The 72089-nt window shown below is 34.6% G+C and overlaps 2 protein-coding genes across 2 annotated transcripts; both read left to right on the plus strand.

Annotated features, from left to right (window-relative positions):
• The first annotated feature begins 2092 nt into the window (after nt 1-2092).
• LOC121977995 (pachytene checkpoint protein 2 homolog) lies at nt 2093-19457 on the plus strand. Its single transcript, XM_042530392.1, has 14 exons — nt 2093-2319; nt 2399-2462; nt 3255-3361; nt 3451-3518; nt 6560-6663; nt 6741-6845; nt 10554-10643; nt 10737-10812; nt 10980-11049; nt 12347-12417; nt 12541-12631; nt 14500-14630; nt 18945-19073; nt 19153-19457. Exons 1-14 carry the CDS (start codon nt 2175-2177, stop codon nt 19291-19293), a joined length of 1392 nt encoding a protein of 463 aa, XP_042386326.1. The 5' UTR covers nt 2093-2174; the 3' UTR covers nt 19294-19457.
• An 8331-nt stretch (nt 19458-27788) lies between these two features.
• LOC121976837 (quinolinate synthase, chloroplastic-like) lies at nt 27789-50277 on the plus strand. Its single transcript, XM_042529208.1, has 8 exons — nt 27789-28742; nt 35373-35657; nt 41106-41324; nt 41420-41599; nt 47952-48458; nt 48645-48806; nt 49311-49384; nt 49848-50277. Exons 1-7 carry the CDS (start codon nt 27999-28001, stop codon nt 49362-49364), a joined length of 2151 nt encoding a protein of 716 aa, XP_042385142.1. The 5' UTR covers nt 27789-27998; the 3' UTR covers nt 49365-49384; nt 49848-50277.
• The last annotated feature ends 21812 nt before the right edge of the window (nt 50278-72089 follow it).

Below are 72089 nucleotides of genomic sequence, written 5' to 3' on the forward strand. Positions count from 1 at the left end.
TACTTATTGCATTAATTGTAATTCAAATTGTAATCTTTACGATATATAGTTGTTGCCCATCGAAAGCGGTCAAGGACCGCAGGTCTTCGAGTAGGAGTCGCCATAGGCTCCGAACGAAGTAAAACACCTGCGTCTCTGTGTGTTTGATTTTACTTTCCGCTACGTTTCTATTCTGTGTTTTAAAAGCTTAAAATAGCCCCGAGCACTATTCACCCTCCCCTCTAGCGCTTTCGATCCATCCGACTGGTGAGTTTCCATCAAATAATTTTGACTTAAAACTGGATCAAATTGGGATTGCTACTTTCTCTCACACAGACCAAAAAAAAACACACGCACGCACGTAAGAAAACCATCACCCTGATGGTCTTCCTCATTATTCAATAACATTGGAAGAAACTAAATTAAAAATCAAAGTAAGTCAACATGTGTAAGGATATTTCTATCTATTTTATCGAGATTCAATCACATCTAAGCACGTACTCAAGGTTTATTATAGGATGGAGATATAACAATGAAGAGAGTATACACCTAGCTATAATATTCAATAATGTGTTGCCGGTAGAAATATGATAGTCATATTCAATCGTTTTGTATGGGATACGTGATGGCAAAAAGATAAATACATTCGCTCTTAGTATCCTTGTCAATTCATCTCAGAGTCAACACGGAAGAGGTAAATCACGGGTGATTACTAACTTTAGGAATAATGACTTGCACATAAGGGAGACATTTATCTCGACTTTATCGAGATTCAAACCATATACTTCATGATGATAATATCTCACGCGCTAGCCACTAGACCCATCCGAAGGGACATTTTGTATAGGATACATGAACAACTAACCTAATACATTTGAGAGATTATTAGTTATGATAGATAGTAGAATTATAAAGGAAAATTACTATAAAATATAGTTACAAAATTTTTAATTGAAATGATTTTACTTAAGATCTTGTTAAGTCTGTATAATGTGAGAATGTAATAAAAGTCCTAATAGTATCATCACTTTATATATATATATATATATATATAAAAGACAATTGTAAAAATGATGGATACCTTATATATTTCAACAGAGCAATGATACACATAAGAAAAAAATCTTAAAAAAATATTCAAAGATAGACATATAAATTTATAGTCTACTATTTCATTTTTTATAGGTTCATCATTTTATGTGTTTATTATTGAATATTTCTTAGAGATTCTTTTTCTAAGTATATCATTTTTCATTTCTACAATATGATAGCAATAAGTAAGGGTGGAACTAGAATTTTTTTTTTATAGGGGGGCTAAATCCACGTTGCGAAGGCCATGCGTCACTGTCGTTGTCGATCGCATGCGCAGGCGCGCTCCAACGTGACCTTTTGGATAGAAAGAAGGATGGGGAGAGGACAAGAGGTGGAAGGCCTGGAGCTCAAGTTGGCTCCATTTCTCCATCAACACCACCCGCTTCATCACCTACTGCATAAAAGTCTGTCTGAGAAAAAGATTGAGGGTTGGGGGGGGGGGGGGGGGGTGCTAAAGCCCCCCTTAGCCCCCTGTCGGTCCGCCCCTGACAATAAACAATCTCACACTTATAAACATATTAATATTTAAACAAGCGCCTAGGTAAGATATTAAAGAATAAGCCATTAGATGTCAACTAGTATCTATCTTACATTATTTATTACAATTCTATAACACGCAAAACTTTGAAAGCTATCTATTCAACATAGATATATTTATTTTTCGATTTCAAAATGTTATTTAATTAAAAATAAAAAATTGCAAATTTTATTTTCTTTTAAGAATTAGACTTTAGTTATATCTTTATTTCTTTAAATATTCTTTAGTTTACTTATTTCAAAAAATATAAAGGCATTACCCTATTTTTTATATAATTTTTCTATTCAATTTTTTGAATATGGAGAATATTGATCTGCTCTAACAACTAAAAAGATTATATTAATATATCTTTTCATTTTTTTTCTATTAAGAAAAGGAAGTAAAATAAAAATGAGAGATTTTTTTTTTTTTTCAAAATCGACAGCTGAAATGGGATTCGCGAAATATCTGGAGGATTTAGAACGTTGTTTATATTTTGAAGGATTCGAATTAGGGTTCTGTGCATTCGCCCGCCTTGCTCACTCTGGCTTTTATTTTTCTCGACAACTTCTACCTGGAAGTGAAGATGAAGCCAATGAGCTCGCCGATGGAGGTTTCGCACCACCACCCCCATGAAGATGGCGATCGTGGCATGTCGGAGGCCATATCTGGGCAACCCCAGCTCGCCTCTCTGTCGATCCCCGTCGCAGATGAGAAGGTCCTTGTGTCGGGTAATCACGTTAACCTCCTCCTCCTCCTTTTACAGGCTTGGATATTTCCCTCCTTGATCCGATTTTTTTGGGTACGCAGTCGAGGTCTGCTTGAAACCATCGAGCACGGCACAGCCCGATGATATACGCACTGCAGTAGAAAGGTCCTCTTTCACTCTATTCTGCATTAAATCGGCATTTCCAAAGGCATAAGCCTTATTTGTTTTTTTTTTCCCTTGAAAGTTCAAATTGGATCTTTTGAGCTACTTATACAAGCGAGGCAAACTAGGGCCCTTTAATACGCTAATATGCCTTGTGGATAACCTCTCATTTTACCAGGGGGGAAAAAATATAATGTGAATGGAATTGTCAGCTGATTTGAGATTTGCAGTTATGAGAGTCATACATTTTGTCCAAATTAAAGTTTTTGATGAACTAAACAAATTGATCAATATTTCACGGTAAATTCCTGCCTGACCTTCTTTAAAGATAAATGATATTGTTTAATCTATATGAATATTGCTAAGTTGGTTCATGAAATTTTGACATGGAGTCTTGGTCTTACATTCATGGTAAGAGTTATGCTTTGATCCAGTGAAGCTTTTTGGTTAAAAAATGCATCAGCAGTTTTTTTCTTCACTTCTATCACGTAATGGATCTGGATAAATAAGTATGAAATCCATAAAAGTTTACGAAAGAGTTCATATGCCCTCAAAATTCTGAAAGTAATCAGTGTTATAGATAGTGCATTTACTGATTCCTACTTCTTATTTCTATGTAGTATATGGATGATAGCTGATAATTTACCCAGACCTTTGTTTGTCTATGGTCTGCACCTAATGTTTAATTCTCTCGTCTGCGTGACCTGATCTTAGAGTTGTTTGGTTTTCATTTCTTTCTTAAATGCTTAGTTTTTGATATGTATGACATAATTTGTTGCATTTTCTGTGAATCAGGATGCTGGAGAAGAGGAGCATGACGTATGTGGATGGACCCATTCCAGTGCCTACTGATGATCTTTTTCTTCTTGAAAATGTTAAAAGAATCTTGATTTGTGATACAGGTTGAACAAGTAATCAGAAGACTCTTAGAATTTTCTTTAACTTTTTCTTGATTTCTTGAGTTCTAATGTATATCTATTCTCTAATGTAGATGAATGGGTGGAGAATCATAAGGTCCTACTGTTTTGGCAAGTCAAACCAGTTGTGCATGTTTATCAGGTATTACTTTCCTGTTGGCCTTTTGATTTGTTTTTCTCTAATGAATTGACATTATATGAGAAAAAATGCATAGCTATCAGAACTGGACCAGATATCAAACCAGAAAAGCTCCAGATTATTCATTGGTTGAATCAATGGGTGGTCAAATTGCCTACCAAACTAGAAACTGACTTGGTCAAGCTAACTGGACTGAGAATCAGGAACTAAGTAATTAATTGATATAAATATATCTAATTTCTAGAACATAAAAAATAAATATTGAATACATAAACTAAAGTGTGCAATTTTGAAATCATACTTACTACAGGCAACTTGAAAATTAGTTAAGAAATCAAATGAAGTTGTAAACCATATGACTCAAGTATTAGGAATTTACAACTTTCATTAAAGATTATTATTACAAAATAAGACAAGTTATAAAGGTATATTAAGCCATGCATAACCATCCTAACATCTTATACATCTTAAGTTTATGTCCATCAAAATATAACCATTAAAAACCATCAAAACCCTACCTAACCATCAAAGTATTGTTGGTACCCCAAAGTAGTTTTGATGTGATCAAACAAGTTAAGTTAGGTCCTGTTGTGTTTAACTTGTGTCTAAGTGTACAGGAACTTAGGAGCATAGGGCATCGAGCAAAAGACGCAATTAGCGAGAAGGACGACATGGGAGAGAGCCGACGGGCTCGGTGCGTCTGAGGGATGAGTTGCTGTGGAAGAGTACACCGACGGACGAGAAGGGAGCTTGTGGTGTTTCCGAGGGACGAGAAGCCGGAGTAGAAGATTGCTCGAGGAGCACAAGACGCAGCTGTCCGAGGGACGAAAAGCTGTGAAAGAGTATGTTGGCGGACGAGAAGGAAGCAAGCAGCAATTCCAAGGGACTAGAAGCCGGAGCGGAAGTTTGCTCGAGAAGGCCGCAAGTTGGGTTCGGGTGAGTCCTATTCCAGATGATCGAAATCACCCAAGCGAGTGGAGCGGAAGACCCGAACTGAGGCGAGCGGAGCCGAAGAAGGAGGCTCGGATCAAAAGTCAGCAAAAGGCTGACTTCTGATGCCTGGGGCGCCTGGACCAGTCCGGGGCACTCGGAATCATTTCGGGCGACCGAAACCCGATTTTTATCTAGAGCGACGTAGCTTTTGACGGTTGCGTCGGGGATAGATTTCTATCCTATTCTATGCGTCTGGAATGCTTCCAAGCGCCCTGAGCAGGGCTATATAAGTAGCCCCGCTCTAAGAAGCTAACAAGAAGAAGAAATACTCAAACAACACTTGTGATTCATTCTAGTTTTGTTTTTGTAATTGAGTATTTCAACTGCTGTAAGAGGCTTCTTCACCTCAAGGATATTGTTTACTGATCTCCAACTTCCTTGGATTAACAACCTCCCTGGTTGTAACCAAGTAATCCTTTCGTGTCTCTTTTCTTTCGGTCACTTATTTTATTTATGCAAGTGTTAGATTAATTAAGCCGTAAATTCGAGAAAGATTCCTTTTATTTGTCAGGGCTATTCACCCTCTTCTAGCTGGCCACCAACAGTCCTACAAGTATCTCAAGTATCAAAATGTAACTATATAAACCATCAAAACCATTTTAAGTATCAAGACATTACCATCAGACCTTACATAACCAAGAATTTTTGGACCATCAGTAACCTTCAAAACATAATTAACATAATTCACATACAAGCCAAGTTACAGAGTTTTCATAGTTTACAAGATTGTTTGTTGGAACATTGGAACACTAGTTTGACTGTTCCATCTTTTGGAGACAAGCCCACGTTTGGAAACTTAGAGACAAAATCGACAAGTGCTTGAGACTTCTTTGGAGCTCGTTGTCTATTTTTACTCTGAAACTTGCTAAGTTTGATTGACTAGTTCAGGAATCTCTCAATTGGTCTTGCTTAATCAAGATATACTGTAATGGTTGATCAGTCATGATCTTTGTGGCATGAGCCTGAAAGTAATACTGGTGCCTCCGAGTTGCCATCAACAGAGAATATATTAATTTTTAAAGAAGAAAGTACCTTGTTTTGATGACTTTTAGTACATGACTAACAAGTAGATGGAGTTTTGTACTTGCTTTCTTTCTTTACTAGACTGAATTTATCCCCAAGTTTATAATTGTTAAGTATAACAAGGGAAATCTCTGTTAGAAGGACATTAACACTAAGGATTGGGTCAGATAGTGCTGCTACTCAACGGAAGTTTTATCACAAGCTTTGTCTCAGACAAAAACCATCTAATTCTTTGCTTTGATGCTCTCAAAGGATGGCAGCCACATTTTAGCTGATTATAAAACGAACTGGTTCAGCACAACCACTTGCAGTTAGACTCTACTTCTTGAATGTTGGTGGGGGTCTATGTATCTTAAATTGCTTGTATCTTGAAGGGATTGGCTTCAGTCCCCTGATAAATTTGTGAAAACTTGTATTGAAGGCATACTTCTCCAGGTTCAACCACAGAATATCTCTTCATCTCAAATGTTCCTTAAAGATCTTCTACATGGTCTTTGCCAGCTTTTGCAAATCATGTCATTTGACTTCCCATATTCCTCTGATCTAGTCATGGAATAACAACTTTATCGTCCTTTGATATGTATAACTGACTTTTTCAGACTGAAACATCACCTTGTATTAATAAGTTTCAGGGCTAACTGTAGTTGAAGTTTGCTCATCCCCCTTTAGGATTTCATATACAAGCCCTGCTAGATTGTTGGAATCGATAATACTATCTAGCATGTTCGTGTCAAGACAGGTGTTCTATATCATCAGTAATTGAACCTGAAATGGAATCATCAAAATTAATACACATCATAATGCTTTAGATTTAATGCACATCATGACGCTTCACAAATTTTAATTCTTATCATTACTTTTGATTTCACAACACATTATTATTTTTTTTTTTGCTCTTGTTACATTTTGGATGAGGATTACGTCCCTTAGATGTTCAGCTTTTCAATTAAGGTTGAAATATTCAGATTTCAGATTTATTTTCAACATGGTTTTCCCATGCATTTATTCTAATAGAGTAACATATTTAGCTTAGTGAAGAGGGGCCAGGAGAGGAACCAAGCGGAGATGATATGCTTGCTAGCTTCAATGAGTGGATTCTACCAGCAAAGGAATTTGATGGATTGTGGCCAAGGTTCATGACTTCAACCATTTTATTGGTGTCTTAGCCTGCTATGTTTAAATTGAATTAGATAGTCATTGTTTCCACAGCTTAATTTATGAAACTGGTCTCAAGCAGCGATTGTTGCGATATGCTGCAACTGCACTTTTGTTTACTGAAAGAGGTGTAGATCCTTGCCTTGTGTCATGGAATAGGTGAGCAAATTTCATTTTAAGATACAGAATATAGCATTGTGTTTCGTTTCTTGTTAAATTTTAACTTGATCCGGCTTCAAAGCACGGAGTGGTAATTTATATGAAGGTTCATCTTTCATTAGAATGCCTTTTTCCCAAATATCTTAATAGGGCTTAATTGACCCCTTTGTTCATTCATTATTACAAATAAGACCATCATGCTAGTGCTGGTCATGGTTTATTATTGCAGAATCATTCTGCATAATGACTAATGAGATTGGAACTGCTACTTTTATTTCTGTTATATACAATGGTTTCTGTTTTAATGATCCTTATATAAAATTATGCAAGGAATTTATTCTATTCCATTTCCCACCTATGAAAGTTATTTCAAATAAATCAAACGTATTGAAAAAGAAACCACCTAGTTTGTATTTAAATAAAGAAGTTAATGTTGAACTGCTAATATTTATTATGATTCTTCCATATTTAGAAAACTAAATTTCAAGCATAAATAGCAAAGTCTAACATTGTATATGAAAAGACCTGGTGTGACATGCCTCTTAATGTCAATCTATGGTTGTCAAAGTCAATATTGTTTTGGGTATTCCAAAAATTAGATATTGACCTTCTCAGAAAAAATAAAAATAAAAATAAATATGATAAAATGAAATAATTAGTGTCCTGTCCTCTTGCACATCACATAATAATCGATTAATCATTATTAATAATATCAAATGATTATCCAATATTGATTATTTAAAATTAATTCAGATGGGTATAATATAATACTAAATTAGTAATATTAAGAGTAATCATATATCAGTTGTAAATAATTAATATATCATTACTGATAAATTGTTTTTATACATAATTTAATTATTATTTATCTAATTCATAGTTAAATACTAATAATAGTTATACAATTAGTAATATTCTGATTTTTTATTTTTTTAAATTGGTAAATTTTATTTTTTAAATGTTTTAATTTTTTTATTGTTTCTGAAGTTTTGTTAAATTTTCTGAACTTTTTTACATTTTTAATTTTTTATATTATAATAAAATTTAATATAATTATTTTGTCAATCAATATTTCAGTTTTTTTAATTATAATTCAATGTTAATTAAAATATTGATGATACTAATACTGCAGATTGATTTGTTATTAGTACTATTAATCAAATAACTTCTAACTAGTTATGTATTTTCAAATATCTTAATATCTATGTATTATAGCTATCTTAACAATTAATACACATTATTTATTGCTTGATAAAGTTAATAATAATTAATCAAACTGTAATCATTACTAGCCCCTAATTTTATTATTATCTATATTTAATATTTTATGTTAATTAAAAATAAATAATATAGCCTTAATACTATTTAAATCTTACGTTTTTTGAATTGCTACCAATTAGTAGTATTTTTATAGATATACCATTAAATTACTATAATTATACAACTAAATTTTTATTATGGCATTATTAATTATTTTTTATTATGTATCCATAAGTTTATTTATGTTTTATCAAACAAAATATAAAAAACAAATTGATATTTAATGCTAAATGTCTTTATTAGATGATCATAAATAAATTTCAAATATAATTACATCTGTACTCATAAAAATATGTGTCCATTTCAAACAAAATTACATCATCAACAGCTTCTCAGGTTTGAACTTGCTCTAGCGTTGTAGAATTTAAAAACAAACTATGTTCTTATTTATAGAGTATCAGAGAGGGACTTATTTTCTTGTTAGTCATTCCAACGTTCTACTTGTGAAAGTTGAATTGATTATAAATGTAAATTATTATAAAAATGAAAGAGATATATAGTTTACAAGTGACTAAAGCTAAAAATTTAAATTTAAATGATTATAAGCATTTTTTATTCTGAAAATTTAGGTGTTCAAATTAGATATAGAATAAACATGTGTGAGCAATCTAATTGATTATTAAGTAAATAATTATTACAATAAAAATTTAACTAAAAACTACAATTATATTAAGTAAAATTAACCTTGTTACGATACAACAACAACTAAGCCTTATCCCATTAGGTGGGGTCGGCTATATGGATCCTTTTACGCTATTGAGCTCTATCTCCTACTATATCATCATCTATACTTAAATAAATTTTATCTTATTTTATTGTTGCTAACCAAGTCTTTTTTGGTCTTCCTCTTCCTCATTTGATATTCGTGTTTGTAATAGTTTTACATCGCCTAACTGAAGCACTTATTCGTCGTCTAAGTACATGTCGTACTATCTTAAACGTATTTCTCAAAGTTTTCCCTCAATAGATGCAACTATGACTTTCTCTTTAATGCTCTCATTTCTTATTCTGTCCATTCTCGTATATCCATACATCCATCTTAATATCCTCATCTCTGCAATTCTCATTTTCTGCTCACGTGCTCGAGTCATAGTCCAACATTCAGCTCTATATAATATAGCAAGTCTAATTACGATTTTGTAGAATTTTCATTTAAGTTTTAGAGGTACTTTACGGTCACATAAAACACCCAACGCTCTTCTCTATTTCAACCAGCCTACTTGTATTCTATGTAAGACATCTCTCTCAATCCCCTATTTTGCAAAAATAATCCTAAATATCTAAAGCTCTCGGTTCTGGATAACTCGTTATCTCCTATCTTAACAATTGTCTTATTATGTCTAATATTGCTAAACTTAAATTCCATATATTCTGTCTTTATTCTACTAAGCCTAAAACCTTTCTCTTCTAGTGTTTCCCGCCAATATTTTAGTTTAGCATTTACTCCTTCAGTGTTTTATCTACCAAAATAATATCATCTGCAAACAACATGCACGGTACTGTATCTTGAATATGTGCAGACATAATTGTTACGATCATAATTTAATTAAATAAATATAGAAATTGTATTGGCATGACATGACATTTATCAAAATTGCATTATTCCTATTAAACACCAAAATTCCGACGTCATTCAAGATTTTAAACCTTAAACCAAACTTGCTTCTAGACGTGTTTTTTTTTTTAATTTCCTTTTTTCAGTTTGTTGGTTCTTATTGCAGTTGTTGCAGTTTTTCTCTAGAAACCTTCAATGTAGTTGTAAATGTCATGTGGACCTTGAAGAATGGTCCTCTTCCTACTATTGTTTTTGTGCATGTACAGTGGTGCACATTTGGAATTGTGAAACAAGGTTCTTCAAGTGGATAATGACATTTTAGGTTGCAGCTTGATGCTTCACTTAAGTAGTTAAATCCGATTAACCTCATTTGGAGAATAGGTGTTAGTTCCAAGTTGTTGTTTTCAGGAACTCCCCTTTGTGGGGCTATGATAATAGTGCGGACAGAGGTCTCTTGGTCCTCTATGTGATAGCCCGACTCTTCTTTTAGGGGGAACATGGTTGTAGTTTCTAGAACATGAGGGAGATGCTTACTTCATCAATCCTTCCTAGACAATGGGGATAAATCTGGGATTAGTTAATAATGAAAATGGATGTCAAAGATAATTTAGTCAGTTAGCAACATTAGACATGTAGCTATAAGGCGGAAGAAAATTAATTCCTACACTTTAGAACTAATCATGTTGTTATATACTCTATGGATAAGCTACCAGTTAATCTCCATGATTGGTTGTTTTGCATGTTGTGTAACTGTGAAGTCATCAGCATAATTGTTTCAAAAGCATCACTTACAAAAGAGTTGAAGTTTACTCGTACTAAAATGTGTGTTACAGGATTATCCTTTTACATGGGCCTCCAGGAACGGGCAAGACATCTTTGTGTAAAGCATTGGCTCAAAAGCTTTCTATACGTTTCAAGTCAAGGTTTGATGGTGTAACAACTCATTTTATGCCTATTGCTCAGAGTCTTTGGCTATGCTGATATTTGAGTTGATGCTACCAATTCCTTGTAATAAGGTATCCCTTGTGCCAGCTGGTAGAAGTCAACGCGCACTCATTATTTAGTAAATGGTTTTCAGAAAGTGGGAAATTGGTATGTTCTGTCAATTTCATTAAAATGCATGTCTGTCCATAATTTTTCATAGAAATTATTATATATACAGACTGCATTTGGAGTATAAATATCAATTCAAAAATTGTCTTTGCCCTCATTGCTTTAATGAGGTGATTTTCAATTAGCTTTTCTTGGTACTCTTCCAGGTTGCTAAGCTTTTTCAGAAAATTCAGGAAATGGTGGAAGAAGAAAATAGCCTTGTGTTCGTCTTGATTGGTTAGATTCATTTTTGTCTATTTACATCTTCTTTTTGATACTTAGCAAGTTTTGAATGATCATTCATCAAATTATTGTTATCCAAGCTTCTAAAAGGTATCATTGATGGCATGTCATCTGAGCACATGTGTTGCTATTAGAACCATATTTACAATTGGTGTTGTGCATAGAAAAGTATTGTTTAAATAATTTTAATGACTTAATCAAGATAAACAATGTGATGAAGTGGGTTTGCATCTACTACCTACTGAATAATAAACAACAATTTGGATTGAAATTTCTAACATCTACCAATATGACATTAAGCAAATATATGCATATGAAAAAGTTTATAAGATTAGTGCACCAAATCGTTAATTGAGCATATCGCTCATATGTTTTAACTCTCTCTCTCTCTCTCTCTCTCTGATTTTATTATTGCTTTATTAACTTGATTATGCATCAAGATCAATTATCTTCATGTAGTCTGTTCCTTCATACCCAAGGTGGTCTTGACTTGTTTGCATGGACGAGGTGGTATAATTGAAAATAGCCATATGAGGTTGCATGTGGTTATGCAGCATGCATAATTTATTAATCATGCTACTTCATTGTAGAGCATATAACGTGCTATGTCATACATAACATGTTGGCTACATGAATTTACTTTACAAAATAATATTTTGGTTTGCATTTATTTTTATGATATGCATGATGAACATACTTTGGAATCCTAAACTGGAACTCCAGTCTTTCAATTCAAATAAAATCAATTTAACAACTTTATCAAATAAACTACAGTAATCTAACTAGGCATATTTCATTTTCTGTCTCACATGCATATTTTGTTTCTTCATTATGATAGTAGATATCATCATATTTTTTATACTAGGGAGTCACAATAATGTATCAGAAGCAAAAACAAGCACATCAAAAAAATCCATGTGTTGTTGACCCTTCATTTTAAGTACTGGGTTTTGTTAGGTAAAAATGGATAGATGTTATACAATGTTTTAACCATCAGACCTTTGTTTTATTTTTAATGCTTCATCCTGCCCATTACAATCTTCAGTGTGTGCACATAACATATTTGCATCCTTAATTTCCTTAAAAGTTACCCATCCCAAGTCTTGTTACTTTAATATTAATGTTCAATCTCCAACTAATGGCAGTTTACTATACACATCCATTATTTTACAAATTGTAACGCTCTGTATGGGTCATAATCAGTAACTTTCTTACCACTTGTTGAATACTCAATACTCTTATTCCCATAATTAAATCTTACTCCAATACTGTTTTTTTATTTAATGTGTAGATGAAGTTGAAAGTCTTGCAGCTGCTAGACAAGCAGCCTTGTCTGGTTCAGAACCATCAGACTCCATACGGGTGATACTTAAGAACTTGATTTCTAACACTTCTGGTTTCCAATATTGGGTCATCATAGCTCTGATGTTTTCTTTTCTTCCTTCTATTATGTGCTACTTACTTGTATTACCTGTTGTATACCAGGTTGTGAATGCATTGCTTACTCAAATGGATAGATTGAAATCTTGGCCTAATGTGATAATTCTGACAACATCAAACATAACAACAGCCATTGGTAACTGGTTCATGTTTTTTTTCTACATTGGTTGGATCAGCAATTATATGATATGAAGTGACACTTGTGAATTTGATTATATACTACCTTGAACAATTTGTGTTTTTTCACAATTTGCTGTAAACCACTTGATGTTTCCTTTGCACAAATTAAACATCATCTGTCAACTGCCCGCCTGTAGAAGCTTTATTAAACAATTCATGGCTTGCTGCAATATAACTGCATCATAGACCCCTCTAGAAACTAGGGGAGAGAATTGCTCCAATGAAGGCCCATGTTCCTTAAAAGAGAACCAAGTAGATAGACAAATGCAAGTTCTCATGCATTTTTCTCTCAGCTAAAAATACTTAGATACAATTAAAATAAATGTGAAAGAATAGGCAGTTTTGTATCTTGTGATGTTGCAAAACAGTTCACATTTACTGTGTGAAAATTAACTTCATGCAGGACTGAGAATGATTAGTGTATTAATGGGTACAAGTGTAAGCTCAAATTTGTTTTGCCTGAAGCTTCATGAATTTCAGAAAATTGGTGACTGATTTAAGTGATTTCGCTCTTGGCAAATTCAAGATATGAAGAATTTATACTATGTGCTTCTGGATTTTGATATCCATGCAGAACACATGTCATGAATAATGATACATAGGGTCTGCAGATCATATAAACATATAGAAATATCCCTAAACCTCTTTGGTTCTTTCTGTTCTGCTGCATAAGGACTAGTTGCTTCCATGCGTCAATCCATGTAAAATTTCACTCTCTTTAACAATAGAAGTCTATCATACTATTCCTGTAAAAAAAATTCATATTTGTGAGCTTACCTGCAAAAACACACCCTTGGAGTTGAAAATGTCACCTTCTATTTTTTGTATAGAAATAAATTTAAAATGTATTGCATATTGATTATTTGTTACAAAGCATATCTCAAGGTTCTTTTCTAGAAATACTAAAGATGTGGAATACTGAGCTCATTCTACTTTGTTTTATAGATCATAGTAAAAGTTATTATGGAATCTTTTATGATCCTTATGGTCCTTTCCAAACTAAGCAAATATGTACTTCTGTTTATACCTTTAGGGGTTGAATAGCATTTACAAAGTCATTCAAAGAAAATAAAAGAAATGAGGGCATGATAGATGGTTCAATAACTAGTACCATTTCTTGTCTGTCTAAGAATGTTATGGTCACACATCTGATGTTTTATGAAACTCTTCTTAATTTGGGTGTTAAAGCCAGAATTTGGGGATCTGGAGATGAAACACAATAACACATATAACGAGTGATCGCATCAGGGTTCATATTGGTGATCCCCTATCCAATTTGGATGCAGGTCCTATATATATGGTGCATATGCAATGGCATGGAGGATTATGCCTCCATTTTTTTTTTTTTGGGTACATTTGAGAACCAGATGAGTTACTTTCTTTGCTAATAAGCCTTGTATGTTGACAAAAAAAAAATGGTGAGGATGATCTATTTATCCTTTGTAGCTGGTCTAGTTGTGTAAATATTGATGGAAGCAATAGATTGGAAGCATAGAACAAACTCCCAAATTATAGTCTATTATTTTGTGGACTTTTTCTTGTAACATAAGAACTAGTTGAACCTAAGGTTTGTTTTTGCTGAAGTTCTTGTTAACAAAATGCAGTCATGGCTCAAATCAACTCGTCTAGGTTTATCCTTGACTGTAGAGGAATGAACTAAATAATCAGTCAAATTGGATGGTCAATGCAAGTAATTCTGTAACTACTTGTCAACAACTACTCGTTGTTGCTATGTTTGATAGCTTAGACATATTAACTATATGGTTTAAGTTGTTTAGTGGTTTCCACTGTCAAATATATAAGCTCACCTTTGTTAGGTTGCAGATATTGCTTTTGTTGACCGAGCGGATATCAAGGCTTATGTAGGCCCTCCTACACTGGAAGCACGATATGAAATATTAAGGTCATGCCTAGAAGAATTATTGCGAGCTGGGATTGTTTCATATCCTCCTCAGGTACAATTTTTAATTTAAGATCTCATAATGCATAAAATTTTACATGGCATATGCAAGCCGCATGAGCTAGCATCACCATAAAATCAATATTCATTGTGGAAGGGCAGTGTCCATATGCTACCATGGTTGAGAAATTAATTAAGTGTTTAACATTAATTTTATTCATTCAGAGAATGTTTAACATATCTCAGGCTTCTCTAACAAAAATCGCTTTTATAGGAAAAGTTCTTAGTTAGCATGGTGTTTGAAAAAAAAAATCTAAGGTGTTTCAATAAAGCTGAAAACATTGCTTAAACTTACAAAAAAATACTTGCTCTATTAATCAGGAGCCATAATTCTTCCACAATTTTTTTTCAAATTAAAATATTAATTATTTGGCTACTTGTTTATCTTCCAATTTTGTTCTGTTAATTATTCTCTTTGTCCTAGTGAAGTCATAATTTTGATGTCAAAGAGCAACACACTAGAAACAACTCAGCATCATTTAATAGTAGTATTCCTGGCCTTGCGGGTTGACACAGTTGCTAACTACATGAGTGATTGTTCCAATAGGGGGTCAATTCCCAGTGGGTACAAAATGCCCTGTTGGGTGCCTAACCTCTCCATGTAAAGGACCGCTGTGCTAGGGCAAAATCCCCCTTGTGATTTACCTGCTCATATGTAGCCGGCCAGCGATACTGGACTGCCTAAGTGAGCGTTATCACCTTTTGCTCCAATAGTAGTATTCCTGGTTGTGGAACCTTGGTGAGGGACTAGGAGCAATTACTGACTAAATGATGAGATGTTTGAAGTTCTTGTGAAGTAATTAGTTCCAAATGAATAACTTGTTCTTTTTTTATTTTGGCTTTTTAATATGTATATATCTTTGTTATTAGAGTCTTGAAGAGAATGCATCATACTTATAAACCTTGATTGACCCAACTGTTGGTCTAAAAAAATGAGAACCCAGATTCTTATTGGGCTAGTTTCTCTCAAAGACTAGATATAAAAAAGGGGAAAAAACGGATTTGACTATCCGGTTTTTTGAAAGCCAAAAAACCTAAGTGAGTCATCAAAAGCATCCCCTTGGTTTTATCATATAGAGAAAAAAAAGTTGACAAAAATACTTTAATCTCAACTACATAAAACAGAAGGACATATTTGACTTTTGAATCAATGAATTAATTAGTAAATCTTTTATATAATGAAAATATAAAACATCAAAATCTCATCCAATATTACCTATTACCTTTGACTCCTATAATCATTAAACTCACTTGTCGGTCATCTCTCCTAATCTTAATTTGGCGGTCCTTGCCATTGATCTTTGATGTCCGACAAAATAATAATTATTCTAGAGGCTCATTTTCATAGAGGGATTTCAAAGAAGAAACAAGAAATCGCCAAAACATAGAGACGTCGTCTCTAGGTTTAACCGAATAAAATTGATTCAAAACAAAAAATAATGACCTAACATCAACTAAACAGTTGTTTAAATAGATATAAAACCCTACAACAACAACAATCAAGCCTTATCCTACTAGGTGGGATTGGCTATATGAATCCTTTTACGTTATTGAGTTCTATCTCCTACTATATCATCATTATACTTAAATAAATTTAATTTTGTTTTATTGTTGCTAATCAAATCTTTTTTTATCTTTCTCTTCCTCATTTGATAGGTGTAGTTTATCATAGTTTCACATCGCATAACTAGAGCATTTATTGGTCTAAGTACATGTCCATACCATCCTAAATGTGTCCTTCGGAGTTTTCCCTCAATAGATGCAACTCCAACTTTCTCTCTAATGCTCTCATTTCTTATTCTGTCCATCCTCGTATGTCTACACATCTACCTTAACATCCTCATCTCTGCAACTCTCATTTTCTGCTCACGTGTTTGAGTCATAGCCCAACATTCAACTCCATATAACATAGTAGGTCTAATTGTGATTTTGTAGAACTTTCTTTTAAGTTTTAGAAGTACTTTACGGTCATATAAAACACCCGACAATCTCCTCCATTTCAACCATTCTGCTTGTATTCTATGTAAGACATTTCTCTCAATCCCTCTATCGTTTTGCAAAAATGATCCTAAATATTTAAGGCTTTCGGTTCCGGTCAACTCGTCATCTACTATCTTAACAATTGTCTCATTACATTTAATATTGCTAAACTTAAATTTTATATATTTTGTCTTTATTCTACTAAGCCTAAAATCTTTCTCTTCTAGTGTTTCCCACTAATATTCTATTTTGGCATTGACTCCACCAAAAAGGCAAAATCTTTGAAGCCACTGAAAAGGATTTCACCCAGTAACCAATTATAGATCTCTAAACGAGCTTCGATTTGATATATTAAGGTCACGTGGTTCAACCAAGTCAAAAGTTATGACCTCTTAAAACTTGGATCCTCCTGCATTAATCTTCCATCATTATTCTATATCCTAGGCCTTTGGTGCAGATTGTTGGTCCTCCATTCTTTTAATCCTTGATGCAATCAAGTGTAGGTTCTCTATGCTACAATCCCCACTCATGTATTTCACAGTCCACAACCACATTAAGAGCACTAACAAACTACAAATTATAGAGTTTGTGATGTGAAATATGTTTATATGACACAACATGTTAGTCTTCTTCATTACTTAAATATATGATTTATGAATAGAACAAATAAATTTGCAGTTTAACAGTTGAGCGAGCATAGTCATTCCAACCAATGGATTAGCTGGGTCAATGTTTGGGTAGACATGTGGTTCAACTAATGAATCAACCGGTTTGGCCTCTAGATCAGTGATCGAAAACTTGTCTTGTTTAATTTCCAGTTTGATTTTTATAACTAAGGGAACATGGAACACAAATTTTCTGTTTTGCTATATGGTAACCCGTTATTGCATCAAACTTAGAGAACTGTGCTTAATGCAAGGTGTCAAGATCTATGGCATTCACTACTACAACAGTAGAACCACATTAATCCATTAGTGAGGTGGGTAAATTTGCATATAAGCCTGAAGTGGATGGCCTTGAACATTTTCCATTAGCAAGCAACAATCTAAGTTCATAACTTTATTTGCTTGGGTTGTTAAGTGGAAGCCAATTTTTGCCACTTGAACTTGACATTGGTGAGAGTAGTGATGTGCAACTTGGACTCGTAAGTGCAAATCCTCATGTCCCTTGTATATTGCATGAGATATTAGTCCTTGATGAGCGTTGCGAGATAGGATTGCCTTTTTGAAAGATGAGCAACTGAGGTAGAGCATGTGGTCATGGTTGTGGTTTTATGGCTGCCACAGATAAAATTCCTTGCAAACCAAAGTCGTAGTCCTTAAATAAATGGGAGTGGTTCTTTTGAAACCATTTATGTATGTGCTCCTTGACATAGATATAATCATTTTGTAAGAAGATCTCAAGTCAATTGTGTGATGAGAATATTCCTATTGCACATGCTATAAATCTTTCTCACTTTAAGTTATGAACCATTCAGAGTTTTTGACATTGTCTATGATAATCTGTTTAACAACCTTTAATAATAACAAATTAATAATCATCTTTACCTAATAATATGACTATTGATTAAATGATATCATCAAACATTAACTTAATAAGCAATTTTTAAATCACAATATAAATTTTAACCAAAACTAACATTGCCCTAACTAAATTATTGGCCACACAACCTTACCTAGTTATCAAATTAAATTAATGAAGGCATATCACCTATTAACTTAACTAAATTAATATTTTTTCCGTATTCATTTCCTTCCACTTTATGTTGCTCCATCTTGAAACTCTTCTTCCACATGCCCATGCAACTCCTCCATCCTGAGACTACACACAATGAGAAATCAAAGAACAACAATGGAAGGATGGGATGATCGTAATCAGGACAACAATGCCCATTAAGCTCTCTACTTTCATCACTAAATTGAGTGGAACCTGGGCTGGGACTCTCCATGTTGTTGGCTTCATCTCTTATTCACTTGATGTATTTGAAAAGCTGTTAACGTCATTCTGGTTTCAATAATAGTAGGGTTTTCCTCTTGGGTACATTAAATATGCTTCAGGCGTCTGTCTGACTTCTCTTTTGGCAAGATTCTAGTCTCACTTGACTCTGTGCAAGGTTCTTTCTCTCTCTTTTGATATTATTTAAAATTTTAGCAAAGGAATTTGTGGGTTTGGCCTTTCTACTCACGTCAATGTTCCACCTTGTTCCGTGACTAAAGATGTTTAAATCATTTTAGGTGTATCATGGAATAATATCATGCCTTAATATAATGTTTAAAAGTGCCCACCAACTTCTCGGGATAGCTTTTATTGTATGGTTTTGGTTCTCCAGGTTTGTGTTGGTGCCTTGCTGTTAAGCTATTCAGCACTGAAAGAGACACTCCATACATCTCAGATGGATGAATCTGATGGGCCCTTTGACCACTCCAGTCTACTTCTTGATGCTGCAAAAGCATGTGAGGTAATTGAATGTTTCTTTATTGGTAAGGATTTATATAAAAATTCCAATTAATTGCAATATCTATTACTGAATTGTCCAGGGATTAAGTGGAAGAGGTTTGAGAAAGCTGCCTTTCTTAGCTCATGCAGCTCTCAAGGACCCATATAATTGTGATTCAAATAAGTTTTTGCTCATGTTAATAGAAACCGCAGTGCGAGAACTTTCCGAATCAAAAACATAATCTCTCATCTTCAATTTTGTGGATAGTTGGCAATGACAGAATGTCATTTCATGTGATAATTTTTGCTCAGTGCTGTGCCATCTTTACATTACCAGAATAGGACACTCAAGACAGCTGAACCATAAATGTACTGGAAAAAGTTTTAGATTGATCTCAATTGAGTATGTTGATTATCTTGTATCAAGTTTGTTATGATTTCATCAATAATATTGCTGGAAATATGTAAATAAGTAGCATGGCTACAATCTTCTCAATCTATGCCAGATGCAACACTGGAAATGTTCTTCATTTGGCCAAATGAGTTGTTCATTTGCAGGTAACTAGTTTATTCGACTGGAACCAACACAAAGGGAACTGCTGAGGTTGGAATGGGTAATACCTTGTGATGAGGTTCGTTTTCATCATTTAGCATTGGAAATTCTCATGCATTACACCTCCTGCCTCGATTAGAAAATTGTGTGCTTCATGGTCTCTCTGTTTGCCATCTCTTTTTCCACAGATGTCAAACGGGGTTGCTTGATGGTTTATTATTGTACCCTCTCTTACAAGGGTCCTTTGTCATTGTTGAACTTGCTAGCTCAGAATTTATTGCCATGGTCAGTAGGAATTTTGATGATACAACTCTTATCTGTTGCTTGAAAATTGCAACCACAAGTAGAATTTGTTACTTGTTCTCATCTATCCAAAAGAGTTGTTTGTTGGGGAAGTTTCTTTAGTTGGTACCTCTTGCTGCCTCTCTTCTTGGTACATTGACTTCGATAGGATGGAGGTCAAAGGTGGTGAAACTGCATAAGCATATTACCAACTCCCTGCAGACTCCATGAGCACACAAGTAATATAAACAAAAGTTCTTACCTCTTCATGTACATGGGACCATAACAAGTCCCTGAAGGAAAGATGTAGTCTTTTATGAACATGAGACCATAACAAATATAAAGTGGCATGCCAAAGAAGACTAGATGGTCTGTAGTACGAGTTGTCAATCTCACACAGGTTGTTACCTCTTCAGGACCAACTATAGGAGATTCCTTGCTTGATAATTCAGAGTTTGCTATAGGCAAGTTGTTACCTCTTCGCACAAGTTCACACAACTTGGAATTCCATTCGCCAGAGGAGTTATACCTTGTCTGGGATGTGTGACATAAAAAATGATTAATCAGGTTGGGTAATGTTGAGTATGGGGTGACCGATCCGGTCTTATGAAAATTTTTCATCGGTTATCAGGATAAATTGGGAAGTACTTGCAGCGGACAGCCTAGGAGTCTAGCATCCTTTAGTTGTATGTCACATTTAGAGAATTTTTTTTTTATAAATTTATCATAATTGAAACTTGAATTGTGAATATTTAGATAATAATTTAGATGTCTTATCGTTGTACCATAGCTCCGAGAGGCATGAGACGTGTGGAACAAGCATTGATATAATGTGTTTGCATGCAGTGGATCCATTGTTCACTAATCCCTTATTTGTTGCTCTGATAGCTGTCAAGATGCTATTTTTTCTTTTCCTTTTTTTTTTTAAATCTAGATGTCCAAATCAATACTGACCCAATTAATCCTGAAGATGGTTGGCCCTCCTCCATAGTTGGCCTGATAAATCCGAAAGTTCTTATGACAGTACATTGGCAGCTGACTTCCACAGGCCATTCATTGTTGTAGGGTTGCATGTGTCCCGAATCGAGTATTCCAATCGTGTATACCTCAACAAAGTTTTTTCTATCAAATTAAGTGTCCATGCCTGTCGCAATCAAGGACTGATTCATGTTGCTCTAAGAATTCACATTGAGACCTTACTGCTACATCGTGCTCATGGAGGTAGCTACTCCTCTATTGGTTGTATTTGTTGTATTCACACAGCTACATGCAACCGTAGACAAACAATTGGATTATTAAAAAAATCAAAGCTTGATGTGGGTTTTTTGTGGTTTTCATACACCAAATTTTAACAAATTACATGCATGGTATGATTTCAAGTTGACAGATCATAAGTAACTATAAATCAATCAATTCTCATCCTAATATTGGGATTTAATCCTTAATTTTAAGTTGATTTCTTACCTTTTAATGGTCTCATGAGAATTAATAATTACATATATTCGAGATTCATGTTTTTTTTATGAGCTTCGCTAGTATTGGAGCTAATATCTTCATTTAGTCAAAATAGACAATCCTTAATAATTGTAGATTTTAATTTCTCATTCATTTAAAAAATTAATTTATGATGATTTAACTAATTAGTTTTACGAATCAATTTTCAATAGCTTATATATTATATATATAAAGTAAAAGGTTTATCATTTTTATTTCCATTTCTATATTAAGAAAGCAAAGCTTTACTATCGATTTTCCATGTCTTTTTAAACTCACTTGGTGGAATTTGCTTGACTTCTTTTCTTGTTTTATTGGTTGACTTGGAGCATCGGCCTATTATTATGTTTAATTATTATTTCTATCTCCTTAATTGTATATATATTAAAAAAGATGCATGATATATAGAGAACTTTAATTAAAATACTGCAAAGCCTGAGATTCACCCACTTAGCTATTCCATACTATTAGAACTAAATATCGAAGGTTAGTTAACATACAGCAATAAAATAAGATACCAGATTTAGGAGATGCTATAATCATCATGATTTATTCTGATGACTAATAAAAAATTTTTATACGACCGAACATTTATTAGAACTAGAATAATAGTGAAGGTTAAGTTAACATTAAGTAATATAACAAAATATAAATTTTAGGAGATGTTATGGTCATCCATATTTTTTGATTTATCTTGATAATCTATAGAATTTTTTTATAAGACTAGATCGGTTATTTCTAAACTTAATCGGATTATAAGAGTTGAATATTTAGATTATCAAAGTTTTAAACTATCCAAAGTATGGTACGATGGTAAAACAGTGGGGTCTCCTCGGATGGGTCTAGTGGCTAGCACATAAGGTATTGCCATCAATGAGGTCTGGGGTTCGAATCTCGGTAAAGCTGAGGTAAATACCTCCCTTATGTGCTAGTCACTATTCCAAAGGCTAGTAGTCGTCCGTGATTTACCTTCTCCGTGTTGATCTTGGGACGGATTGACGGGGGCGCTGAGGGCGAGCGTATTCACCTTTTTTACCATCGTTGGTAAAACAGTGGGGCTCCTTCGCACACAGCGATAGTTCCCATCTCATACTGGGCATTGTTGTAACTATTGATAAGCTAGGGTCCCTCCAAAGTTTACCTATGTTTTTTGAATTTATTCTATAGGCTTGTAAAAAAATTTTTAGGGTCAAATTAATTATTTTTAAAATTAGTCAGAATAGTTAGATACATATTATAAAAAAAGTTTTAAGTCCAAAATAAGAATAGGAAAATATTTATGGTTCATTTGTTAAAATCAAAGAAGTAACAATTTAAGGATACCTCCAATGGGAGATTTTTAAAGAGATTTGTGAAATAAAAAATTTGAAGAAAAAAGCTCACTTATTATAAATGCAAAATTTGAGATTTATAATTTAAGAGTGGTAGTGAAATTTTAAATCAACACTTTCATTTTAATTAATGATGCATTAAAAAGTTAATAATGTAGGTATAGAAAAAAAATTATAGGAATTTTTTTTATTGGGGAGAGAGCGATTTGCTTTTGTGCTTTTGATATGGAATGGTGGTATACTAAAGACTAAACAAAAAAGTAGTTCTACTACTAACAGTTAAGTATAATATTATTATAAAATGTCTCTCCTCACCGTACAGACACATTCAATCACTTCAAGTGGGTCGAGAAGACCGTAGGGATAAGCTGCTACATTTATGAATTTTGTGATGGCCAACCAATGACATCTTTTCTCACATTTTAGAAAATATGTATCATGAGCTCCAACTTAGCTTTGAATCCAAGCCACTATGAAGAAAAAAAAAAAATTGAGAAAAATTGCATAAAGTCAGATGAAATAATTGAGAGGAAAAACAAAAAGATCCCAATCCAAATCTAAAATAATCATGCACGCACACTTTGTCATGTATCCGATTGCGTTAGGAATGATTGCAGCATAGAGTCCAGATCCTCTGCGCCCGCCTCCTGTGCGCCCGTCGCTACGCGACAAAAAACCCACGCGCTAAGCACGTGCGTTTCTCCGCTCCAGTAATAAAACTCAGCTCCAACGCACACATATCGCTTCCTGTTGATCGGTCTGTTGACCGATCGGTCTATTACAAAAATATAACATTAGTATTTATTATTTTTATTAGGATTAATATGGATCGAAGTATATTGGACTTGTATAATTATTATATGTATTAGAAACGTTTTTATTTATTATTTTATTTTTAAAAAAAAAAGAAAAAAAAATTAAAAAAAGTTAATAAAGCAAACATTATCTTCCTGCTGGAATGCTGATCGGTCTGCTGACCGATCAGAATTCTTGCTGATCGGTCAACAGACTGATCAACAGGAAGCGATATGTGTGCGTTGGAGCTGGGTTTTATTACTGGAGCGGAGAAACGCACGTGCTTAGCGCGTGGATTTTTTGTCGCATAGCGACGGACGCAGAGGGCACACGGGAGGCGGGCGCAGAGGATCTGGACTCAACTTCCACTCGCCTTGCCGTCCCTACCACACCCCAAAGGTAGACCCGACCCCGGGCCGGGTCTGGCCCGGACCCGGCCCGGGCCCGTAACCGGGTCAACGGGCCGGTTGCCCGTTGACCCGGTTCGCCGGGTCGAACCGGAACCGGCCCGGCAAGTTGCATTAACCGGCGGTTCAGCCGCAATTTTTTTTTTTTAAAACGGCTTGAACCGCCGGTTAACCAGCGGTTCATAGCCGTTGGAACCGCCGGTTAACCGGCGGTTCGTAGCCGTTGGGAGGGTTTTTTAGGTATTTTTTTCAACGGTTAGGATCATTTGACCGTTTTTTGATCAATGACTATGATTTAGTGTCCATTACTATCAAAACTCTATAAATAGAGAGCTTATTTCATCATTTTTCACACACATCTTCTCTACTCTTAATCTCATTTTCGTATTCTCTAATCTCTACACGCTTTTTTCAATTACAATGGAAGGAGGCGGAGGTGCATCATCTCGAGCTCGGAAGGAAAGCAAATAATGAATCCGCGGGAGGAGGACCCCAACATTCAATCCACCGATGATGAGATCGAGCATCTTCCGAATCAGACACCACACACAAGGAAGTACCGATGCAATTACTTCTAAGGTTGGGAACTTCCTCCTCTAAAATCTTCTATTTTACTAAACATTTTGAGAAGGTCACTCTTGGAGAAATGCGTGCAAAATGTAAGCCGCAATGCTTCCTACAAATTCCAAGCGGCGGCTATGGGTCGTTGAAACGACATGTAGAAACAAACACCGACGGAATATGGACTCGACCGTTCTCAAACACAATTATCAAGATTTTCTTCAACTAGCGGTAATACCGATTCCGGTTTATTTTTATATTTGGATAATAAATTAAGAGAATCATTAGCTAAATTTGTTTCCGTAGAACATCTTTCTTTTAGTTTTGGATCTAAATGCACATTTGAAGATTTTGGTAAAGAATCTCTTAATCCATGTGCTAAACGTGTTCCTAGAACTACACTTACTCGTACAATTAAAAAATTAGTAAAACAAAGAAAAAGAATTTAATTGATGAATTTAGTAAATTGGATAATAAAGTTTCTTTATGTTCTGATATTTGGAGTGATTATTGGCAAACACATTCGTATATGGGTGTGACTTGCCATTGGATCGATAACTCTTGGAACCTCCAAAAAAGATTATTAGCTTATAGAGTTTTTGATGAATCACATAATGCTCATAATATCGCACAATTATTATGTTTAATTTTAGAAGAATATGGTTTAACTCATAAAATATTTTCAATATCATTAGATAATGCTAGTTCTAATACCGCTTGTATAGATGATCTAAAATTTGTTTGTCAACCTATTATTGGAGGTTTATTTTTTCATATTCGTTGTGTATGCCATGTTTTAAATTTATGTGTTCAAGATGGTTTAAAAATTTTAGAAAGTTATATTAAACCAATTAGAATTGCAATTTCTTATTTATGGTCTCATCCATCTATAATGAAACAATGGGGTAGGTTTTGTAAAATTAATGGAATGAGACCTAAAAATTTCCACGTGATGTACCAACACGTTGGAATTCAACATACCAATTATTACAAGATTCATTTCAATATAAAGAATTATTATGTTCATTTTTTGCACAAAACACTAATACTAATATATATTTATTTTCACAACAATGGAATATTTGTAGTAGTATTTGTGAAATTTTAAAAGTATTTAATGATGCAACCGAACAACTTTCCGTGTTTATTATCCCGCTCAATTAGTTTTAGAAAATTTTTCTAATATAGTATTAGTTTTAAATGAACATATTAATAATGAATCTTTATCTCCTTGCATCTTAGCTATGAAAACTAAATGGGAAAAATATTTTATTTAATTCCTGAAATTTATTTAATTGCATTTGCTTTAGATCCTAGATTTAAATTAGAAGTTTTACAAGAAATGTTAACTTTATATTATGACGCTTTAATTCCAATTAAAGATTCTTCTTCCCCTGATCCAGTTAATATTATATATAATGTTAGAATTTATTTATATGATATTTATAATCAATATTATGCAAAATATGGAACACAAATTAATATTTCTGAAATTCAACAAACTACTAGTAGTAATTTAAAACTTACAAAAGCACAACTCTTATTAAAAGAACGGACAAAACGTCCACGAGGATCCTCAAGTTCCACACAGGAACTTGAGAATTATTTTACGACTTCTTTTGATTTTAATGAAGCAGATAGCGAAAACTTGATATCTTAAAGTGGTGGTCACAGAAGGCTCAAAGCTTTCCGTTCTCTCCGTGATCGCAAAAGAAATTTTAGCTTGTCCGGTGTCAATTGTTGCTATGGGCGGCAACATATTAGATGACGACGATCAACTTTGTCTCGACTCATTGAAGCTCAAGCATTCTTTGGACGAATGGACCAGAGCGGAGAAAAGAATCCAAGGAATGCAACTTTCAGATGACGAAGTTGAAGATTTTGATACTGAAGGAACAAATACGACAGGAACAGGAAATGGAAGTGAATGAAAATGTAAAAGGATAAAAATGTAAAAGAACTACGTGGGCTTTGATTCCCCTAAAGGGATACGTAGGCAACTTAAATAAGTGCAAGCCCTTTTTTTAATAAATTTTAATTTCTAATTTTTAATGTTTAATGTTTAATTTTTAATTTTTAATTTTTATTAACATATTAATCTTGAACCGTGACGAACCGTGACGAACCGTGAACCGAACCGTGAACCGGCGGTTCTGAACCGTGAACCGTAACCGTCTTGGGCGGTTAAGGTTAAGGGTCGACCTGCCTGGAACCGTCGAACCGGCGGTTCCGAACCGTCGAACCGTCGGTTCCGAACCGTGGTCAGGTCTACCCAAAGGTCAATACGCTTTAAGAACAATACATCACTTTCTGGAAAAGGCAAAAACAAATGGCCAACCCAATTTTGGCCACACGATCGAATCCGAAATGACGTTAAAGAGCCAAATATTCCTTTGACTACTGCTCTTTCTCTTCTTCTCCTCTTTTCCATTTGTTTTTCTTTTCCTTCTTAATGGACAATGGTGGTTGAAAATTCAACTTAAATGGGTCTTCCTCCTTCTATGGTCAAATTTGAGAGGGGGGGTCGTTTTCAAAATCACACTTCTTTCTTTTTCTTCTTCTTTTTTTTATTTTTTTTTATTTTTTTATTTTTTACTCGTCTTAACCACTCTAATGATGACCCATTTATTTTTCTCTCTCTTTATTTAAACTAAAATTATTTTAATATTGATTCAAACTATTAAAATATTAATTTAAATTATTCTTAATTTGATCAAAATAGGTAATTTTGACCAAGACTACTATGATGTGGAGTGACTAATTTATCGAAATTATTTGATCATCAACTTTGATTAAAACTTTTATATTGGAACAATTTTATTTTAAGTTGTTTTAAAATTTAAAGTAAATTTGACTAAAACTATTATAATAACATTGGGCAAGGATATTTTTAAAATATGAGATGCATTATATATATATATATTTTAAATGAAACATCATTTTGGTTTGATGATAATAGAAATAAAAAATTGTTTTTTTTTTTAAAAAATTACCCTAAAACTACTAAAGCATATCAACTAATTAGCTATAAGAAAACTAGGTTCGTCCAATGATGCAGAAGTTTGCAAAAACGAGTAAGTCTTAAGTAAAATAGAAGGAAGGTTAACTCCAATTAATAGTGGTGTAATTAATCTAATTCTATATTAGAAAACCCTATTCCTTATACAAAAGATAGATGCCCCGTGAGCAAGGTGTCGTGGTAGTTAAGACCTTTCAGTGATAAATAAAATATCTAGAGTTTAGGTAAATAAATGTAACTAAAATTATTAAACCTTTTGATATATAATGAAAAAAAGGCCCATAGGCCCACCACTCGGAATTGCACTCGCATTGGCCAAACTACCTCCTTCCTCGCAATTTCTCGTTTAGCCGCCTCCTCCCTGCACCAGTCGTCCGCTCCACTTCCGTCGACTCCTCTCTTTGCTTCTTCCTCTCTTTCCTACACTCTTTCTGCTACGCCGCTATAAGATCGGGAAAGGGAGGAGGAAGCACCAGCGTAGCCCAAGGCAAAAGGAGAAACAGCCATGGAAGCGGTGGCTTTATCTAGTAGGTTCCTCAACGCCGCTACCTGCCCTACTTGCCCTACTTGCAACCACAACCCTATTTCTCACCTTCTGCCTCTTCCGCGTTCCGCCCGATGCCGCCCGCACCTGCCCGCTCGGCCTCTCGCCGTCCGCTGCCTTCACACCCCCAACCCCATCCCTGCCGCCCCTCGCCCCTGCTCCGCCGTGGCCTATGACCGCGCCGCTCCCCCCACCCCAGTCGGCCACCGCCTCGGCCTCCTCGTGGACGAGTTCCGCTCCCTTCCGGAGTCTCTCGATCGCGTCAAGCGCCTCCTCGCATGCGCCTCCTCCCTTCCGGCCTTCCCCGAGTCCGACCGCGTCCCCGCCAACCGTGTCATGGGCTGCACCGCCCAGGTCTGGCTCTCCGTGGCCATGGATGGCCTCGGCCGCATGAGGTTCGCCGCCGACTCCGATTCCGAGATAACCAAGGGTTTCTGCGCCTGCCTCATCTCAGTGCTCGATGGCGCGCTGCCCGAGGAGGTGTTGGGTATGACGCCGGACGATTTTGGAGATCTGAACGTGGTCGGGTTGTCGGTCCGGGCGCCCTCGAGGGTTAATACGTGGCACAATTTGCTGATTAGCATGCAGAAGAGGACCAAAGCTTTGATCGCTAAGGAAGAAGGTCGCCCGCCAGTTGAGCCATTTCCATCCTTGATCATTGGCGCTGATGGGATCGAGGCCAAGGGGAGCTACGCCGAAGCCCAGGTGAGCAGTTTTGCCGCCAATTGTAGCTGACATGTTCACCGATAAAATCTTACCTTTAAGTGTTCCTGATTTTGTCTGGACATGATTCAAGTTATTTATGTTTCTTCTGTATGTCGTTGTCTAGATTGGACGCGATGGTGTTTCTTTTACTCTTGTTTTCATGCGAGTTAGGAGTTACGTTTTCATAAAGTTATTTCATATGCTGTTTGCGCATATGCCAGTTTTGCTTGATGACTGTTTTTGGTTTCCATTTGTTAGTGAAAATGAATTGGTAAAGCCTTTCATTTGTCATTGTCATTGATGTCGTTCCAATTCATTGTCAACCTAGATTACAGTAGCATAATTAATCAATGTTTTTTGATCCAAAATTGTTCATGCCCATTAAATGAATACTATACCTTGGGACCTGCTTACGTGCATAAATGTGTAGAATCAAACTAGCTATTTTTTGTATATGTGATTTTTTTTAATGATTTTTCAAATGTTTTTGTATGGCGTCCGCAAAGTTATATCTTTTTATTTGACACATTTTCTGACTCATTATTGGGTTTGCAGTTGATCTCTATATGCAAAGTCCTTTCAGTTGGCTTTTCTTGAGTTTGCACAGTGGTAATTTATTATTGGATATCCTTGATTGCTACAGTGTCATTCGCCTGCTTATTCTTCTTTTGATCAACAATGTCTTGAACTTTATTGCCCTGTCTACTCTGAAGAAATGGAACAGGAAAACAATGGATTGCTCATGAGTCAAGACACTTTCCTCTATTTACTTCACTTAGAATTAAAGAAAGGACGGATCTAAAATCTGTCCACTGATTGATTTTTGCGTATTTTACTGTACATCCAAAATCAGATAGAACAAGTTTTATTTCTTTTCTAATAAAAAAACTCCAGCAAATCAATAGTCTGAACCTCTTTCGACAATCCCAAAACCCCCACCAAGTTTGTGAACTTGTGGTAAGCTCCAAGCTCAAAGACTAGCCACGAGCTGTGGCCTTGTGATTCGCAGCTGCGGCTTGGCTGCGAACTTGCGGTCGCAGTCTAGTTGTGACAGCTGCGACTTCCTTGTTTCCCCTTTCCTCCTTTTCCTCCCTTCTTTTCCCTTTTCACCATTGATCCTTCTCCACCGATACTCGTTTCTCTCTTCTATCCACTCTCTAGGGTAAATAGAGCCTATATGGCACATCCAGAATTTATTAAATATAGATGTTTTGCATTACATTTGAATAAAATTCATAACATGAATACAGGGAAGTTGTAGTTGGGTACCTGCGGTTTAAATGCTCATTGATATTACAATGTCTTCTACAGCTTGAATGTCCCTTGATATTATAATAAGTTTTCTACAGTGCATATCTTAAATTCAGCTGGCAAGTGAGTAACATAATCCTTACTGTCATTTATTTTCACAATGCAAAGGGGACTAGTAGAGTAAGTCTGAATTTTTTGAATGAGTTTTGGAAAGTATTATGCAAGTCACATATAAAATTCGAAATTCACTCCTACTCAATTAATAAAATTTTTCTTTTGATATTGGCATTAACCTCTCTAGTACACTCAATAAAACTCTTACAAATTTAGATGGGTGGAAAAATTGGTAGAGCAATTAAATCACTAGGTTGACGAATTTAGATGCATAAACAACTTCAAAATAACATCTACAAGTTGATCTATTATAGAATTCTTGGAAGTAAATTCCACAATTGACAAATAGAATCTCAAATCCACTAAACAACTAAATGGCCTTCCTAAGCTAGGCTATGGCATAATAAATGCATATACTAACTTAAGTGTGTACTAAATAATTTTCATAGAATTTTGTAAATGTGATTATTAAATTTGACGTTCCTATTGACTATAAATACTAATACGGGCAATCTAACAATTTTTTATTGAACCATTAAGGTATATGATATGTATTCTAAGTTTTTCATGAGATGATGTGTCATTTTGGAAAATCTATGGATGATCACCATAATAGAATCTTGATTTTGATTAGTTCTATATAGCCCTAAAATAAAATTCACAGTAGAATGTGGGAAGATATGATTTTGTAACCACCTATATCTCTAAAAATTAGGTTGCAAATATTCCATAAATCATGAAAGAAATTATGATTACGTAAATTATGGGTTATGATAGCATAGTTAGATTTCATAAAAAATTGATTAGTTTATTTTAGAAAAGTTGAGTTTAGGATTGTAAATGAACCAAATGTTCATGAGCAAGCTTCAACTCGATAAGAGCTTGTTTATGTTTGTTTAATATACACAATATCAATTAAATGAACAAGTTTGAACAACTCATTAAACTAAATGAATAAGCTCGAACACGTATGTGTAGCTCGTTAATGTTCATGAATAGAGCCTTTTGTGAATAATGTTTATAAACAATGTCCATGACTATAGTTTGTGAATCATGTTCATCGATAAAGCTCTTATTAAACTTGCAAATAAACAAAAAAAAACCTCTCAAAATAGACAAACAAGCTTAGAATATCAAACTCACTAACCAACTAAACAAGCTTAAAAAATATAAAAGTTTCAAACCATCAAACAAACTCGAATTGAGAGCTCGATAACATCTAAACAAACAAAACTCAAGCTTGTAAAAAAAAGAAATCAAGCCAAGTTTAAACAACCATTTCAACGTCTTAGTTTATTTTACGCTTAACTTGGCTTGGTTACGTTATCAAACAAGCTTTAACAATCCAAAGCTTGGTTCGGCTTGGCATATTTACAACCCTAGTCATGTTATTAATTTATAAAAAGGATTAGAATTTTATTTATTGGATAAGTTTTGAGGTAATATAATTTGCAATTTACGGCATGGTTCCAGAGCATTAGGTTTAGTTTTGGATTTCCTCCTTCAACCTTTATCAGTGTTCTTTTGTTTTGTTTTGTTCCGATTTCTAAAGACAAAATAGAATATTTTTCATAATTTTTTTTACCAGCCTTCATGGCGTAATTCCTTTCTTTATTCTTCATCATTGACGGTTTATCTTTTTTGGACCACTTGCAAAAATGCCAAAAGTTGTAGAAACAACTGCTACTGCACGATTAGAGGAGGTCGTTCGATTTCAATAGTTTGGAGATAAAATATCCAGGTTGCTTATAAATTGACTGAAAATAACTATCTCAAGTGGTCTTAGCTTATTCGTACTGTGCTTAAAGGAAAAGGAAAGTTATGTCATCTTATGGGTATAGGACCAAATCTCGGAGATCCTCTATTTAACGTATGGGATGAAGAACATTCAATGATTATGACGTGGCTATGGAATTGAATGGTTTATGAGATTAGTGAGACGTGTATGTTCTTGGCAACTATTAAGGACATTTGGGATGCAATGCAATAAATATATTCAAAAGCAAGAGATGCTTCTCAAGTATACAAGGTGAAGTTGAAAACAATAGGTGCTATACAAGACAGCATATGCCAATTAATAGAAAAACTTATGAGAAGAACTAAATTTTCTTTTAAGACAATCCATAATTTAATTAAGTGGAATCAAGATTTGTGGTAATTTTTGTGCTTTAATGAAGTGGTTGCACTGGTTCGAGGGGAGGAAAGTAGAAGAAGACTTATGCTCAAATCTCAAAGCACGGGAAGCTCCACTATGGTAGCTAGTGGTGCAATAATCCAACCACAAACACGGAAAAAAACTCAATTTCCTAAAAGTAGAAGACTTGAACAACTAAAGGCTCATCATTGTGATAGTTTATGGTGCACCTATTGTAAAAAGACACACTATACTCATAAAGGAGAATAAATAAGGATCAATGTTCAAATGCATATTACAAATACACAATAAAATGAAGTACCACCAAAAGAGTTGTATGGACCCAACAAGAGGTTGAGAGGCTGAGCTCTCTTATTGGTAATTTAGCAAGCTTTTTGGTACTTGTACAATGGTGTACTCAGGTAAGTTTTCATCCGCTATTGAATTAAATGTCTTTGATATAACCCTTTTCAAACCCTTGGATCATGGATTTAGAGCTACTAATTGTATCACCCACTCATCAAGTGTCTTTTCCATTTACTCTCCAAATCAAATAGCCACGACTGATGGTTCTTTGACTAAGGTAGCAGGTGCAATAGATGCCAACATAAGCTCATTATTAATCTTAAGAAAATGTTTTTATGTCTCCAAATTATCCACAAACCTTATCTTTATCTAAAAGCTTAAGATTTATGTTCCAATGTGATTTTTCATTGTAGTTATTTTGTATTTCAGGACAAGAATTCTGGGAAATGATTGGACATGCTTAAGAAAGAGATGAGCTTTACTATCTTGAAATACTGGGTCAATCAACATTACCTTTCTTGCCTCTTTAGCTTTGTAACTTTATTTGTCTAATAATGATAAGATTTGACTTCACCACCACCACCGACTTGGACATCCATCTTTTAGAACCATTTAAATTTTGTTTCCATCTTTATTCCAAAGTATAAATGTTGAGATTTCTATTGTGAAGTGTGTGAATTTGCTAAATACGAATGTGTGTCTCTTCCATTTTCCTTTAAGTAATAAAAGAAGCTCTTTTCCTTTTTTTTTTTTTTAAATCTCATTCATAGTAATATTTAGGGTCTACTAATGCTTATGGAGCAAAATGGCTTGTGTCCTTTATCTATGATTGTACTTGTGTTACTTAGATTTTTTTTACTGAAACATAAATATGATGTTAATAATATCTTTCCAATTTTTTATTCTGCGATTAAAAATTAATTTGGAGTTAATATCAAAAGATTTAAAACAAATAATGCTAGGAATTATTTCAATCGAATCCTAGCTCCTTTTTTTTTTTTAATAAAAAGAATAGTATATGAATTATCTTGTGTTAATACATCACAATATAACCGAATTGTAGGAAACAAAAATGATCATCTCCTACAATCAATCTATGTCCTTTTATTCTTAAAAAAAATATGCCTGAATCTTATTTGGGGACATACTTTTGATGGTTGTTCATCTTATAAATTGTTTGCCTTTTAAAATCTTGGATTCAAGAGTCTAAGGGAAAAGACTCAACATTCTATCCAAATATACATACTAAAGATAATCCATCTCTTGAATATTTGAGTGTGTCATTTGTTCATGTACATAGTTAAAATAGAGGAAAGCTAGACCCAAGGGCATTAAAATCCGTATTTATAGATTGTTCCTTAGTTTAAAAAGGGTACAAATGTTATCATCCTCTATTAAAGAAGTTCTATGTGACGACAGATGGAGGATGTTATTTTCAATCAACAATATATGCCTTACTTCACCACACTTAATCTTCTTCAAAAGTAGAATTCTATATTAGAAGATAATGACGACAATTTCTTGCTCGAGTTGTCATTCTTCCAATGTTTAAGTCAATGTCTGAATTTACTCCAAATTTGTGTCATATCTATTCTGTGTAGATTCTGAGAATAAGTTAACAATTTTTAGTTCTTTATTGCAAGTTGAAACTTAAATCTCATGTAGGCGATGAGGACCTAAACCTTCCCATTGCTATTAAGAAAGGACCTAGAGAGTGCACAAAACAACTTTTATATCACCTTGCGAACTTTTTATCTTGTAAACATTTTTCAACATCACATAAAATCTTCTTGGTTAATGTCAACATCATTGTCATACCTAACCCCATATCCGAGGCATTATCCAGTGAGAAATGGAAATAAATTATGAATAAAGAAATGGACGCATTAGAGAAGAACAAAACATGGGAATGAGTAAAGTTGCAAGTAGCAAAGAAATTTATAGGGTGTAAATGAGTATACAGTGAAATATAGAGTTGATGGATTAATAAAAAGGTACAAGGCAGGATTGGTAGTCAAGGGCTATATTTAAACCTATGGGATTAATTGATTATGTAGAGACTTTAGCTCCAACTGCAAAAATGAATACTGTTACAATTCTAGTGTCATTGACAACTAATTATAATTTGGAGTCATAATAATTTGATGCTAAGAATGTATTTTTGCACAGAGAACTTGGGAAAGAAATTTAAATAATAGTCCCACCAAGATATAGAAATAATTTGGATGCTCATATAGTATGTAAATTGAAAAAGCCTTGTATGGACTTGAGTAATCACCACCAACATGGTTTGGCAAATTTGTGAAAATGATCATCATGGGGTATACAGAAAGTCAAGAGGATCACATATTATTTATTAAACACTTTTCTTCAAGGGGAGTCAAATTTATATGATAGTCCCACCAGAGTATCGCAATAATTGGATGCTTATATAATATGTAAATTGAAGAAAGCCTTATATGAACTTAAGTAATAATTGTTGAAACTGATTGTAAGAGGGCACATCATTAAATGGACTCCAGATTACATATGATGACTGTGCTGGTCCAGTATCATATTGAATTTGACATTTATGCTATGCCTTTTGGGTGTGCATGTAGGCACACCCTTACCCAGATGGATTTGTAGTGCATGTTTTCCAATATTTAGTGTTGATCTGTGCTTGTGAAATATGGGTACTTTCTATTTGTGAAGTTGTAATTTCTGTTATTTTAAATTTCATCCTGTCCTGTTTTCTAGTAAAAGCTATAATATGTTGTGCTGTTCTTCCATTGACATAATTGGTAATTTGAGAATTTCTCATCCATCCGTAGCCTTAATTCCAGGCAATGTTCTTATCTCCTGATGGTTCAAAGATCCAAGAATTGGTGAATGTGCTAAGAAAAAAGAAAATTGGGGTAGTAGCACACTTTTACATGGATCCAGAGGTTCAAGGCATTTTAACTGCAGCCCAAAAGTTGTGGCCCCACATTCACATATCTGATTCCTTGGTAATGGCAGATAGTGCTGTTAAGATGGCAGAAGCTGGATGTGACTATATCACAGTCCTTGGAGTGGACTTCATGTCTGAAAATGTTCGTGCAATACTTGATCAGGCTGGTTTTGAAAAGGTAATGTGATTTTCTTTAGTTGTTTTAAATGAACATTTGTGCAATAATCCTAATATAAATATGGTTTTGATTTCCAAACCTGTATACTGCATTCCGATTCTTCAAACTAATGTTAAAATCAACAGTGGCTGATTATGTTTATGTAGAGGTTAAGGGAAAAATTAGGGTTCTTCACCCATAGCAGTAAATATTCATTAATGTAAAATTACACTTTAAATCTTATAATATATCATATTTATAATTAGATTCTTAATAGCATAACAGTTGATTATGCTTTGGCAGAAGTTCAACAACAACAACCAAGTATTTTCCCACTAGGTGAGGTCTACGTCATTGGGTTCTACGTCTACTATATTATCATCTATATTTAAATAAATGTTATCTTGTTTTATGTTGCTAACTAAGTTTTTTTTTCTTCCTCGTTTGATGTGCGTATTTGTCATACTTTCACATCACTAAATTGGAGCATTTATTGCCGTCTAAGTACATGTCCATACTATCTTAAATATTTCTCTCTAATGTTATCATTTCTTATCCTGTTTATTCTTGTATGCCCATACATCCCCCTTAACATCCTCGTCTCTACAACTCTCATTTTTTGCTTATGTGCTCGAGTCATAGCCAACATTCTACTCCATGTAACATAACAGGTCTAACCGCCATTTTGTAAAACTTCATTTTAATTTTTAGAGGTACTTTACGATCACATAAAACATTCGGCGCTCTCATCCATTTTAACCATCCTACTTGTCTATGTAAGACATCTCTCTCAATCCCTTCATTCTTCCATTCTTTTATAAAAATGATCCTAAATACTTAAAGCTGTTAGTTCTAGGTAATTTGACATCTCTTATCTTAATAATTGTCTCATTATATTTAATATTGCTAAATTTAAATTTCATATATTATGTTATTACTCTACTAAGCCTAAAATCTGTCAGGATTCGAATTTAGCATTTATTCATTCATGTGTTTTATCTAACAAAATAATATCATCTACAAATAACATGCACCATGATACCATGTCTTGGATATGTCCAGTGAGTTGTCCATGTAAAAAGATAAGGACTTAAAGTTGATCATTAATGTAACCCTATCTTTATAGGTTAATCCGTCTGAAATCTTCACTCTTATCATTACATCCTCATATATGTCTAATTATTTCAATAAATGTTACGCTAACACTTTTTTTTTTTAGAATTTTTCATATAATTTCTAGGTCAACAAATACTATGTGTAAATCTTATTTTTGTTCCCGATATTTTTTAATTAGTTGCTTGAGAAGTTGTATAATTTCTATTGTCGACCTTCCAGGTATGAATTCAAATTAATTTTCGGTTATCGTAGTCTCTTTCTATAATTTTTTTAAATTATTGTTTCCCAAAGTTTCATATTCTTCATCTACACTCAGTGATTTAAATTTTGTGAGCGGAATTTACCGTTTTGCCTGTTGATCGACACCATATCACCATCGCACCGTGAGGTTGTTGTGACCATGCGATGACCTTGTGAGGTTGCGGAGGGTGCTATGACCCCTGCGGCAACTCGCGACCGTCACCTTGGGGCGCAACACTTGGCAACATTTTTTTATTTTTTATTTTTTAGGCAGGTATTTCTTTTTCCCTATTTTTTCTCTTTTATCCATTTTTTTCTTCCTTATTAATTTTTTTTCTTTTTTTTCTTTATTATTTTTTCCTCTGTCAAAATAAACAAAGATGAAAAAAAACCTTTTAAGGTAAATAGAGGAAATACAAAACTTCTTCACCTCTTTAAAGATGATTTTCCTTTTTCATAAACATAGAGAAAAAACTTATTAAAGAAGCAAATTATTAATAAAGTAAAAATAAATAAATATATTTCTAATTTTAAAAAATATATAACTACTAATGAACTAAATTATTTTATATATAAATTGGATTTAATTTTAAATTGATCTAAATAAATTTAAATTAAATATAGCTTAAACTATTTGATGATCTTCAATTAACCTAAATCGACTTTTACTTAATAGGCATCAAACATTTCACGAGATAATATTAAAACTTAAACTCAAAATTCAACATCTCAAATATAATTTAATAATAAGCATCTATAGCGACCAAATATTAATAAAAATAATTTTAATTAATGTATTTTATATTTTAAAAGTATCAAACTTGTATCAACATGACATATTACGGTACTGAAATTATATGCACGGTATGATAAAAAAAAAAAAGGGCAGACCGGTGCACGAATCTCCCGTTATGCAGGGTCCCGGAGAAGGATCCATTGTACGCAGTCTTATCTTGCTTTTTGCAAGAGGCTGTTTTCCGGATTCGAACCCGTGATACGGTACCAAAATCGCCGGATATAAATTGAAATTCTGGCACGGCTTGAACTTTTAAACCTTATCTACACTATTGCTCTTTACCTATATTTATTATGCATCAACATAAAATTATTTCTTATACCTTATATTGTATGATATTTTAGATTCTTAATAAATTCCTTTACAAGCATTCTTAAAGATATTATGAAAATCTCAGTTTGGTAAATGTACTCAATTTTTGAACCATAAGAGTTTAGTTAGTAAATCCATTTTCTTGTTGAAATAACAATCAATCTCAATGGATTTTTAGAAGAGCTACCAATCATGCTCCTCTATGACTAGTTTCCAACAAACCAACAACTCAATCAACAATTAAAAAGGAGTTTGAAGGATTGCCTTAGTAGGAAGCTATTGCTGATGCATATATCCTTAAGGCTTCACCCGCAAAAGCCTCACCCATAATGAAATTGCAAGTGTGTCCTTTTGCCTTTCTACAATACAATTTTGCCATGGTTCTCCAACCATCAAATATTGAATCATAATGCTGCCTTGTTTGCGAAGATACCTGACAAATGAATCTAATTTCTTTCCCATCCTTGTATACCTACCACAATACTCTCTTCCACAATTTACCTCACATTTTAAACCTTTATATATACCTGCTTGATATTCTACTACTTCTTGATAAATGCTAAATGCATTTAGTATTTCAGGTGAATGTATGTATAATCATCAATCAATGTGACAAAGTATTTGTGATCATCTAAAATGGAAGTGTACAATGAACCACATACATTAGTGCGCATGATTTCTAAAATATCCCTAGTTCCTTTGGCACTTTTATAATGGTTTTCTTACTCTTGAGCAATCTATTTAAGTATTGAAGTTAGAGAAATATCTTTAAAGACACCTCCATTTATTAACTTTATTCTATTGATGGAGATATGTCCAAGTATCTAGTGTCACAATATTGACGAATTTCATTGACAATGCCACATTTATTACCATGCAACGTAAAACCATAGTTTAAAATATCATACCAATTCGAGTGAAACGATCAAAGTATCATTCTGATAAATTATCGGAATTCGATTGTAGTTGGTACAGACAATGTATTATGGGTCGTTGTATCATTATGTTGGAGAGTTTCGCTTCATACTAACACTCAACGCTCTTTGCCACACTAAAATATAGGGCCTCCTACCTCCAATTTTCCACCAACAATACTAAAATAGTATCCGTCTAGTTAAAGAGTATCGTTCTAGTTAAAGTTTGAAACAATGGTGGCTTGAGAGCTTGAACTTTGAGTAAAACAATTATCCTCAATAGGAAAATTCAAATATAAAGAGAAAAACTATTTACTAAATCTAAGAAATTTCACTACTAACTTTAATAATAATAAAAAAAGAGTTTCTATGGTTTGCTCAATAGGGCATTTATAATCACTATCTAAAGAACAAGCTGCTTTGGCCACACTCATTCTAAAGACATTATAATTTAGCCTCCTAAATTAAAGAGATTAATGGAAATACCTCATAGAAATTATGCCTAAATGCAAATCAACATTTATATAGTTAATTATGGCATTAAAATGTACATGCCAATTTACTTAATGATTTGCTTTATAACGAACGGTTTAATAATTTAATCTGTGTAACTGAATTTATGAAAACATGACTATCAAATAAGTCTTATTAACACTAAATTTTAAATAAACGATAAGTTAGGCTTTAATACCGTGCTAGTTAATAAATAGGAATTTAATTAATTTAAAACTTGGCTCTGTTTGATTAAATCTTTATTAATTTGATTGATCTAATTTTGCTAAGAAATTGGTAGTCCCAAAATTACAATATTTGGTACCAAGTCAATCCCTCACATTGGATTCGATCATTTAAGTTAATTTAATCATTTAAAATTTAGTTGATTTAATCAAGTAAATTATTATTTGGGAGGCACTTTCATGGAGAAGTTGAGAAGGTTCCATGACATTTCATAATGCCAATGTTCCATTTACCTTTTAATCCAAACATTTAATTAATTAACAAGTCTCATTGATGCCTATTTATGTAATCAAACTATCTTATTAATCAAACCTTGATTACTAATTCACAAACATCTTAATTAATTAAAACTCAATATATCCTGTGGAGGCATCAACATGATCGGGTCTTTGCCTGGCGGAGGAAAATAGCAAAGAAGCAATGACAACGACCTCTGATGTCAAATTTAAATCCTCCTTGGAGATGTTCAATTAATAAATCATTTAATCACCGGATATTAATGATAAAATTGAAGGGATCCTTGGCATAATGGTGAAGTTGACCTCATGTGACCTAGAGGTCATGGGTTTGAGTAGCGAAAATAGCCTCATGCAAAGTAGGGTAAGACTGCGTACAATAGTCCCTTCCAGGACCTCGCATTTAATGATAAAATTAATTAATTAAAATTCAACTAACACAAGGATTATAAATATTTTTTTGATCAAGCAATATTTATTATTCTATAAAAAATCTTAATAACTGAAGTCATAAAACTAAATAGATTGTAACATGATCAAATGCAAAATAGAAAATAATTTTAATCATAAAAAATCTTCATGCTATCATGTGATATGGATGTAGCTTTTTTCTAAAAGCATTAAACATGCATAAAACAATGTCTCTGATCCCACTAAAGAAATAAAATAAAATGTTTAGCATGATTTAACAAATAAACTAGTCTGCATGAATCTAATTTGCATAAATTAAAGGTGTTCCTGAATCTATATTGCTACCTTATGAAATTGACATGGAAGAAAAGAAATCGTAGATGGTAGACATGTTCAAATTCCTGAAATCCCTAATTTCTGAAATCATTGATGGATCACAAGCTGAGAACACATCAATAACTCATCCCTCTAGGGTTTGGGAACCCATATTTATACTAGTCATATTCTTTCTTATTCCATCATTACTAAAGAACAGGTCAATCGCTAATAAAAATTCTCCGATAGGAACATTTAATTGTCTCATTAAAATGTTTGACAGCTTTCATAGGCAATTTCAGGCATCTTATGATTTTTCCCAAGGAAAAATTGAATTTCACTTATTAGTCTTATTTTCTGGAAGACTTAAACCTGTGTAGGTTTCATACAGATTGGTGTCTACAGAATGTCCAGCGACATAATTGGTTGCTCTTTAGCGGATGCAGCAGCTAGTCCAACATATATGCATTTTCTGGAGGCAGCATCAAATTCACCTCCTTCGTTACATGTGATTTACATAAATACTTCCTTGGAGACAAAGGCTTATGTACATGAGCTAGTGCCAACAATCACTTGTACTTCATCTAATGTTGTCAAGACTATATTGCAGGTTGGCAATCCTTGCAACACATTAGTCATTTTTCTGATTAATTAATCTCATGTTTTTATGGAAAGATTTTTAATTAGTTTTAAAAAAATTTCTAGGCATTTGCTCAGATACCATATTTGAATGTTTGGTATGGTCCTGATTCCTACATGGGAGCAAACATTGTGGAGTTGTTTCGTCAAATGGCTGACATGACAGATGAAGAGATATCAAGAATACATCAAGATCACAATAGAGACTCTATAAGATCCTTACTAAGCAGGCTTTTCTACTATCAGGTTTGTGAAGCATTCTAGTGTTGGTACATTCTTCGACAGCAGTTTGTGAAGTATAATTTATCAGATTTTTGCTATTAGTTATAATATTTTTGGATAATCTTGTTAGGAATGTGTTTTTTTTTAACATGTTTAGTTGTAAAAATTTACAGAAAATTGAAACATAACTAATAAAGTTAGCTTCTTTATGACGTATTTCTTTGTTGTTTCCATACCTGCAATAAATCTGATAATGTGAACGTGTTTGAGCTAGTTGAAGCGGATAAACAAATGGTGTTATTGATCAATGGATAATTGGTGTAATTGAGACTTAGGTTTCCCAAGCAGTTGATAGATATTATAAGATTGTGAACATCAACTAACAGATATTGTATATCTTCAAAATCACTTTCGGATGTAGCTTCTAATCAGGTATAGTTGTCATAGCAACTGGTCTGTGATCGAGTAGCATCTCCAAAAAATAAAACACACATTTCCGCTGAGAAAGAAGTCCATTCACATTGCAAATTGTTTCAGCGCCCATTACGGAGATTGTGTCATTTTTTTAAATAATAAATTGATCCTTCAGATGTTTTTAATTCCTAGAATTTCTTCTGTTTTACTTATACAACAATTGACCAAAAGGCACACATAAAGTTGCAGAATTCCCATAAGGCGCACCTAACTTTCAGATTTCCCAAAGGGTGCACTTGTTTCCCATTTTACTCCTTCCGTCAACCACTGTAGTGTTGCATTTAAATAACAACACCACAGGATTTCAAAGAACAGTATCATTGTGGTGCTGTATTTCAAAGAACATGTGGTGCTGCATTTCAAAGAACACCACCATTGTGGTGCTGGTTTTCAAAATATGTTGGTTTTAGGGTTTATGCAGCACCACGTATTTTGAAATCCAGCACCACGGTGTTGTTAAAACTATGCCCATGATGAACCAATCATGGCCGATCCTAAGCCCGGATAAAGGAGAAGAGTTGTGTTAGGTTACTAGTCAACACTAAAACTATGACAAATGTTCAGTGAATGAATCCATTAAACTATTGTGCTAATGCTAGGTCCTTCTCGGGAAGATGAACAGCCCGGATCCTCTGGACCACAAACCCTGGTCTGCTCCTGGACCAGGGGTTGCTGATAGGTGGGATCTCATAGACCCTACCTATATAGCAGGTAGGGTCCATGATTTTTCACCTATGAATGAAGTGGTCCATCCTCTAGACCGCACTTTGCGGTCCAGAGGATCCGGACTGTAACGTCTCGGCAAGGACCGCTACATCTCTAGAACTCAGGTGTAGTGCTAAATATGCAAGAATTTGCGTTGCAGAGTCCGACTGTAACATATCAGCAAGGATCACTACATCTTCGTGAGAACTTAGGTGTAGTGTTAAATAGGCAAGTGTTCTCACACCATAAGTTGGATAAGAACAAATATGATAGAAAAACTAATAGTCTAAGATTTGGAATATGGAACATAGGAACCCTTACTGGTAAATCAATGGAGGTAGTAGATACGATAATTAGGAGAAGAATTAGTATTTTCTGTGTACAAGAGACAAAATGGGTAGGCGAGAAGGCAAAGATGATAGAGAACTTGGGTTTTAAATTATGGTACACAGGAAAGAGTAAAGTAAAAAATGAAGTGGGTATTATTGTAGATAGTTCGTTAAAGGATGAAATTATATGAGCAGTTAGAAAAGGAGATAGAATTATAGTCCTTAAAGTAATAGTGGTGACAGAAACTATGAATATAATTAGCGTATATGCACCATGAGATTAAATGAAGCTACCAAATCAAGATTTTGGGACAACTTAGATGAAGTATTACAAAACATTTCGCCAAATGAAATGATTTTAATAGGTGATCTAAATGAGCATGTCGGAGTGAAAAATGAGGAAATATGAGAGGGTATATCGGATTATGGGTTTGGAACGAGAAATGAAGAAGAGAAATTATATTAGATTTTGCGATAGCATATGACCTTATATTAGCTAATATATTTTTTAAGAAAAGAGAAGAACACTTAGTCACGTTCAAAAGTGGGAATAATAAATCACAAATTAATTTTCTTATGGCTAGGAAGATGGATAAAAAAATTTGTAAAAATTGTAAAGTCATCTTTGGAGAAAGCTTAACTACCTAACATAGATTAGTAGTGTTGGATATACCTCTAAGCATAGTATCAATATAAAAAAATATATACGACTCCTATAATTAAGAGGTGGAAGTTAAATGATGGGAAGCAAAATATATTTAACGAGAAGGTAGGAGTACAAGTATTAGGTGAAATATATGGTTACTCTAATACGACATAGGATAAAATGGTATCAAAGTTAAAAATAGTAGCTAAGAGTGTATTCGGTGAGTCAAAGGGGCGCACCACTAAATAAGGAATCCTTGTGGTGGAATGAGAAAGTACAAGAGAAAGTGAAGGAAAAACAAACCGCTTATAAGGAATTATATATTTGTAAAAATGAGGAAAACTTAAAAAAAATATACAATAGCCAAGAAAGAGGCTAAGAAAGTAGTGAATGAAGCAAATAATGAAACTTTTGAACGATTATATCAAAAATTGGATACAAAATAAGGTGAAAGAGACATTTATAGAATAGCTAAAGTGAGAGAAAAGAAGGCAAGATCTCTTATTCAAATAAAATGTATTAAACATGAATGTAATAGGGTATTAGTAAACGATGGAGAAATAGAAGAGGATAGAAAAGGTATTTTCATCAACTTTTTAATGAAGGTTTAGGTGGCTAACTTAACTTAGGTAATTTAAGTAGGTCAAATGAGTATAAAAATTTAAATTTTTATTGTGGAATTCAAACTTCAGAAGTAAAACAAACTTTAAATGAGATGCACAATGGAAAAGTCGTTGGATCATATGATATTCCGATGGAGGGACTGAGAGAGTTGTCTTACATAGAATACAAGCATGATGGTTGAAATGGAGGAGAGCGTCGGATGTTTTATGTGACCGTAAAGCATCTCTAAAACTTAAAGGAAAGTTCTACAAAATCGCAGTTAGATCTGCTATATTATATGAAGCTGAATGTTGGGCTATGACTCGAGCACATGAGTAGAAGATGGAGTTACAGAGATGAGGATGTTAAGATGGATGTATGGACATACGAGGATGGACAGAATAAGAAATGAGAGCATTAAAGAGAGTCGGAGTTGCATCTATTGAGGGAAAACTCCAAGAGTCACGTTGAAGATGGTACAGTACAGGCATGTACTTAGATGATTAATAAATGCTCCAATTAGGCGATGTGAAACTATGACAAACACACATATCAAACGAGGAAGAGAAAGACTAAAAAAAACTTGATAAGCAACAATAAAACAAGATAAAATTTATTTAACTATAGATGATGATATAGTAGGAGATAGAGGTCAATGACATAAAAGGATCCATATAGCTGACCACATCTAATGGGATAGAACTTGGTTTTTGTTTTTATTGTTGTTGTAACACCATAGTGGTGTTGTTCTTTGAATGCAACACCATAGTAGTTGGTGGGAGGGGTAACATGGGAAATAAGTGTCCTTTGGAAAATCTGAAAGTTAGGTGCGTCTTTTGAGAATTCTGCAACTTTAAGTGTGCCCTTTGATCAGTTGCCCTTATAGTTACAAAAAGGAGCAATCCATGATGAAGCTTAATAGAGTTCTACGCTTTACTGTGTCAAAGTTCAATCTTTGTAGCTTCTTGATTTTGCATTGATACTTGAAACCTCTGAGTCGAAGACCAAATACTAACTCTATTGTCTCACCAGGATTAAGAGCATTTATTCACCTAGAATCAATTATAACCTCCTGATAAGATCTGTTTATAGAAATAGCATAGACAAACATCTCACAGAGCAAGATATCAGTCGTAAAAAGAAACAAAACTAGAGTAAGAGAGTGACAGCTCCTTGATCCTTTACCATCATGAAGGGAAATAAGTAAACCAGAGTAGGACAAGGGGACTGCTGAGTCTATCAGTGGAGGTGTCTATTATAGGTGGGTGCTACCTATGTACACCTATAGAGGCGTATCTAAAATGAGGGTGGTGTCAGTTAGGGATGCCAAAGATACTGATGTATCTAATTTGTACCAAAGATTGAACCAACCTGACCTGACCTAACCTAAAAAATGTGAATTTTTCGGGTTTTGAGTTGGGTTTTGGTATTCAAAATATTTTACTTTGGGTTTGGGCCAAGTTTTTGGGTTTCTGTATAAGACCAAAGAAACTTGATTTGAACCATTATGTTAGATATCTTTTATATCAATAATAATTAAACTACACTTCATAGAGTTAATTGATAACTATATATTCTATATGTAATATGTTATTAAACATCTGATCGTAGAAATGCAGGGGTTTTGGTGGGTTTTGAGGATTCAAAATTTTTTTACTTCGGATTTTTTGTTTTTTTTAAAACATGACCTGACATAATGTAATCATATATACCATACTAATTAAATTATATTTCACATAATTAATTATTAGTTATTCTACATCTAATATGATATTGAATACCAACTGTATATATATAACTAATAATAACCTAGTTAATTTTAAAGGGGACTTGCTTTGCTTCCCCTTTCCACTTCGAGTTCCTATTCTGTCTTTGATCAGTCCGTGAGCTCATGAGATTGGTTGATTTGTCTCTATCATGCACCCACTTTGTCTTCACTGTTTTTCCCTATCACCGCTGTCCCTTCTCCTTTTACCTCGGCTACTCAATGTGGAAGGTGTCCAACATCCCATTTGCCTTCCATAATCTTATGAGATTGCCACTTGCATCTTTCCCGTTTAGCATCCTTGCTAACCTCCCTTCTTCCTTCCACAATGAGGTTGTGACTTATTCCACCCATTGTTTCTTCTTCTACATTGACAACAAATCTTCTTAATAGCCTTTGTATCATCCCTTGCTGACATTTTCATTTAAGATGGTTACAATCAATAGTAAATAGTTTATATGTTTGAAGAAGAATTATTGATCTATCAATATTGGTGTCTTATAAAGTTGTTATTATATAGTTCTAATATAGTTTTATGTATAGTTCCTATGAGTTGCAACTCTTGCATTCAATTCAATATTTATTAAGATATTACCAATAATTTTTTTATTAAATATCTAAACTGGTACTATAAGAAATTTTAAATTTGGTGTTAATAATCACACTGAATAATAATCCTACTGAATGCTGATTTATTATAGTTGGTAAGTAGAATTTTGGACTCGTCAATATTGATACGGATTCTGACTTTGCCAACTATGATTATATAATGATTGAATGTTGGCCTTCAAAGTTCATTTTAGCAACTAACAGCACCTTCAGAAAAGAAATTCCAAAACCTTGTCCTTCAGATGACAACATAGACAATAAATGTTCAATCAAGGATTGAATTTATCAAGTCATATTGATCTTCCCATATTTCAATACGTTTTTTTTTTAAATTCAAAATCTTTACATCGATTCTGATCTTGCCAATCCAATACGGCTAATGCCTGAGTTTTTGTAACTTCTAATACTAACAACCATGCTTCTTTGCTTTAATGTGTACCCATATTGTGATTGTCCAAGGATATTAGATTTGTATGGTCTGGATTAATAAGCTTGGAATAAAAAAGAAACTGCAATTTATGAATGAAAAAAATAGTTCATATCTTCATCTTATACTTTTCTAGTCACTAGCTATGTATGATAATGGTATATATATGATTTAGTTCCAGTTTATCTGCTTCTCACTCGGAATAGGTGAAAAGTTCCGTCCTAAAAGTGATCAAGGGTTGTTGGTTTAATGGAGCGCGAGAAATCTTTAATGTATGTGCTTGCAGATTTTGTGAAAGAAAAGTTATATGTGGGAATTGTTGAATGCATAATTAGTTTCACAAAGCTGCTGCAAGTTTTGTAATAGGCAATCTGGTGTTTAATGGTAAAGGGAAACAATAATGATAGTATGTGCATGGAGCTTCTCTTATATGTGTGGCCTTTGTTTTGAACAATAATAGTATTCTATCCCCCTCTCTTTATATGCCCCCAACCTTGCTCCCTTTTGAAAGATTCTAGGCAATAATTGGTTGATTTGTATTGGTTCCCAGATGCTGATCCTTATCCTAAATATTGAACCTGGATTATAATATCCTATGTTTGGTGGTATATTAGTAAATTTAAGAGATCTGAGTCTTCAAATTTAACCAATTTTTTAAATAGTAGTTGCTATGATGAAATTAAGGAAATTTATAGTCCTGTTTATAGCTGTTTTCCCACTTGCTGCTTGCTCAAATAGATTTTGTTCCATTCTAGTCATTGTCTTTTGCATTTCCAAACAAGATTTGTACATTCTTATTGATAAGTTTTAACCTGCAGGATGGTAACTGCATTGTGCACCATCTCTTTGGTCATGAAGTTGTGGAGAGGATAAAAGAACTTTATTGTGATGCTTTTCTAACAGCTCATTTTGAAGTCCCTGGAGAAATGTTTTCTTTGGCAATGGAAGCAAAGAGGAGAGGAATGGGAATCGTAGGCTCCACCCAGAACATTTTAGATTTTATTAAAGCTCAGTTACAGGAAGCTTTGGATAGAGATGTTGATGATCATCTGCAGTTTGTACTAGGAACTGAATCAGGAATGGTGACTTCTATAGTTGCTGCAGTTCGTGATCTCCTGAATTCAAAGAGATTCAGTGCCAATATCAAAGTCGAGATTGTTTTCCCTGTCTCATCAGATTCAGTATCAAGGACTTCTCCAAATGGTTCTCAGGGTCTAAATTATTCTATAGCAAACGATCATGCCAAACTTGCTATTGTTCCTGGTGTAACAGCGGGTGAAGGTTGCTCTATCCATGGAGGTTGTGCTTCTTGTCCATATATGAAGGTTAGACACTTATTTTTAATATATCTGAGAGGATGATGCTATAGTGTTCTTTAGACTCTGCCCGGCCCAAAAACTGATGTTTGTTAGATCTTCATATTCTGAAATGAATGCTGTCTATTGCTTTAACTTGCATATGTTAACAGGTATATCTACTTCAAGTTGCTCTAAAGTTTGTCTTGTATGCAGATGAACTCTCTGAGATCCCTTTTGAGTGTTTGCCATCAACTTCCTGACAAAGATAACATTATTCATGCCTATGAAGCAAGCAGATTTAATTCATCAACCCCTGGTGGAAAGTCAGTTGCAGATATTGGCTGTGAACCAATTCTGCACATGAGGCACTTCCAGGTTTGCTTTTTTCCTTCCACCATCTTAAGTTCTTTTGTACATGATTCTAAGGATTGCAATAAGGAGAAGGTTGGTAATTAACTTCACATCTCTTCCTTGCCATTGGTGCAAGCTTGGGTATAGATCATTATTCTGTTCCCTATCTCCCTTGCAAAATCTCAACCCCATCCGTGCTTCTCCCAAGTTGTAGTATGCAATTTCTCTTCTAATTTCTGTCAATAGTATAGGAGCCAAACACTGTCTCAGTGGGGATGGTTTAGTTGTGGCTCTTCATTGTTATTTGTAAAACTTCCCATGAACTTTGCAAGTATCCTTTACTAATCTTCAAACTTCTGCGCTGATATGTTTAGACTTCGTGTAGTTACAATTCCTTATGTGGTCCTAAATTTATATTTGCCCGGCTTTCTTGTGAATTTATGGCTGCCATAAAATTATGATATCTTTAACACAATTCTGCCGCAGTTAGTTCAGGGGCCATCTGACATAATTTCTCTTTTGCTTCAGGCAACAGGGAAACTACCTGAAAAACTCATTAATCAGATCCTTCATTCAGCCTGATGGAGTAGCAGCAAGTATAGGTATTATCTCTGGAGGTCTTTGCATATTTCTCATGGAGTATTATTCCATCTTCACTTTAACTGGAGAACACTTGCCGTGCCCAACATGTTTATCTGAGTTTTACTTGTTTGTTGTTTTCTATACCATCATGAAGTTCATACAAGATTCAATGGATTAGCTTCTTCCATACCTATTGGTTACCATTTTTTTTAGGTCATACAGATAGATAAACCCTTTTAAATAAATTTTTTTTTTCTAAAAAAGAAATATTATGTAATGGAAGAATTTATGTATTCTTACAATTTATTCTAGGACAATTAGTTATCAAAATGAGGCCCTATCATCTTGGTCTCCATTCAGTTTGACTTTCAAATGTTGCTTTGTATTCAAGTTCTCTTTTCGCAGAGTTGTAGATAATTTTCTGACTTTTCTTGATCAAGTCAAATTGATGCATTTGGTAACATGCACCATCAATAATTGCAGAATCATAACATCCTACGCAGACTCATTCAAAGGTATAGGTTGGAGCTCAATAAAGGGTTTGGAATGAAGACTCTGAAGTTGTCAAACTTGGGCCAACTATTAGAATTAAATGAATGCAGAGGAACTAAATCAGAAATAAATTTTCAATCAGTTTGATTTGGAAGTCTATCCATCACGGTTTCAATTTGAAAATATTTAATATTTTTTTACTTTAATTGAAATTTACATGTTGTATCATATCTAATGGCTAAATAGGAGAACATGGAGCGAGGAATAATAGTAAACAACGTATATGCCCAAGGGCAATATATTGATCTCACTCTTTATTTTTTGAATTTACTAGGTGCTCTTATGTATTTATTTATTTATCATCGTGGACCTCTCTTTTATGTTAGGCCTACCTCTTAATTCTAAGTTAGTTTGAGAATTAGTTTGCCTAAGTTAATTTCATAAAATCAACTTGTGATGATATTTTCACTTGTAATTATGTTTGAGCTATTTTCCATGTAAAGCAGGTACTTTGAGATATTCACATACTAATGGCTCATCAATGTCATTTTTAAAATTAGCTCTTGATAAAATTTCCACCTGAAATCATGTGATTGATTTCAACCTACAATGGTTATTTGAGTTTTCACATCCCATTGATGTTTAAATAACTTACTTTGGTCGAACAAGTTAATAGATTAAGCTCCCTTGGGGGCATATATAATAGAGTAACAAATAAGTGAATTTCAAACTCATTTCCTTTGGTCTTCATGCATACCCACATACGAAAGGTGAATCATTTTTACCCTAATAAGCTCATTCTAAAATTAGCTCCTGATATAATCTGTGAGACATTTGAAATTTAATGAGAAAATGGAAAAGAAAAAAGCATGCAAAATATGTTTTGGTAAAGGTTTCTTTAAATCCAAAAAATAAGACATTTTTTTTGATAAATTACTCATGTACAAAATCTATTATATGTATAGGCGCGTGCATTTGTATTATGTGTTTGTGTGGGTTGAATGTTGTGTGAATGTTTGCTCTAATGTGTTTGATGTACATTTATATGTGCCTATGCTAATATATGTATTGTTTGCCCTCGTGCTAGTATGTGCTTGTGATCGTTTGCGCTATTGTCTTGTGTTTGTTGTTTGCAAGCACATACGCTATATGGGTTGTGTTGTGTTGGTGTCTATGCTATAGTGTGTTTGTTGTGTGTCGTGCTAATGTGTTGTTTGTGCCAATGTGTTTTGTGTTGTTTGTGTGCTAATATATATGTTTGCACTAATATATGTATGTGTTCGTCTATGTTAGTTTTATGTGCGCACATAATTCATGCATGTGAAAGAATTGCATTCTCGTATCTTAACCAAACATTCTTATCTCATTAAAGTCTCCTGAGTCTGAAATGTAAAGAAACACTAAAGATATTGCATGTCTTGCTTTCTCATCTCTCCACAAAAGTTTGAGAAGATCATGTTCAAAAATGAATCCTCAAAAAGTGTTTCATCTTCCTTCACCCCTATCTTTTGTAATTTTTTTATTCTCTGCAGTGCATGAGACAAATATATGCATTCAATATGATTTACTAGATTTTTAGATGAGAATACAATGAAAATCTATTTTTATCCTTCAAATTTTTTTTTTAACTATCATCATATTCAATTATTTTAACCGATTAATTTCGGGATGAGTGGTTAGGTCTTATGTATTTTTTTTTATTTCCTATCAGGTAAATGTGAAAGTGTTCCCAATTGATGGTTTAGTAATTTAGCATCTCAAGTTTATTATTTTATTAGAGAAAAATACTTTATAGTGTAAAGTGATTGAAAATTGAACCGCGAAGGCATACTTCAATATTCTTTGTTATAATTACACGTTGAAAAGTACACAATTATGGTAAAAAACAGATGAATACGTTCGTTTCCAGTCTCCGTTAATTCATCCTAAGGTCAACATAGCAGTTCGGATCCTCTGTCCCGAACTGTCTCTGTCTCCATGTCCCACTGCCGATCGAACGGTCCAGATTGCATCTCAAGGATGCATTGCATATCACAAGAATATTGCACGCATCTTAAAGATGCAATGCATCCTTGAGATGTAATCTGGACCGTCCGATCGGCAGTGGGACATGGGGACAGAGACAGTTCGGGACAGAGGATCTGAACTATCAACACAGAGGAGGTAAATTATGGGCGGCTACTAGTCTTTGGAATAGTGATTAGCACATAAAAGAAGTATTTACCTTGGTTTTATTGAGATTCGAACCCCAAATTTTATTGTGAGTTGAAAAGTACATAAGAATAACGATTGTGGAGGGTGAGAAAAAGAATAATTTGATGCAGCACAGTGGGTAAGGATACAATCTTCACAGTGGGATCCTATTTTTTTAAAAATTTAATGGCATGATTTATTATTCTTTATAAAATAATTATTTTTTAATAAAATTTAAATTTTACTAATAAAATTTGGTATATATTTAAAAAAAACTAAATAAGTTTTGAAAATTTTAATAAATTATAAAAATTAACGACTTAAATAATTTTTAATATATTTAATTTTTTTTATTGTGTTATTTTTCTTAAGAATTTGAGTGTTATTGGGAAAAAGTGATTACGCTCAATCCAGGAGTTTTTTACCGTCTATCTTTAAGTTATGTGAGAAGAGGTATATCACAAGATTATTTTATAATCAACCATTGCCAAGTTAGCTAGAGGGTGAAAGGAACTTTTTTTTTCAGAAGATATGTGTCCATCGGAAATTAATCCTTTGTCATATTATAATAAATCTGTCACCCTTTAATTAACTGAGTATCTTATATTTGCGAAAAAAAATTGAGTAGGTCAAATAATAAGAAAGAGATCATTTTTAAGTCGAATCACTGTTGATTGATTTCTTCCATCATTAACCTTTCTATGCTCATGTGTTTGCATTATTTTTATCCACTGAGGATAACTCAACTCCGAGCAATTTGAGTTTTCTTCCTGAATCATCTAGTTCGAGTGTCATCAATGAGAGTGTAGGAGTCAACCCTAATGGTGACATGAAAGAATTTGGATGTTCGTTGTCGGATAACCTTTGTTGTCTCCAAGTCCAAAGAATAGGTTATGATTAGTGAGCCAAAAAATATACCTCATTCTTCGATCGTCATTATCCCTTTATAGCTTTACTGAGTAGTGATATATTCCTTTTGTAACGGTCGTCAACCTCCGTTAATGACCCCTCCTAATGGCTCCAACGGTCTCCCCCCTCCATCTAATGATCCATGTGTTTTATTTTTGATTGCCTTTATGACCCATCATCCCTTCCTAAAATGTTTCATTTTCAGATTTATCTAATGGCCGCTAAAAAAACTTCTATTAGGTTGGATTGGCCACTGGTCATCTCAGGGCTAGTAGTAACTGGATCTATATTTATTTTTTTTCATTTTCAGATTAAGTCTTCGTCCGCATACATTCCTAAACTCCCCGAGTCCCAAGTGTCAGAGTGCCCAACGATCATCAATATATACACTTGAGTTTCGAGTACCAAAGCCAGCGCAATCCCGAGCACTCCCTCGCCCAAGACTCGAGTGTTGAGCACCGTATTCTCCCCCTCTTTGGGCCCAACTCAGTCGGGCCCATCTTTCAACACAACCCATATATCTCATATGGGATCCTCTGGTCACGTCTATCCTGGTCTGCCCCTGGACCAGGGGCAGTGATTTGAGAGATTCAATGGTCCCCACCTGTTTAACGGGTGAGGACCATTAAATCTCTCCAATCAGTATAGTGGACTAGGGTCTAGTCCACTAAAAGTGGACCAGAGGATCCCTACTCCATATATCCTAACTTCTCAAGCTTCCCTACATCATGAAATAATACCTTAGGTGGAAAGCTTAAAATGGGATAAAAGAGGAAAAGACAGCTTAAAATGGGATAAAAGATGAAAAGAGTAGAGTGAGGATATTACATCTTTGATCTCGGAGAGCCCCAAGGGTGGAGGCGAAGGGGCAAGAAACTCGAGCATTCTTCAAGTCTAGAAGAAGAGGGAGTTTTCTAACCAAACGGTCGAAAAAGAGAAAGGAGTGGTCGGTCGGTAGGGTGAAGAAAAGTATATTCTGTAAGACCGTTAGATTCGATAGAGGGGGGGGTGAATATCGATTCGAAAATCTCGAGTTAAAACGCAGCGGAAAAGTAAGGAAGTAAAGAGATGAATACGGTTGATTTTTACTTCGTTCGGAGCCTGTGACGACTCCTACTCGAAGGCTCGTACTCCTTGAGTACTTTCGTTGGGCAATTCACTAGCAATTCGGATAATTACAATTTACGTACAAATATTGCTAATGAAAGAAAAACAAAGCTATACCGATAACTAATGAATTAAAAGAAAACCGGAGTGAGTCGTCGGAGCTTTGTGAACGTCGTTGGAGCGCAGAGTAGCAGAGTGATTGAACTCAGAGTTCTCAGAAAACAGATATCTTGAAGCTCCTGCCTGGGGCTTCTTTTATATGCTGCTCCGGGCGCCTGGAATGTGACGTAACACTCCCAACCAGCATGCTCCAAGTGTCAACGTCGCCCTGGGGATAAAACTTACCTCCGGGCGCCTGGATACCTTCCGGGCGCCCAGAACCATCCCGGGCGCCCGGACCCTCACTGTTTCCTACCTGCAAAACAGTGTTAGTCCGAGGCAAATAAAAACCCTGCAGCACAGATTGTAAGCACATTTTTATAGATACGCTAAGTAATAAAAATTAACAACAAGAGTATGACTTAGATTCCGTCTTTCCGAGACCGGAATCTAGTCACGATCTCGACTTAGATATCCGAAATGGATCTAAGCCGGATCGACGCCTAATGTTCCCTTCCCGGGAACGCGTCCTCGCAGTCACTCCCCTCCAGTGACTTACCTCACTTACCTGCCAGACGTCCGGTCAGCCCGTCGACCCGTCTGGACTTCTTGCCAGCGATCCGGTCGGCCCGCTTGGGCTTCTCGCCACTATCCGGTCAGCCCGTCGACCTAGCTGGACTTCTCGCCAAGCGTCCGATCAGCCCGTCGACCCGCTTGGACTTCTCGCTAGCTATCCGGTCAGCCCGTCGACCTAGCTGGACTTCGTGCCAGACATCTGGTCGGCCCGTCGACCTGTCTGGACTTCTCCTGCACACTTTATCAAAGTGTTAGACAACAACAGACTAACTTAACCTGATTTGTCATTCATCAAAACCTGGGTTAAATCGTTAGTGCTAACCGCACCAAAAATCTCCCCTTTTTTGATGGAATGACAACCTGGTTAAGTTAGTGAAAACATATGCAAGAAAAAACAAGCATTTAAAGGGTTTTTAAGTTAGTTTGTATTTTCAATTCTGGTTTAGCTAACTTAACCACCTAACCCTCCCCCTTTGGCATTCATCAAAAAAAATAAGCAAGAGTAAACAAGTATAGTGTAGAGTTACTGTAGAAAGTTATTAATTTAAGAAACAACTTATTTTGGAAAAAATCTACGTTTGATTCAAAATTCAAAGAAACTGATAAAAGTGTAATCTTTAAGCCCAAATTAAAAGATAGTCAAGTTGCCTTGGGGGAGTCAAGTTGAATTTTGAAAAGTATAAGTTTAAAGTTAATCAAGTTTAACTTTTCAAAAGTGTAAAATTTTTTAAATCAGGTTTTTCAAATTAGATTTTAAGTAACATTTACTTTTCAAAAGGTAAATTCTAATTTTCAAACATTAAGTTGAATTTAGTTTTCAATTTTGATATTTTCAAAACAAAGCAACATTTTTCAAAAGCAAGTAAAATTTTAGCCAAAATAAATTTGCTAAGTTTGGAAAGTTTAATTTTCAAGCATATGTTACAAAACTGACTAAATTTAAATGTAATAATTTTTAATTGAAAATCAATTTTAAAAATTAGGTGGGATTTTTAAACTTCCAAACTTTTAATTAATTTCTCCCCCTGAACCTGATATCTAAGATAAAGCTTTTGAAAATATTTGCTAAGAATTTTTAATATAAGATTTTCAAAGTAATTGGAGTAGAATTTTCAAAAGAAATTTAAAAAAAAACGCTTTAGTTAATCCTCCTAAATTTGATACTCAAATTTACATAGCTGTCTAACCAATTAGTTACTAACTAACTATCAGAAAATAGTAGTTTTCACTTGGTTAGTCAGATTAAGTTGATTATAAGCAGTCAGTGTTTGACTTGACTGATGAGCTTAATCTGATTAATATCTGAGTTGTATTTAACGTCCAGACTTATGCCGATGCACTGATATAAGCATCTTAAGTCCAGACAGTTGACCTATGCATCTCACCCCTTTCTATGTTTTTCAAACACAAGCAAGGTAAACCTAAGGTGTTGGTGAGATGCTCAAAACTAATCCTATGGGTACATGCTTTCTAAGGATTCAAAAACTAATCTAAGGCCAAAACTGTTTTTGAAAATCTAAAAATGGAAAGTTTTGAAAACAGACAAGTTTAACCTATAATTTGATAAAACCATTTTGACAGTATTTTGAATTTTCCTAGTCTATGGAGCATATTATCAATGTAAGTCTAGCAGAAATATCACTAGATAAATTCAAAATAGTTTACAGGTGATGTAGCTCCAGAAGTGAGTCATAACTAGATCTACTGAGATGACGAAGGCGGTGGTCCAAATCCCAAAGATCGGAGAAGCGCCATCAGCTCAGTGTGTCGGGTTTCCCCGGCAGCTCGTAGCTCGGCAACCTCTCGTCGTATGTCCCGATGAAAATCAGAGTTCTCCTGCTGGAGACTCGCCATAGCTCTCTCTAATCCGGTCATACGGTCGGAAATAGTGCGGGGAGCGTGTCCTCGTGCTCTAGCTGGTGGTGGTGGTGGAGCCGGTGCGACTTCCTCTGGAAATAATGCGAGCATGAACTCGTCCACCTGTGCGTCTAGATCGGGCTGGTGCTGTGCCCCCCTCCGCCAAGACATGGTCCCGGTATTTCTATCTATATGGACACCAGCTAGGGAGAAGTTCCGAGCTGTGATAACATCAAACTCGGTCATGTTGGCAATGGCTCCTCTAGTGGTATCAATGTGCAATGAGGACATATAGGCTGTCAGAATGTGACCATATGGCATATGGACTCGTCTATCAGTCACGAATCCGGCCGAGTAGATAATGGTGGAAAAAATGTGCAGGCTGATGTCAATTTCTAACCTATGGATCAGGGCATAAAGTAAGAACGAATGAAATGGGCGCATCACAGCGATGTCTCGAGTAGTCAGTGGTAAAATACAAAGGACTACAACCCTATAGAGAGCGTAATCCTGGACCCGTAGCTCTACTAACCTAAACTGTGTCACAGTGGGATCTCTCTCTCCTCCAAAGAAGTACGAATAAATCGTATCGAGAGTAATATGTGCGTAGGGATCTCCGAACGATAGATCCCTCGGAGGGTAGCACAAAAAGGGACAAGTAGACGGACGCAACTCTAAGAACTCTCGGATAGCGGTAGGGGAAAATGTGATATCAATGCCTGCCGCCCTAGTGGTATAGGTGAGATCGTCTACTTTTACTAGGTTATTGCAAAATTCGGCACACAAACTTATGTTTATAGGACTAGTACATTCGACAAGGTTCCTTAAGTTATAGTGGCCTATAACCTCTAAAGCGGAGGGGCATGACCTTAGAAAAAATGATCTATCTATGCAGGTAGTTCTAATGGCCTTATAGATAGTTGACTCAAACTTAATCCTAAGTTCATCTGTGGGAAACCTAGGGTCTGTGCTAGCATTGGAGGGTCCAGCACCAGTGTTTGTTCGTTTCCTACTGTATATATAAGAAAATATTCTAAAAATGGGAGGACAAATTCTAATAACATTTTAGGAGGGAAAGAAATTTTACCGAGGAGCCATCGACAAATAAAGATATGACGACCTTGGTTGAATCGCAACAGCGTCTTCACCGCTAGAAAATTTTAGTTAAAATACTTTCGCGCGGAGGTTCGGAGTGAACCTTGGCAAAAGAGAAAAGTTGGTGGTGCAAAGGTTGGGGGCGCCTGCTGCCCCTTATTTATAGGGGATTCCGGGCGCCCGGGATTGCTAGGGCGGGGCGCCCGGAACCCCTTCCGGGCGCCCCGGAGGGGAATACCAGGGGGCCCGCCCCTGGTTTTTGGAAATTTTTTTTTATTATTATTTTTATTTTTTTTATTTTTATTTTTTTTATTTTTAAGTTAAAATTAAAATTTTGAAATTAATTTTTAAGTTAAAATTTTGAAATTGATTTTTAAGTTAAAATTTTGAAAAAAAAATTTAAGTTAAAATTAAAATTTTAAAATTAATTTTTAAGTTTAAAATTAAAGTTTTTAAATTAATTTTTAAGTTAAAATTAAAATTTTGAAATTAATTTTTAAATTAAAATTAAAATTTTGAAATTAATTTTTAAGTTAAAATTTTGAAATTAATTTTTAAGTTAAAATTTTGAAATTAATTTTTAAGTTTAAAATTAAAATTTTGAGATTAATTTTTAAGCCTTATTCATCTCACCCGAACTATATTATCAATCAGGGAAGCCTATGATTTTGTGAGATGAAATTGGTTTGATTACAGACTCTTGGTTTAACTTGTGTTAGATTCAGACTTAGCTTTGGTTTCCACAAATAGGCATTCTTCGGATAAACTTCTAAGCTTGGTGAGTCACAAGGACATCATTAGAAGTAACCAACCTTTCGAGGTTTTCCGAATAGTCCTATCCACGGAACTTAGTACTAAATCTCGGTCTAACTGGTTAGGATTCGTTTAAGGGTAGCTTCGGTCAGTTCCACTTGGCCAAATGCACCAGATCGAAGCCATATCTTTCTAGACATGCGATGCCCAAGCTTCCCTAACGTACTATCATCCAAAAACTTCACCAGTACCATGATTCCAGTTAAACTTGGTCTCTCTTTAACTAATCCTAATTACCCTGCAGGGTTAGTTTATTTTGGGTTACCCTGTCGGGTATGTTAGTTTTGGAGGTGCCAGCTATTCTGGAGCCTCCCCCTGACTTATTGGCCATTAATTTAGATTTTGGTTTTAGGTTTGTATCGATTCTTTTTATAGTTATAATCAACTTGGTGATAATCTAAATTTTGTTGAGTTTTGAATTTTGATTTTAATTTAGATTTATATTTTAGTTTTTGATCTGATTTATTCAAGTTTATATAATGTATTTTATCTTTAGGTATATAGAATTGATTAAGTCCTACTTGCGTGGTTAAGCACGCTTTCGGGACCCAAGCTTGTTTAGTTGCTTTGTGTTGGGTTAATAATGATTTAAAGGTTTTGTTTGAGTTTGACTTATATCCAAGTCCGGTTTTATTATAGCATGCCTTTTGGTTATTTAGAATTAAATCTAAATTTTTAGATCTTGTTGTGAATTTTTCCAACATTTCCCTTAACTTATTAAGTTCATTTTTTAATGATAAATTCTCCTCCTCAAGTGTTCGATCTTGTGTTGGATTCGAATTTTTTAATTGTTCCTTGAGGTTTTGATTTTCCTCAAGAAGCGATTTATTTTTATTTTCCAATTTAACTAATTTTTTATTCAAACACGAGATAATTCTAAAGAATTTACGATTTAAGTTTAAGTATACCTCTTTGGAACCTTCGGAAGCGAGTACGGACTCGTGGCTCGATTCGGGTTCGGACCCGTCTTCCGATTCCTCTGATTCGTCTTCCGTTTCAGCTTCGCGAGCCATCAGCGCGAGGTGACTTTGGTGCTTTTCTCCTTCCGATTCGTCTGAGGAGGAATCGTCCCATGTTGCTTTGAGGGCTTTCTTCTTTGTTGACTTTGGTTTGTCAAGTTTCAATCTTGGGTATTCGTTCTTGTAGTGCCCCTTTTTGTTACATCCGAAACATGTGACATTTCTTGAGTCGGCTAGCGAACTGATCTTCTGAAGATCCTGTTTGCTGAAGCTTCTCTTTTTCCTGGTGAACATTTTTCTTACCAGGTTCACCAGGTGTTCTTCGTCTTCAGAGTCTTGATCGGAATCTTCTTCGGATTCGGGCTTGTTCTTCTTTTCTTTAGAGGAACCTGCAAATAAAGCTACACCTTTCTCGACCCCGGCGTTAGTTTGCTCATGAAGTTCTAATTCACAAAAGAGTTCGTCCAATTTTAATTTAGATAAATTTTTTGAAATTTTGTAGGCATCTACGATTGATGCCCACAAATTGTTTCGCGGAAAAGCATTTAACGCGTACCTGATTAAGTCTCGGTTCTCCATTTGGTGGCCTATCGCGTGGAGACCGTTGAGGATATCTTTGACCCTCGCGTGGAGCTGACTTGCCGTTTCTCCTTCCTGCATTTTTATATTAAAAATTCTATTTAACAGCAAATCTCTCTTTGTTACCTTCGCGTCGCTTGTTCCTTCGTGCAGCTCGATCAGTTTATCCCAAAGCTCCTTAGCGTTTTGATGCGGTCCGACCCGGTTCAGTTCTTCTCGTGTTAGTCCGCAGTGTAGAGTATTGATGGCTTTATTTTCAATTGATGCCTTTTTCTTCACATCATTTGTCCAGTCTTCAGGGTCTAGTATGTTCCCGGAGTTGTCTACTGGAATTTTGTAAGCCCTTGTGACGCTCATCCATTGGTCGTAGTCTGTCTTCATGTAGACCTCCATTCTCCTCTTCCAGTACGAAAAGTCATCCCCGTTGAATAGAGGGGGACGTACTGTGCTGAAGCCTTCTTGTTGAGACATCATAACCTACACACACGAAATTAACTGGAAAAATATCCCAAGACTTCGTCTTGGATTAGCAGTGCGGGAGAAACAGAAACTCTAAGTTGGTGTTGCACCAATTTAGATTTTAAATGCAAAAAAAATCTTCCAAAAGGATAATAATATCAGTTTTTTTTTTAAAAAAAAAAAAAAAAATTTCACCCCCTATCTGTTTGGTGGTTGCACCAAATCAAAGCGGAACCTCGCTCTGATACCACTTGTAAGACCGTTAGATTCGATAGAGGGGGGTGAATATCGATTCGAAAATCTCGAGTTAAAACGCAGCGGAAAAGTAAGGAAGTAAAGAGATGAACACGGTTGATTTTTACTTCGTTCGGAGCCTGTGACGACTCCTACTCGAAGGCTCGTACTCCTTGAGTACTTTCGTTGGGCAATTCACTAGCAATTCGGATAATTACAATTTACGTACAAATATTGCTAATGAAAGAAAAACAAAGCTATACCGACAACTAATGAATTAAAAGAAAACCGGAGTGAGTCGTCGGAGCTTTGTGAACGTCGTTGGAGCGCAGAGTAGCAGAGTGATTGAACTCAGAGTTCTCAGAAAACAGATATCTTGAAGCTCCTGCCTGGGGCTTCTTTTATATGCTGCTCCGGGCGCCTGGATCCCTTCCGGGCGCCTGGAATGTGACGTAACACTCCCAACCAGCATGCTCCAAGTGTCAACATCGTCCTGGGGATAAAACTTGCCTCCAGGCGCCTGGATACCTTCCAGGCGCTGGATACCTTCCAGGCGCCCGGACTTCCGGGCGCCCGGACCCTCACTGTTTCCTACCTGCAAAACAGTGTTAGTCCGAGGCAAATAAAAACCCTGCAGCACAGATTGTAAGCACATTTTTATAGATACGCTAAGTAATAAAAATTAACAACAAGAGTATGACTTAGATTCTGTCTTTCCGAGACCGGAATCTAGTCACGATCTCGACTTAGATATCCGAAATGGATCTAAGCCGGATCGACGCCTAATGTTCCCTTCCCGGGAACGCGTCCTCGCAGTCACTCCCCTCCAGTGACTTACCTCACTTACCTGCCAGACGTCCGGTCAGCCCGTCAACCCGTCTGGACTTCTTGCCAAGCGTCCGGTCAGCCCGTCGACCCGCCTGGGCTTCTCGCCAGCTATCCGGTCAGCCCGTCGACCTAGCTGGACTTCTCGCCAAGCGTCCGGTCAGCCCGTCGACCCGCTTGGACTTCTCGCCAGCTATCCGGTCAGCCCGTCGACCTAGTTGGACTTCGTGCCAGACATCTGGTCGGCCCGTCGACCTGTCTGGACTTCTCCTGCACACTTTATCAAAGTGTTAGGTAACAACAGACTAACTTAACCTGATTTGTCATTCATCAAAACCTGGGTTAAATCGTTAGTGCTAACCGCACCAACATATTCTTCCACTCTTATGGGAAGAGGGCATATATGTCAGTTAAAATTTGACAGTTGGGATGAGTTTTTGTCATTTTTAGTTAGCACAAAAGTGGAAGAGGACGGCGAATAAGAGGAGGCCGAGATGTTTGAAGACAATACTTACTAGGGTTGGAAGGAAGGCAGTTGTTGAGGGGAGGCGAAAGTCGAAAGCTAGGCAAAAAAGAGTTGGAGAGAGAGAAAAGACAAGGGGTTTAGGTTTTCGAAGGAAGAAAAAGATGAGTGCGTGGGTAAGTACGAACAGTGAGTATTGGGTGCAAATCTCAAAGGGATCGAAGGTAGATTTATAGTTGGGAGGCGGAGGATGCGTCAAGTTTGGATTGTCAGAGCAGATGAATCTACTCAATGCGTTCAGATACTACTATTAAAACTTGCGTTCAGATTCTACAGTTAAATTAGATTTGTAACTTACCATGTGCCTAGCACGGGGGGACTCATGATAACCCGTATTAATCCATGATTAAGGAGTTGCGAAGGCTGAGAAGTTAGGATACGTGGGTCGTGCTGAAAGATGGGTCTAGCCGAGTGGAGCCTAGAGGGAGGGGGGAGGATACGGTGCTCGACACCAGAGTCGGTCCTAGGCCAGGGCTACTAGGCCCAGGGTCCAAAAAAACCTAAGGGCCCATTATTCACACGTTATATATGTATATATGTTAACATTTTTTTTTCTCTTAACTTATTTTTCATAAACATTTTTCTTGCCCTCGACAAATCCCTCGCCAAAGCCTTCACCGAACACCAACCGTTCTCCTCGCCGAAGTGTCGATTCTCCTCGCCATGCCCTCGTGATTCTCCTCACCGAAGCCCTCCTCACCGCGTCTTCCCTCTCTCGCTACGACGACTACGGGCCCTCTCTGGCTCTCTCTGTAATGACACGGCCCCTCGGCCCCTTGGGCGGCCCAACTGACGGCCCATTTGGCAGCCCCTTGGCGGTCCCTTGGGCGGCCCAACTGGCGACCCCTTATGTCGTCGATCGACGACCCTTGCCCGTGTCGTTACTCACTAGGTCTTCCCACCCCTGGCCAGTGGATTTTTGTCTTCCCCAGGATTCGAATTCTAGACCTCCAGGCTAAGTACTAGAGTTTATGAATCCTGGTAGCCAAGTGAGCGCTCACTTAGCTACCAGGATTCATAAACTCTAGTACTTAGCATGGAGGTCTAGAATTCGAATCCTAGGGAAGGCAAAAATCCACTGGCCAGGGGTGGGAAGACCTAGTGAGTAACGGCATGGGCAAGGGTCGTCGGTCGACGACATAAGGGGTTGCCAGTTGGACTGCCAATTGGGTCGCCCAAGGGACCGCCAAGAGGCCGCCAGTTGGGTCGCCCGAGGGGCTGAGTCGTTACACTCTCAAAGGCGCTAAAGCCCTCTTCGTAGAGCCTTCCCTCCCTCATTGCGACGATGACAAGCCTCTCTAGCTCTCTCAAAGGCGTGCCTCACTACCTTGTTACTTCACTCTTCTGTAAACCCTAAAAGGTCATCATCTTTGCTTTCTATTTTAATCTCTTCTATTTCGATCAAACTTTACGACTTTGAATTAAAGATAGGGCTTGTGCAGTTGTGCTCTCATAGGGCCAATTTTAGCCATTAAACATAATAGTGAGAACAATGGTATAGGATGTCAATTAAAAAAAAACAAACAATACATTAATTTGGTGAATATACTGTGCACAATTTTGTATCAAAACAGGATGTCTATTGTAGATGTGTGGTTCAGTAGCAAACAAATGGACGTGTATAGGCCTATGACAACCCAGTTTGGTGAGGTTAGAGATTGATGATTAGGCAAATTATTTAAATAAGGGGTTATTCCAAGAACGCTTCTAGATATTAGGGATAGGAATGAATTGAATCACATGTTACAATCAGAGTCTTATAACTCTCAATTATAATATGTATCAAATAAATCAAGTATATACTCTCAATTACAAGATGATTTTTGGTGGAATGTTTCATTAGGAGTTATAATCCTTAGGAACGAATTGATGATTTTTTGTGAGAGTATATTCTCTCAATCATTAGGAGTTATAATCCTTGTTATAGACATTTGAACATAGAGACAATTTCATATTAAGGTAGATGCATGTTTCATAATTTCACATAATAGCTCTCTAATTTTTTTTATTGTATTCAACTATTCAAGCTTAATATAAAAAAATTAGTATTTATTGAAAATCTTATTCTATTTATAATTTCTGAAATGATGGATATTGTTTTAATAAATAACCTAGTTAACTTCATTGAGTGGTTAGAATACTTCTTTCATAATTATTGGTTAAAATCCAATAGCAAATAATATATAGCAACCTAACCATGGAAATTTAGTTGACTTTAGTATTATCTTTTTTTGAAACCTTATTTTACTACGGTTTTTAATTATACAAATAAGGTTATAACTCCTAAACAATTGAATTATGTTTTTTTTATACACTTGCAGGATATCTGTATAAAGTCTTGTATAAGTGGATTTTGAATCAAAAGAAAATTCTCCATAACAGGTTTTATTGTTCTTTGTTTATTATTTTTTGTTCATAATTATTTATATCATGAAACAACTCTCTGGATATTAAAAAGATAAAAAAAAACAAAAAAGAAGAAGAGATAGCCCAAAGCTTAAGAGGTTCATTGCATAAATATTTTGGTAAAGAATCACATAATACAACGGAAAGTTTAGTTCACATTTTAACTAATGAATCAAATGTTAATGAAGATTTTGTTGAAAACTAGAATGATGAAAATAAAGAATTTGTGAGAAATGAAACTAATAAGAATGAGAAAGTTACAGAAAATGAGAACGAATAGAATACAAGTTTTAATGATTTGGATGAAATTGAAATTGACAAAACTAAAAATATTGATAAGTGTTGTGATGATGAGCATACAAACAAATATCAATGTTCGACACCTAAATATGATTTAAACATATTTGATCCAAGAGTTTGGGATACTCTTGATACAAAAATGAGGGATTTACTTGTGGAAAGAGGACCTAAAAGAGAAGATGTTCTCAAGTTTCCTTTAGATAAAGAATCTCGACATTTTTCTCATACTTACTATGTTCAAATATTACCAAATGGTGAGACTCGTGATCAAAAATGGTTAGTGTACTTGAAGGAGTTGGACAAAGTAGTTTGTATTTATTGTAAGTTGTTTAAAGTAATACACGCCAAAAGTAATTTAGCAAGAGAAAGAGTTAATGACTGGAAACATTTATGTGACAAACTTAAACAACATGAAAATAGTGTTGAACACCTCACTAATCTAAGAGCTTTTGTTGAACTACAAATGAGATTAAAGAAAACATTGACACTTGATAAGGAAATACAAGAACAAATTAAAAATGACACAAAACATTGGAAACACATTATGCTAAGGATAGTTGTTGTTGTCAAATGTCTTACTATACATAATTTGACATTTCGTGGTAAACATGACAAAATTTATAAAGATGATAATGGTAATTTTTGGGGTTTACTTGAAATGATTGCAGATTTTGATCCAATAATACAAGAACATTTTCGACTCATTCAAGATAAAAAAAAAAATTATTATCATTATCTTAGTCATAAAATTCAAAACGAGTTAATATCTATTCTAACCTCGAAAGTCAAGAATGCAATAATTTAAAAAGTAAAGAGGTAAAATATTTTTCAATAATTCTTGATTGTACATCGGATACAAGTCATAAAGAACAAATGACTCTCATATTAAGATGTGTAGATGTTTCAGAGACTCCAATTAAAATAGAGGAGTATTTCTTAGAATTTATAAATGTAGAAGATACAACTGATTTAGGTCTTTCAATGAATTAAAATTTATTTTACAATCTTTAGAACTTGATATTGATAATGTGAGAGAGCAAAGTTATGATAATGTATCTAATATGAAAGGCAAAAATCAAGGTGTACAAAGAAGATTGCTTGACATTAATCCTAGAGCATTTTACATACCATGTGGTTCTCATTCTCTTAACCAAGTTGTTTGTGACATGACAAATTCTTGTGCTAAAGCAAAATCATTTTTGGAGCATGTCAATGTATGTACACCGTGTTCTCTAACTCAACAAAAAGATGGAATGTTTTACTTGAATATATTGATGGATTAACTTTAAAATCATTATCAACTACAAGATGAGAAAATGATATTGAAACAGTTAAAGCAATACTATCTCAAGCTTCCCAAATTAGAGAAGCTTTGTTCAAATTAGTAGAAATAAGTGAAGATAGCAAATTAAGTAGAGATACTAAAACGTTAGCATCTGGTGAACTTTCAAGTTTGAATTTATATTAAGTCTTATTATTATATTTTGCATAAAATTAATTTAGTAAAAAATTACAGTCATAGAATATGCGTCTTGATGTTGTTGTAAAACAATTGTTTGGTCTTATTTCTTTTTTTGAAAAATATAGAGAAAATTGTTTTGCTTCTACTATGGTTGATGCAAAAAAAATAGCATCTGATATGGAAGTTGAGTCTGTATTTCCTACAAAACGTAAAATTAGTAGAGAGGCATTTTGATGAGATTGCTAATACTGAAAGGGAAAATCAATCACCGGAAGAGTCTTTTTTAATAGATTCTTAATGGTCGATATTGCTGTTGGGCAATTGAAAAGTAGGTTTGAACAGTTGCAATATCTATATTTGGGTTCTTGTATGATGTTGCAAAATTAGATTCAATGGATGATAATAAATTGATGAGTGCTTGTGTGAATCTTGAAAATACTTTAAAAAATGTTGACATTTCTGATATTGATGCAAAATATATGTTTTCAGAATTACAAGTGTTGCAAGTAATTAGGGGTGTAATCGAGTCAAGCCGAGCCAACTCTTGAATGTTTAAGTTTGGCTCGTTTATAATCGAGTCGAGCTCAAGCTTTGTTTAACGAATATATTCATGGTTCACGAGCTTATTCGAGCGTTTATCGAGCTTAATAAACATACATTATAAATTTAAATATTCATTAAAAATTAAATTATATATTTAGAGAAAATTATAATATTTTTATTAAAATTTACAATTTTTTTCTAATAAATAAATTTAATATATTTGTCTATATGTTTCATCAGTAGAGTGTAAAATCTATAAATTCAATATCAAAACTATTTTTTTTATTTAAGAGTTAATTCATGAGTTTAACGAACATATTCACGAGCTAACGAACCGAATATTATGAAGCTTGAGCTTAGTTTTTTATCTTAACGAGCCTCATTAAACAAGCTCAAACGAGCTTTTATCGAATCGAGCTTCGAATAGCTCATGAGCGGCTTGCTTCATTAATTTACACCCCTACAAGTAATGTTACCAAGTGAATCTTATGAAACAAGTAAAAAATGGTCTTCCATTCAAATATTAGAGTTTTTACAAACAATGGATATGTTTCCAAATGTGATGATTGCTTATAGGATATTATTGATAATACCCGTGACAGTGACATCTGCTGAAAGAAGTTTTTCAAAATTAAAATTAATAAAATCTTATTTACTGGTCATAATGACTCAAGATAGGCTAAATGGATTAGCAATTTTATGCATTGAAAAGAATATTTTAGAAAATATTGAATATAATGATATTATTGATGATTTTGCCTTTAAAAGTGCATCACAAAGACACTTTAAATGAATTACCTCTGTGTTTTTTTATAGGTGTATTACAACATTCACTCTCATTTTTTCTTCTGATCTAGTGAGGAGGAAGCGAAGAAGAAGGTTTACAACGCCTATGAGCGATACTTTGGATTTAGATGTGAAATTAACGAGTAGACATCCAACAAGTTGGAAGGTTTGTGTTTATTTTGTTGAACTAACATTTTAAGTTTTTATAAACTAAAATTTATTTTACTTTCTGTACTGAGTAACCAAGTAGGTCATTCTCCATGGAAAGTTTTTACTCGCCATATGATGCCTTAGTCAATTTGAAAATTTGAAAATTTAAAGTATTTTTAATTTTTGTTATTGCTACGATTCCTACATAAAATTTAATTCATTTATACTAAGTTTTAATTTTTCTTATCAAATGAAGTATATAAGCAATGTAACTTTTTTTTTCTCAACATCAAGTCAGCTCTAACACCCAACTTGCCTTAACTACTATAACGATTGGAATCTTTAGGAAAACTAATAATTTAGCTACTATGAAGAAGTTGATCAGATCTTGCTGAGAATATGTTTTTTTGGGTATTCATTGTTTTTTGTGGTTATTGCTTAAGCTATAGTGATAGAAAGTTTATGCATAAGAAAATTGTCATCTAATGAGACATGTTTGTTAAGTGCAATGTTTTAAATCATGGATGGTTAGCTCAGGAAGTTTATTTTTTTAACTTAGCTTTGACATAGCATGTGACAAATTTTAATTCAATAAAACTACTTTGGATCTTACTATTTGTGCATGTCTCTATATGGCTACAGGAACCCCTAAACTTGGGCATTGTCATTAGCGTTTCTGATCATGATTTTCATCTTCGTTTTGATCCTTGGTCACAAGTGTGGTTTTTTATAGGATGCTTAACCTTCTTTTATGCCCTTTGTTTCTAAAATCTATATGCATTGTCTTATCAATCCTCTGATAACTCATGTTCTAAAGGCTATACATTCCTCAACCTGACTCATTCAAGTTGCAATACCTTTTTTGAGCAGATCATACCATATGATCAACTGTTGTTGCCTATAAAGTAGGGTTGAAACTTCTTCTCTCATGTTACTTCAAATCAATCTAATACAATATAATAGTTAAATAATTTATTATAATAAAAAAATAACTTAACTTTCTGCAGGGTCAATTAAAATGAAATAAAAAAATTAGATATTTAAAAAACTATTTTTTTGTTATTTGCTTCCAAGTGATGCTTTCAGAACATCAATAACATGTTATTATTAAGTTTCTTGTTTTGGCTTTATTTGTGTGACCCATGGCATTTATTTCTTCCACCCGTGGCATTTATTTCTTCCACCCATGGCATTTATTTCTTCGTTGAATATGTGGATTGAAAAGATATAGAAATTCTAAATATTGATCTATTTTTGTGCATTCCCCAGAAATGAGCTTCCTTTTTTTGTTCCTTGTCTGTAGCTTGGAGAGGAATTATGGTTCATTGTTGGAGGTAAGCATATTCCTTTTGGTGCATCGCCATAAGTAAGTTTATTTTTCCTTTCTCTGATAGTTATGGTATGCTTCCTTAAATTATCTCCTATCATCTTTAGTGGAAATATTGCTGCTATATATCTGGCAGTCACTTCTTTCTGACATGTCCCTATACATTTCTATTTTCCTCAATAAATTGCAAAGTTTTATCGCAGTTTCACCCAAATATGTTTCCATGACTTACAAATTCTTATGATTTTTGTAGGATATTTGGACTGAACTTGGACCTCCTTGTGGAATCTATCAAAAGTAGGTGAATAATTCTACAGTTCAAATATATTTTTCTTGTGCTTTATTCTGAACTTCTGAGTACTACTTTATAGGGATTAGTGTTTGGAAAAGATTTTAATTTTTAACTACTCTACTGAATAAATTGTTTAAGTTGCTTAAACTCAAAGTGAATATATTTGTGATATGCCTTCATGATGTTCTCTTCGTTCTTCTAGATTCGTTGATGTTGAAAATAAGGATTATGGAGGTAAGTTGACTATGCTACACTTCTTTATTATTTTCCAGTTTAGTATCAGGATTTTGTGTTACATTACCTTGCTTATCTCTTTGCATTTTTGTGTTACATTACTCTGTTTATATTTATCTCTTTGTATTCTTGAGTTAAAATTTTCTTCATTGTCAATATTCTTTTGTTAAAAATTCAAGTGATTACTCTTTGTAAACACCTCTTACATTCTAAATGAAATTGATTACAAATAGAATTGTTATTCTTGGATAATTTAATAGTGTAGGAATGGAAAAAACTTTATATCGATAGTTTTAGAATTGATGCTTCATTCTTAATTCTACGTTAGAATGGTAGGAATTTATGCATAAATAAAAAAGAAACAATCATCCTAGATAAAAAAATCTTATTTCTGTATCCTATTTCTCCCGGAGCCTTTGAACAATCACCCAAGAAACAAAATTTTGTAAATAAAAAAATTATTACTTAAATTCGTGGAAGGATAAAATTGGGCCATAATTAATAATTTCTCCCGGAGCCTTTGAACAACCAGGACCAGCTCTGCTTGACACTCAAATCTTGGGTGCTTGGAATCTGGGTGTATATACTGATAATCATTGGGCGTTCGACACTTGGGACTCGGGCTTGGGGGAGTTTAGGAATGTACGTGGACAAAGGCTTAATTTGAAGATGAAAAAATAATAATAATCTCAATTAGCCTCATTGACTATCTCTAGGGATGACCGGCTCGGTCTCACGAAAATTTTCCACCAGCCACCAGGGTAAATCGGGAAGCGCACGTGATGGCTAACCCAGAATCCTAGCATCCTTTGATTACCCCCCCCCCCCCCCCCTATTTGGAGGAAAAATTTCTATAAATACACCGTAGCTAAGGTTCAAATCGTGGATACATGAGAGATAATCTAGATGTCTTATCATGATATCATGGCCCCGAGACCTTAATTTGAAGATGAAGCATTTTAGAAAGGGGAGATAATATTAATCATTACATGGAGGAGCGGAGGCTGGAGTCTTTGTGAGAAGGGGTCATAATGGAGGTCGGCAACAGTTGCAGAAGGAATATAGAACGGGATATGTTTTTTAGCTCACTAATCCTATCTCAGATTCCACTGCATTTCCACTTTCCTTTTTAATAGTCTCACCGAGACAAAATCGACAACCTCTGACCGTGTCTTAACCTTGGACAGAAAATTGTTCTTTAGACCCGGAGATAGCAAGCGATACCCAAACAACCAACATCAAAAGTCTACCGTATCATAGACTTGTCTAAATTTGAAAAGAAAAACATCAAATGATTTTAAAATGCTATGAGAGAACACGTAATAGTGCTTGCGGTGAAATTTTAGCATTTATGTTTAGGGAGCAGTTTTGGTAATATTGCTCTCACATGATTCTATACGTAAACTTAATTTGAAAATGAGTACATCAAATGACTTTAGAGGATTTAGGAAACAATTTAATAGAGTAGTGCATTGGTGAAATTTAACCATTTTTAGTTCGTGTATTAGTTTTGTCAGTTTGACAAAACATGTATATAGACTTATACTTGTCTAAATTTAAAAAGGAATCATTTATACTCCTACATAGGAGTTTTTATTTGTGAGATTTGACTAGTTTAGATACATACTCCTACATAGGAGTTTTTATTTGTGAGATTTGACTAGTTTAGATACACAACAATATTTCCAAAACTAATAAAACTTGAAAAAGGAAGACATTGTATAAGTCCAAACGATCCGATGAATAAGTAGAGTGCTTGTGGTGAAATTTGACCATTTTACCTCCATATAGCAGTTTAAGCAAAACACTACATGGACATATATTTATCAAATAAAAAAAATTTTAAAAAATGCATTGAATGTAGAGTATTCAACAAACATATAAGAGTGCTTGAGATGAAATTTGACCATTTTAAATTCATATTTATAGTGAGATTTAATCGGTGGCGGATCTAGGGGGAGCGGGGGTATGCTTGAGCACCCCTTTGCTCCTGGAAAATTCCACCAGTATACTACACAGTTCAAGGGGCAGCGAGAAGGAAGACAAGCTCCAGCTCCCTTCTTTGAACATCCTCTTACTTTTTGTCTGGATCCATCACTGGATTTAATCATTTTAGATTCATATATCAGTTTTGTCAAAATTATTACATAGGCATAAAAAATTGGAAAAAAATAAAATGCACTCCATTACAAGGTTTAGGGAACACAAGGAGTATTTACTTGTAAAATTTTACAAGGTTATGGCCACATAGTACTTTTGTTCAAAACTTTGAAAATTGAAACAGAAAAAAATGTGCGAGTTTAGAGGTCGGGGAACAGTAAAAGAATGTTTGTTATTGAAAGTAAGTCATTATAGATCCATATAATAATTTTGGCCTTCATATAATTATTTCGACAACAATACTATATGAATCTATACTTGTCTAAATGTGTAAATGACTAAAATTTAATTTTAGAAGGTTCAAGAAGCACAATTTTTTTTGTGACTAGTTTTGAGTTTATATAA

This window comes from Zingiber officinale, chromosome 4B (assembly GCF_018446385.1).
Source record: "Zingiber officinale cultivar Zhangliang chromosome 4B, Zo_v1.1, whole genome shotgun sequence".
Lineage (NCBI taxonomy): Eukaryota > Viridiplantae > Streptophyta > Magnoliopsida > Zingiberales > Zingiberaceae > Zingiber > Zingiber officinale.

Excerpts from the sequence above, each read along its gene's own strand:
- LOC121977995 (XM_042530392.1), top strand. The coding sequence starts at position 2,175 with ATGAAGCCAATGAGCTCGCCGATGGAGGTTTCGCACCACCACCCCCAT. Across the intron at positions 14,631-18,944 it reads TTGTTTCATATCCTCCTCAG|GTTTGTGTTGGTGCCTTGCT; the intron begins GTACAATTTTTA and ends TTGGTTCTCCAG. Across the intron at positions 19,074-19,152 it reads ATGCTGCAAAAGCATGTGAG|GGATTAAGTGGAAGAGGTTT; the intron begins GTAATTGAATGT and ends TGAATTGTCCAG.
- LOC121976837 (XM_042529208.1), top strand. The coding sequence starts at position 27,999 with ATGGAAGCGGTGGCTTTATCTAGTAGGTTCCTCAACGCCGCTACCTGC. Across the intron at positions 35,658-41,105 it reads ATCAGGCTGGTTTTGAAAAG|ATTGGTGTCTACAGAATGTC; the intron begins GTAATGTGATTT and ends GGTTTCATACAG. Across the intron at positions 41,600-47,951 it reads GCAGGCTTTTCTACTATCAG|GATGGTAACTGCATTGTGCA; the intron begins GTTTGTGAAGCA and ends TTTAACCTGCAG.